Raw genomic sequence first — 72,089 nt, 5'->3', positions numbered from 1 at the left:
TACTCTATTCCAAGGTCTCAGGTCACCAAATCCATATTTAGCATAACATAGGCTATATTATCAAATAAAAACCAAGCATTCTCACCCCATACCTTCGTGTCATATGCCACAATTGCAAATTCACTTGTGTAATTAATCTCCAAAACACAGTCAATACAATCCTCAGTGCACTCACCATCTACAAGGATTATGGGGCATGCAATGGTGTATAAGAATACAAACGATTTAGAATTGTTGCTCAGAACTCTTGCAACAACAATGATCTCCTCATTTCTCATGATGATTTCTAAATACGTAACACGATGAACCTGATGCAGATTACCACAATTCAACCTTCAAGTTCGGTATCCAATAACAGGTCAAATGCTTAAATTCCTCCTTTAACAGGTCAAGGTTTCAAGACCAAAATTCTGGGAAAGGAGCATGGAAGGAGGCCACAAAAACAGTGGCTCAACTCAATCAAGAGAATGGATAAACTTGGCTCTAATACCACTGTAAGACAACAAAATTGGAAACCAAATTCAATTGTATATTAAGAATTTATCTCAAATAATGATGTACATAATGTACATATAAATACATAATGAAAATCGTTGATTTAGTTTCTGGGTCTTCTTGGACTCTAAAAACTAATCACCATAACAAACACTAATCCAACCTTAATCCTTAGAATTAGGTGTCTAACATAAGGTACCAACCAATGGCAAGACCCACAGTTCCATATTGTTGCACGAACAAGTTAACTTGGGTACCAAGGAATATTTGAAGTATGTGAACCTTGATACATGTTTTTCTCCCCAAGAATATCAAGCCTTTGTTTGTCTTTTCAAACTATATTGAGATGTATTCACATGGAAATATGATGATTTGATAACCTATGATACGTGAATTATCCAGCATGTGATACTTATTAAGGAAGGGGTAAATCCATTTCGATAAAAGTTAAGAAAAATTTATTCTATGCTTGAACACCTGATTTAGAAAGAATTAAGGACGCTGCTAGATGATCAAATCATCTTTAAAGTTCATCATTCTATCTGGGTTTCTAATTTGGTTCATGTTAGAAATAAGTCTGGGGAAATATTCTTACGTGTTTATTTTAGAAACTTAAACGAGGCTTCAGAAAAATATAATTATCCCGTGCCATCTTTGGAGCATATACTCCACATGGTATCTTGGTTAGATATGTTCTCACTATTGGACGTATTTTCTCGATACAACCAATTTCTAGTAGCAGAACTTGACAGACTAGAAAAAACATTCAAGACTAAATGAGGTACATTTATGTTTCAACGGATGCCATTTGGACTTATAAACACTAGTGCTACCTTTCAACGGGCTATGGACATCATGTTTTGTAGACTAATAGAACAATGTAGTAGTCTACTTAGATGATGTTATAGCGTTTTCAAATAAAATATGTGACCATTTTCGTCATCTAAGGAAAATCTTTGAGTGGTGTCGAAAATATGGTATATCTTTAAATCTAAATAAGAGCATATTTGAAGTGTCTAAGGGAAACCTATTAGGACACATTATAGCTAAGAGCGAAATTAAAGTGGAACTGAAATGGGTCAAGACTATTGCTCAGACTCCCTTTCTCGTGAATAATAAAGCCATGCAATCCTTCTTGGGGAAAATTAACTTTCTTCCAAAGTTTATCTCGCATTATGCACAGATTGTAAAACCTTTGTAAGAGTTGATCAAGAAGGATGTAACTTACAAATGGGACTAGAGTGAGAAAGATGTATTTTCCCAAATTCAACAAGCAATTGTTGATGCCCCAACATTATATATTCCAGACTTTAATAAATATTTGTTGTTGTATAGCTTTGCTTCTAATACATCTATTGCAACTATTCTCACTCAGAAAGACAGTCAAGGAAGTGAGCGGCCAATATCATTTATGAGTGTTGGCATGCAGGGTTTAGAATTTAATTATCCATTCATAGATAAGAAATCGTATGTAGTTTACAAGGTGGTGAAGCATTTTAGGCCTTATCTCTTGAAATGTCATGTTATCATCTTTGTGCCTTGCCCAACAATTATATTTCTCTTTGTGCAACAAGAGTTGGGTGAGAGGAGGGAAAAATGGATGACAAGCCTTTAAGAATATGATCTAGAATTCAAGTTAGTTCATATAATAAAATTCCATGGTCTCTATCAGCTTGCAACAAAATCAATCAATTCACTAGAAGAGGAATCTTCTAGATGGTAACAAGAAATGGAAATGTACAATATTGAGCAAGCTACCCATACAAACACAACCACGTCTTGGTACACTGATGTATGTCAGTATCTAGAGCAAGGAACCTTCCCCTCACACTTATCGATGCAACAATATAGGGTGATTCGTATTAAAGCTTTATCTTATCGGCTTGTACATAATGTGATTTTTCGGAAGCATCACAATGGTGTCCTACTCAAATGCCTAGAAGCACAGGATTTAGAAAGGGTATTGAAGGACCTTCATGATGGCCACCTGGTGGGCATTATGTTGGTGATACTACTACTCATAAAGTAATGTGGTTTGGTTATTATTGGCCCACATTATTTAAGGTTGCACACACCGATGCCTGTAAGTGTCCTGTATGTCAAAGATGTGTTGGTCACGATAGGAAGTCAGCTACCCCATTGCAGCCCATTTCCATTGAAGAGCATTTTAAACAATGGGGATTATATGTTATTGGTGAAATTTTTCCTCATTCATCAAAGCAACACCAATATATCCTAATTTCCATAGATTAATTTACTCGGTGGGATAAAGCAGTTTCGTTGAAGTAAGTAAATGAGCAGGTTGTCATTCATTTTCTTAAGAAAAATATTATTACTAGGTTTGGTGTTCCTACGACACTTGTTTTTGATAATGCACGTACTTTTCATCGCTAAAGCGTTATGATTTTGCATTGAAAAATGGTATTGTTTTAAAGCACTCATCTAACTATTACCCTCAGGGAAACGATTTAACTGAATCTACTAATAAGAATTTAATTTGTATCATAAATAAAATTGTTTACTCTAAGCAAAGGATCTAGCATAATGCATTGGTGAATGCTCTATTGGCTTATTATGTTACACAAAAACCCTCTCTGAAGGCCTCCCCTTACTTCCTTGTGTATGGAAAAGAAGTTATCCTTCCTTTGGACTTATACCTCCCGGCCTTACAACTTTCTCTAGAATCTAGAGGTAAACCATGTCTTGTTTTTAAAAGTAGGATATACACTCTTCTGAAGTTAGATTAATAAAGGCATAAAACAAAAGAAAAGTTTTTTGTACACTAGAGTCATATCAAGCACTGCTTTGGTGAGAAATCTGCGAGGAACAAGGAGTTCGGTGTGGGAGACCTAGTATTGAAATGGGATAAGGCCCATGAAGAGAAAGGTAAACACACAAAATTCCAATCCTTTATCATTCATGATAAGATTAACCATCATACTTATTGTATTCAATCCTTATATGGGAAGATTGAATCCCTTCCCATTAATGGACAAGATCTCAAATTTTATTTTTAGTAGCATCTTGGGGTTTCATTTTTTCCTAGGTACATATTTATTTCCTTGTTTATTTTTCATTCTTGTTTTTTTATTGTCATGTCTTGTCCTTTATTTATTCATTTATTTTGGTTAGTGTATTTAAATAGGAACTTACGTGAAAATTTTTGTTTGGTTCTAACATATGTGGCGAAATTTTTAAAGGGGTTTGTGACACTAAAAAATCCTTGGTTAACTTCAAGTCCCTCTTCTTTGCTTGTGTTTGATATCTTTAAGATCAATGATGTCTAAATGGAAAATATGATTCATTTCGGATGAAAAAATTTAATAATAACCATGATGCCTGTATCTATTTTATGATCTTCATTCCTTGAATCAGCGTTGTAATTCAATGGTGTTTTGTTTGCCAATCCAATCAAGTAGAGAAGGGAAAGGAGAAAACTAAAAGTGAGCATATTAATTTCAGAGGTATATAAGAGTCTCTACAAAATGAATAGCCTCTCTTGCTCTCAATAAGCTAGGACCCATCTTCCACCCTGGTGATATAAGCACCGATAAAATACTGATGAGCATATTGAGATATAAAATAAGTGTGAAATAAGAGAAAGGCTTCCTACACAGAGAGGTGAATTAAGAAACTTCACCGAGGTACTAAACATGCTCACTAGCAGTGGATCAATGCTTGTGTTTCATGAAAGTGAGTCTGTTGGGGTATTGAACAGGCCTGCTGGTAGCAGAGCAACACCAAAGATAGAACTAAAACTCTGATCATTCTAAACTCATGAATATATACTCTCCTTATCCTCGATCGAAACAATTGAGATATGGTAACTTTTGTAAATGTGTTTGAGCCAAGAAAGGGAATAAAAGAGACTACATATATAACTAGGATAAGCAGGGAAGCTGAGGTGATCCACAAGTGAATCAATACTTATTGAAAGATTAGATTATGTGCATAAAGATAGACCTAAAAAAAGAAGTTGGGGTTCTTCTAGTGAATCACCAAGTGTTGTCATTGCTACAACACCCTCCAAATTTTGGCCTACATTAAAATTTTGGAGCCTCCCTTTGATCATGTGAATTGTTGTTTTGAGTTGTTAGAGTGATCTAATACTTATTATTTAAGTTTTCAAGTCTCCTTCTAAAGGAATCCCAAGTGTCATCTTTTGTTAAGTGAAGTTTTCATTCTTTGTGAAAGATAGTTATGGCGCACCTTTAAGAGGCATCTCCAGTGCATTCTGTCACATCAATGGATTCTATCTATCATGGATACATGCATTGGACTATTTCCTAAAGTATTGCACACTTTCTCTTTGCAATCGACGCATGTCATAAAGGTATATATTAAGTGTCACACTTGGAGGTAAGTGTCGTCTTATTATCATTTCAATGAATTCATGTTGATTTTGAGTATTGAGTATCTCATTGTCATGTGGTTTATTGTCTAGGAGTGTGTGATCATGTTCAAGTATCGTTTTATGCTTTCAATCTCACATTCTTGTCTCATTGATCCCACACTTACTCATTTTCAGAGTTCTCACTATCTTCTCCACTTTCTCAAACCTTTCAGTCACCTCTAACTACACATTGCATAGTCCTAAGCCACAATGATGATTCCTTTTCCTCCTAGAATTGTTCACTAGACAATCCTAGAGGAAAGTCTCCCTCAATTGTGCATTGAGAAATTGCATTGCTAATTCACTCAGTGTTGCTAGTTAGAGTTTCCCAATGCATAATTTTGATTAGCCTTTCTTTTTCGTGCACATTGCACAGTCATAGTGGATAGTGGAGCCTCTTCTAGACCCTTGTAGTGCTAAATTACACAATCCCTTGATCCTCTCCCTCAACCATTGTGCACTGCATAGTCATAGTGCCTAGTCAAGCCTTCTTTCCTCATGGACTTTCCCATTGCAAAATCCCTAGCTTGCTTATCTCTCAGCTACAGCGCATTGTGTAGTCACAATTCCTAGTCACTCACTCCCTACCTCCTACTCCTACACACTACACTCAACAAGACCTCTCTCCTAAACCTTGTGCATTGTCCCATAATAGTCAACATGTTACATGAAAAACAAGGTAGACTAGGTGATTTTCAGACTGAAATCTTCTTGTAATGAGTGAACTTTATTTGCAAGTGTTATCATCTTAACATGGCAGGATGATGTTCAAGAATGATATCAAGGAGATGTTGTGAGAAGACACTAGTGGAGGTGAGACACAAAGAGAACAGAGAGACAAAGGGACATTGTACTACGATAGACGAATGAAGAATAAGATGACATGAAAGACTCCAATACTATAACTAGCCCCTTGGAGGAAGGAGATGAAATATAAACAAGACCTATTATGAAGATGTAAAAATAGTAGCAAAGAGAAGAGCTTGCAATTGATACACTACAAATAAGTCTTATGTCATTGTCTCTGAGTCGTGGATTCTCAAAGTGTCACAACAAGAGTCATATGTTGTCAATGTATTTCTCCACAATTTGTGGAATGTAATGCTCTATTTTCATAAAAGATGAGAAAATGGAAAATGTGCGGAAGTACAAGGGTCCCACACGGAATATGAAAAAACAATAGAAATATCTAGAGTCGTGTAGAAGCCCAAAAGTCACATACGATTTCGAAAAGTCACATGGAAGCTCAAGAGTCATGAGGGAGGTCAAGAGTCACAAGGGAGGTGGAGAGTCACCTCATTTTTTACAAAGACAACCTCATAGCTCAAGAAAAGGACTTTTCACCTTGGCTTCTCAAGTTAGGCATAGGAGAGAAGATTATCATTTTGAGGAGCATGTGGTGGCTTAACATGCCACCATTGGAGCTAGTGTTGTATCATTATAATGGTGTATCTTGGGATGAATTTCACTTAATTATTTGAAGCTCTTGGAGGTCACACAATTTCTTGCATATGTAGTGAATGATTGTAAGACTATTATCTCATTGTTTGCGGTGTATGTTTATGTTTCTACATACTAATAAAAATGAGCTATTTCATTGGATTTAGTATGCATCTTTGAATTTTGTGTCTCTTTCTTTCATGATTTTTATTTATTTGTGAATTATTTTGCAAGATAATTTACAATTCTTTTAGATATATGTGTATGCATTTATTAGGTTATTACTATTACTTTTCTCTTAAATACTCGCTTTCTCTCCCCTTTCATGAAAGAACATTTATACGCTTTGTAATTGAATACTTCATAAGGCTAACTTACTTGTTCACCTCAAAATTTTATGTGTTCTCTCTTGTGTTGTTTATTGAAACCAAGACAAAACATTAAGAACATGGCCTTCGAGCCTATTTCGTAGATGAGGATCCTATCCCAAATGATGTGAGGTCTAATTGGAACTTCATGGGATACCCCCTTTAAGTTGGAAGTTTCTAGCATCGCCAACGAGATGGAAACGAGGAATGATATGTTAAGGAGGATAGGTACAAGGAGAAGGCATGGACCATGGTGAATTTTTTCGGGGATACCAAGACTAAAATGGATTATTATGAGTTGTATTGAAAGAAGGAGGATATTGTAAACCTTGTGTATATGGCATAGGGCTTTGTGGCTTCCTTTGGTTGACAAAGTAAAGTTTCTCCATGCCTCCTTCTTCTACTTGAAACATTAATTTCAAACCTCGAAGAGATGGACACTTGTAATTCGATTGATTTTCCTCATAAATAGAGAAGAATCTTATTACATTTAATAGGCGCTCATTTCTAGGGTGCCTCTTAGTGCATCTAGGGAAAAACATGGCTAGTTCCATTTCTTCCTCTTGGTTTTTCCTAATTTGCATTATGTCCATTTTAAGGGAAAAATTATGTAAGTTTTCACTTTTAAAATCCTCCAACACACCCCCTATTTCATTCTTAATGGTTGAAGTGGAAGGTAAGGACTTACCAAAACCTAGATGGATCTACCTCTTTTCCTTGCTTCTCTAGAGTGGTTTTTGAACACTATTTTGATGTCCTCGTAATTGAGTTGTTAAATATCTCCATTGGACAACATGTTAAGGCTCTTCATTAACTCTACTCTGACCCCTTGGAGTAAAACTAGCTTCAATGAGTTTGGATCAAGGGTGTAGTTAACTCTCTTGTAGCTCGACTAAAATATTTCTTCAAAGTCATCTAGGGATTCATCTAGCCCTTGATTCATTCTTTAGATTTCTTCTTTTGTGTCCCTTTACCTGCAATAATCTTTGTACTTTGTGTTGAATACTTGTTGCATCTGATCCAATGTAGTAATGTTGCCTCCCTCTGAACTCATGAACCAACATAATTCTACATCCTTGAGGATAGAAGGAAACAATTTAAGTTTTTCCTCATCAGAGGTATAATGTTATGTCATGGAGACTACAACAAATTCAAACATGAAGGTGTCAATTTCCTTAAAGGACATTCCATGGAAGTGTGGCAGAGAAGTGGGGCTAATGTTTTTCATTTTAGCTTCCCCGTTTGTCTCTCTAATAGGAAAGACTTCATGCTTCCTATTTCCAGCCATATTTTCAGTGGGTTATTGAGGTTCTTCTTCTCCTATAGGCTGCTCAAAAACCTTTGGTTTCTTACTCAAAAATGCCTTCAAACCCTCTTTAGACATAGTAGGAGATCCACAGTCACCAAAAAGCGAATGTTGATTGCTTGTAGAAGTGGGGGTTTTAGGCAAACAATTCCTTGAGTTATGTCTAACTCTACGAGGAATGAAATAACTAACCTTTTTTTTGTTTTTTTTTGTATATTTTATAAACATAAATACTAAGGTGCTTTTTTTTTTTCAATAAATGGGGTGAGAAAGAACCAAATTAAAGCAAAAAAATAGTACCTACTTCAACATCTCCTTAACAACAACACCAAAAAGTGATGAGCCCCAGTATTACAAAAAGAATGTTGCAACTCCCAAGGCCACCAACTTTAATTATCAATATGGAGTGTGTAAAACTTAAGAGGTATTTGTACTAGATGTATGACAGACAATGTTCCACTTAGGGTGATCTGATGCAATGAAGTGAATGAAGATGTACAAAGACCACTATGCTATAGGGAAAATACTTGAAATATTTAGTAGATGGAAAATAGACCTATCTTAACTTTGCAAGAAAATAAATCACTGAAACAAAACATATTCTATTACAAAGAATTAAATTCTATAAAGGAAACCCTAATCTAATTTCATGAAAGTAAATGGCATAAAAGTAACTATAATCTATTTTTCATATAGTAAATGACAGAATGAAACCATATTCTATTTTGCAGGAATTAAACCATCCTATTGCGGGAAAATAAAAGACTCAAGTAAATTATATTCTACTTACAAGAAGGCAAAGCAAATGGTCAAGAATGTTGAAGGTAAATAAATCTCATTCTATGTAACAAATAACAAAAGCAGTATAACCTAGGTACAAAAACGAAACTACAATTATGAAAGTTAAGTTCCTAGGGGGTCTCTCAACTTCTTAAATACATATTCAAGGGTTGAATGACGTTGTAGAGTGATGAGAAATTAAGGAAAAACTTTGGATGCAATTGTAGAAGTGATTTAGGGAAATATCTATGCTTCAATAGGATTGCTGCAGGATGCCCTGTTTTGCTACAAGAAACATCCGGGAGAAATATTATGGGTTCTAGGAGCACTTTGGAGAGGGAGAAATGTGGTGGAAGGCTATGGAAGGGTTAAAGAGACCTTACTAAGCTCAATCCCACTTAGTTAACTAACTTGTGCAGGGAAGAAACAAGACTAGGAATTTCATGTAGCTTGGTGAGGCAATTTTTAGCATATAGACAATTTCTAGAAATGAGGAGAAATGAATAGAAAGGTGATGAGGGAGGTGATTATAATGCATGAAAAAGGATGTTAATACAATCTATGAACAAATTTATAAAGTATGCAAAAAAATTACATGTTCATCTGATAAAAACAAAATGATTGAGCAACTACCAAACCACTAATTGCATAAATCAAAATGATAGTGGAAAGGATGGGTTGAAATTATAATGGAAACTACTTAATGCATAAAGAAAGAATATTTTTGTTCCTTATTATCACAGGATACACAACCAAGCTTCAGTAAGGAGCTCACTTATCAACTTGCAAGGACAATGCTTTTCTCATAAACAAGATTCGCAGAAAATCACAACTAGACTAATTGCATTCAAAAGAAATGTACAAAGGAAGGGGCTTGAGCACTTGGGTTGGGCCCTAAACCAAGGATACTTAGGTCCCTTAAATAAAACTCAATATGAGAACAAAACAACGCTTTTCATTAACCTCAAAAGTGTTCAAACATGCAACATAACAATTTAAATAATAAGAAGTCTCCTTCTTTGATGATCATTATCTTCCTCTAGCATTTGAATCCCTACTAAACTGTTAGGATCTCTTATTTATAAAAAAGGTGGGTGAGGGGTAGTCTCCTTGAAGGAAGGACTACTTCCCTCTTTCCTTCTCCAAGTGGTCCCTTTTATTGGATTCATCAAAGCTTAGGAGTGCCATTTATTCTCTCATTTGATTCATTTCCTCTTCCATCTTGGCGATATTAGCAACTCCTTTGGCTTGGGAAATTATTTTCCATCGATTAGTTTCAACCTTCTCCTACTGTATTACAAGGAATAACTATCACGCTACGTGTATAGGAAGTTTTATTCTTGCCTTAATATAAGAATAGAAGGAGGCGATTCTCCTTTGAACCATTACTTTGCTACCTTTTCAATCTATAATTTTGTAGGTTATTCCTATAGTAGGGAAACTTGTTCCTGTACTTGATCATCTTGCTCCTCTGATTTTATTTTCTACCTCATTTCCTCAAGAGGTATTTTTATTTCTATTGTTTATACCTTCCACACCTTTAGTTTCTACCCCTTCACATCCTAAAGTTATTCTTGTTTTGGGCTAGTGGTTTCTTTAATAAAGATAGGAGTGAGAGAAGGTGGCCTTGGCTTGCCACTATACTATACTCTAGTGATTTTCTCTTCTTGGTGTAAGTAGCATATCGAGCATATCTACTTATATTTGTATTTGTGGGGGTACTAAGTGCTACTAATGTAGTTGCAATTTATTTTTCTTCTTCTGCGAGGAGTTATTCTCCTTCTTTCTATGTTACAAGGATTTACACTACCTTTTCTTTCCTATTTTTGGTTAGCATCTTTTGTAGTTTCTCAACTTCTACTTGGGTTTATGTTGGTTATTCTTGTGGCGCTATCCTTTTTTTATAAAATTCTATTTGAGATCCTTCCAATTCAGCCTGGGGTTCTACCAACTTTGTCTATGGTTCTACTAATTCAACCTAGGCCTCTAAGAAGGCATGTCTATCCATGTCAACAAATTCTACCCATGGAATGGGCTATTGAAGATGTTCTAATGCATATATGACTATTAATATAATTAGACCATGATGGAAAATTTTATTTTCCCTCCTTCACTTTGGTTCTCATCTCTTTTAGGGATTGGAGGAGGAAGTGTGTGATACTTAGCCTCTCACAAATAAGAAGGTTAGCTTGGAATTTTAATTGATAAAGGAGAATAAATTGATAATAATATACTATGCCTAACCTTCCCTCACAATAAATATACTTGAGGGTATGGTATGCTATCTTATTTGAGGGGTATGGTAAGCTTTCCCTCCTAGTCCCATTTTTTATGGTTTCATATTTAGGAGGAAAGATCCTCTCTTGGCACTAATGGTGCCATGTCTTTCCTATTTACTCCATTACATCCCCTTTGGAAGGTTGGTGACCCTGCTAATTAAATATTCATCATTATATATTATCAACCCTTTGACTACAGTGACTACTTCTTGGCCCTTAGGGTGTTGTAGGTTGAAGGAAAACTCTATGGCAATTCATCATCATATCTTGTAAGTTTCTCAAAGAACCATATCTAATGATAGTTTTCTGAGATGGCCCTGACCACAATATTTTAATGAATATGAGTGGCATCATTGGGTTCTCTCATGTTGAATCCCCCTCCCATTGTATGAAACAAAAAATACTTTCAAGGAAATGTTAGAGGGAATGTTATTTCCATGTTGCTACAAGAATTAGGGTTTCCCCGTGGTAGCATGGAATTCTATAGCTAATAAAAATGCACAATCCTCTAATTGGATCCAAAATCATCAACTTTATCTTTCCAACTTAGCCTCCTAAATTATTTGTAGAGGAAAAAAATGAAGAGGTAAAAACATTGATTCTTCCTTTGTTTAATTCACTTTTTGACATAGAAAACTTGATGACTTATAACTTCAAGTAACTAGCCACTAATCCTTGTGAAAAATGTGATTGAGGAAGTGGATACATATTAGACTTGCGATTTCTTGAAGAAACCTTCCTTTCTTAGCTTATTTAGGGTCTCTGTGAACATTTTTGGTGATATTCTTTGTCATATAGTAGAACCCTCCATATCATGCAGCTCATTATAGACTGTTTCTTATAGCTCAGAGATTTTTCAACCCAATAACTTGTAACCTTATTGTACTAGTGGAAAACGTTTTTGAGGTTGTTTAATAATATTTTCATGCATAATATGAAGTGAGAATAGGTGGTAAGCTTGAAGTTGATCTCGAGGTTAAGTGGAGATATTGTCTGGTGGTGAATGAGAAAACTCAACGTGTAGTAGTTTAACTAGCCCCCACCTACCTATGTCAATATTAGTGTCCTTTTATTTCCACTTTACTTCATCATCAGTAAGAAACAATGGCCTAATTTTTAAATGATCCCCTAGTTTTATCTTATTCGGCCTCACACATGTGGAGAACTCTTAGAAAATTTGTAATTTTCTACCAATTTTGTCTGAGATCTCTCCTAGTCTTATCTAGCTAGAAAACAATTTATAATTATTTGAATGAATTCAAAGGGTAACTATAAGATATCCTCATACCTAATATTTTACCCTTTTATGATTTTGGACTTTGTTCTAATGTATTTCCAAGTGTTCTCATGCTAGTGTCGATGCATAGGTAATCTTGTAGTCATCTACAGGAAATCTTGTATTTGCTCTGGGTCATTTTTTAGAGCTAGAAGGGGTTTCTTAACTATTGATGTTGCTATGGAGATGTAAGAATTTGTTGCATGCTATGACCTTCCTCTGGAATGCTAGAGACTTGGGCCTGTAGGATTTTTGCAGGCTGCTACAGGGTTGTGTAGTCTCCTGTAGTGACCACAAAGATCCTTCATGCTCATCGAAAGATTCTTATGAAACATCAAGGGGTATTGATAATTCAAGGAGGAGTTGATGATTGGTGATGGAGAAGATTTTTATGTTGTAAGTGATGGAAACAAAAGGGATTTGAGCTACTACAGTATTAAAAATGTTGAACAATGGAGGAAAAATTCAAATATAATGCATATGAATGGAATAGCTAGGTTTTAGGATGCGTCTAGTACTTTTCCCTAGTTTAGATGCAAATAAATTCCTCAATCTGTAGGTTTTATCAAATTTGGGTTATCGTGTAGCATTACAAGACTTTATTGTAGTAATTCAGGGAAGTGGGCTTAAATACATGGAAAAGGTTTGGAGATGTAGATATGATGTTATGGATGATGGATCCTGATGGGAAATGGTGTAAGGGAACTATCTACTCCCCTTGAGAATGCATGACTTGATGTCTTGGGATGAATGTGCAGGTTGGTTTGTTTAACACATTTTTCTAGTCCTTTACTCTGTGATACCTGCATACAAATCATGGTAAGATAATAAAAAAATCTCATCATTTTTTCCTTTTTTTCTTTTTTTTTTTCTTTCTTTTTGAGGCCAACTAATTGGCTCATGGATGTTTTTAGCTAGTCAATTTTCCCTAGGTGCCTTGGTAGAGGTTTTAAACTTAGGTTATTTTATTATTTTTCTCTTTTTCTAAAACTCACAAGATTCCTCATAAAGGTTTTCAGCTAATGGTTCTACCTCAAGTTCCTCAAAGGAGGTTTTCACTTGAGGTTCTTTTTTCTCTTTTTTTTTTTCTTTTTATTTCTTTCTTTCTTGATGGTGAGAGGATGATTGGATTGGGAGATTTTATAATCTCAATCAAATTCAACTCCTTACTTATCGGATCAGTAAATTAAACCTTGGAGAGGGGCTTCTTGTAGAATTTCAACTAATAACCATTTACCGTAAGTGGATTCTACTCTTCATCTATAGTTCTTATCCTAACTAAGCCATTATCATGGAATTTTTCAACTAGATAAGGCCTTGGCGATATGGTCATAATATTCCCTTTAAAATCCTTAAACCTTGAGCCATTCAAGAGGGACCAATCACACTCTTGGAAGACTCTAGTTTTAATATGCTTTTCATGCCAAATTTTCCTTCACAACTGGGCCACTTTGTCATGCAATAAGGCCTACATCCTATATTCATCCAGCACATTTAATTGCTTCAACCTTTCATCCTATTCTTTTCTAAGATCCATGTTGAGCAACACTACCATCCTCAATGTGTTTTACTCAGACTCAATAGATAATAAGGAATTATTTCCATATACTAACTAATAGGGGGAGAACCTAGTGGTGGTCTTCCAGGTGGTGTTGTAGGCCCAATTGGCCTCAACAAGTCTCTCTACCCAATCCTTTTTTCCACTACTAATCACCTTTGTTAGAGTGCTCTCTAATGTTGTGTTAGTCTCCTCATTTTTTCCACTTTCTTGAGGGTGTTATGGAATAGACTTCCGGTGTTGAATGTGGTGTTGCTTCATTATTCCCTTGATTAGATTGGAGGTGAACTACGAGCCTTGTTCTATCAACAATTCTCTTGGAAATTCAAACTTGTAGAAGATGTTTTCTTTAAATAAATCTTGATTTTTTCTTTTACTACTTTCATCTCAACCCACATAGTTAGGTAGTTAGTGCACATAATAATGTATCCTTTATGTTTGTATGGAGGATCAATATGACCAATGAATTCCATGTGTGTCTTATTAAATGGATCAAAATACACTTGAGGTTTTGAAGGCATTTCATCCTTCTAAGTGGGTTTTCCCATCCATTGGCACTCATCACATTACACAGTGTAACTTGGGCATCTTTGTGAAGGTTTGGCCAATAGTATCCTACTTGTAGTATCTTGTAGGTTGTCCTATTAGTAGAAAAATGACCCCCACAAGGTTCATCATGACAAGTTGAGAGGATTTCATAAACTTCATCTTCCCTCACACATCTTATCAAGATATGATTAGGTCCTAACTTGAATAGGGTTCCACTAATCGATGTATAGGAAGTATTTTTTATGACAATCTTTCTTTTTTTCCTTGAAGATAAGTGAGGAGGAAATTGGCCAGTAGCTGGAAAGTTGACAATCTTAGGAAACCATGGAGATAGAAGTGACATGGAAAAAATATTCTCATCATGGAGCTTGTCATCCACCACTTCTTCATCATATGTAGACAAGGTTAGTCTTGAAAGAAACTATGCAATAGCATTATCTTTCCTAGGTTTGTCAACAATAGTTGAATCAAATTGTTGCAGTAATAGAAACCACCTAATTATGTGAGCATTCACATCTAATTTATTTGTTAAGAATTTGATTGTTGCATGGTCAGTATGTATAAATACCTGATAGCGAATAATGTGATTCCTAAACTTGTTTAAAGAATTTACAACAAGAAGGAGTTGTTTTTAAGTAACTATATAGTTAAGTTCAACCTTAGATTTTATCGAATAAAAAAATGGCATAGGTAATTTTACCATTTAGTTGTCCTAGTGATGCCCCAACTACTTTATTTGATGCATTTGTATGGATATATACGTGAAAAGTTCAATTTGGAACTTTGAGGACATGTGTTGTCATTAGTTTTTCTTTAAATTCCTAAAATTATTTTTGGCATAAATTTGTCTAGCAAAACTCTACATGTTTTTTTAGTAATTAAAATAAAGGAGAAACAATCTGGTTGAAATATTTGATAATACCCAACCAAGGCCTAGAAAACTTCTAACATATTTTTGTTTTTTAGGAATAGGAACCTTTTTTATGATGTATTTTTTTAGGATCTACTTGGATTCCTTTTGAAGATAGAACGTTCCCTAAGACAATCCCCTCAATCATCAAAAAAAGGAATTTATCATTGTGTTGATGATGTTGAATACCACCAATATGCAAGGGGGTATCCCCAATGAAAATTCCCAATTAGACTTCGCACATTTTGGTGTGGAAACCCTTCTAGAAATAAAGTCTAATTGGCATATATTCTTAGAGATTTTCCTTGGCTACAATTTTTATCACGAGAGAGTAATGCATAGGTAATTTCAGATGAACAGTTGAGTATACCTTGTGGGATGTTCAACTGCAAAATGTATCCAGGTTCTTCTACCGAAAGGGAGAGAAAAAGTGAGCCTTTAAAAGAAGAGTAATAGTATTGATCTAGTAAAGAAATACAAGCATATACACATAAATGAATTGTTGGAAAACTAGCAAAATATTTCACATAGAGGCAACGATTTTTGAAACGCATACAACACACCTTTAACAAGATAAGTACAAAAGCCACCAAAATAGCTCAATTTCCTTAATACAGATGAATACAACATATATCGCAAACATTCAAAGAATAATCTTACGATATTTATGGCATACACAGGAAAGTGTACTGGCTCAACGAGCTTCAAAATTAAGCATAAGTTCCAAGATACATCAGTATAGTGAGCACCACTAGCCCCAATAGTGGAGTGTTAGACCAACCACTTTATCCTCCAAAAGAACTATTTTCCCCTCTACTTCTTGGTAGGAGGAGACAAGGTGAAAAATCCTTTACATGAGCTATCAGGGTGTATATATAACAAATGGGGTGACCATTCATGTCCCTTATGACTCTTGGACTACCCTCATGATTGTTTGACTTCCCTATGACTCTTTGACACATTCATTACTTTTCACATTCTATGGATGACTCTTGGACTTCCACTTTACATTACATTTCCCTAATACATTGAAATTACATAATCCACAAATGATGTGGCAAATTATGACTCATGACAAGACATGACATGGACTTCATGATGATATGGCAATGTCAAGCCACTCTTTGTTGTTGCTATCCTTGTGTCTTCTTGAAAGATAAACATTATCTTCTTCTTCCTCCTTCATTAGGATCAAAAGTAGGGAGTCTTCAATGTGGTATTTATTTCCAGCCGTTGTTGCAATCTGGTGTCCCTTTTTCTTTCTTTATTGATCCACTTGTCTTCGCAACTTCAAAGGTGTCTTATAGTTGGGTCTCCTTCTTCATCTCCTTCATCAACATCCTGTCATAACATGGTGTGATACCTGCAACTGAAATCCACTCATGAAAAGAAGGCATCCATTTGATAAACCCCTAGTCTAATATGCTTTATAGCAACCACTAACTAAGTTGGAACTAGGTGATAGGTTGGGAGATAGGCTCAGGGATTGTGTAGTTGCGCATATTAGGATGTCAAATGCTGGGATTGAGCCTTGAGACTACGCAATGTGTAGTTCAGGAAATCCAGAGCAAGAAAACTACACAGTTGGGAGGCTCAAGGGTTCAGGCTAAAGGCTTGAGGCTTGAGGTTTCCCACTACCCAGTTCTGGAGGGACAAAGGCCTAGGGCTTACATAGTTGCACAGTTCAAGAGGTCAAGAATGAGGCTTGAGACTTGATACTATGTAGTGTTCAGAAGAGGATGACTAGAGGCAAGGGATGGGCAGTTATGGAGCTCAAGGGTTGAGGTTGAGCACTGAGATTACGTAATGCATAATTATGGAAGTTAGGGGCGCATTGTGTAGTGCCAAGAGACAAGTCCTAGGCTTGAGGGATGATATTGCGCATTGTGTGGTTCAAGAAAGTTGAGTGAGGCCACGTTTCACGGTCGGGTAGTTTTTCAAATTTGTCTGAGTGTGGGATCAGTAAGCCCAAATTGGACAAGGAAAACATCTAAAAATGATCACACACTTAGAACAGTTGATGACATAACATTGATCACTCAGAATACATGAACAACATATTTCCCTCAATGCAATGACATTGTGACAACTTCTCTCAAGTGTGACACTAAAGGTACACTTTGTGATGACAGTCATGATACTTATGTGTTAGTGATTGAAACTTTGGGAATGAGTGAAATACATGTCTACATGACAAGAATTAATCATTATCACCAAGATTGCTTCTTGAAACAAACCAAAACTACATATGTGTGATGTGTGACGCTTGTGATGATAAAATATGACACTTTGATTTTCTTCTAAACAAGACAAGAATACTTAGAGAAACACATATGATAAATCGTAATACTTGTGATGAAAACATGCAAAGTCAAAGTAGGCTCCAAAATTTGGATGTAGGCCAAAACTGTGGAGGGTGTTGTAGCAATGAAAACACTTGGCAACACACTGGTTGAATTCTAGCTTCTCTTCCTTGGTCAAATATTTTTTGCAGCGTTTATTTCCTCAAGGAGTATTTATTCATTGTTCATATTATTTTGGTTTACCCACTTACCTTGTGTATAAACATAATCCCTTCTGTTATCACAAAATCGTGTACTAAGGGCTGCTACTTAGCAAGATCTCATGTAACTATTTCAAACCAGGCTTTAGACTAAGGCTTAGCCTCCTTAGTCAGAGAGGGCTCTCTCACAGATTTTTGATATGCATTAATAACAATAAAAGATGGCTAACTCTTCAAACAGTACATGAAAATAAGCTGGTTGGAACAACAAAATAGCACTTCTACCATTGGGCTCATGGAGTCAAACACCTCTGCAGTAAACTATTAACTACTCAATCATGGAAGCCAAGGCATATTATGTTTAAACACTCAGAAACATTTCTCAAAAAGAACCTCAACTCATAAACATACACAGGAAGTCTGAGCACTAGGTGAATTCAGAGTGATTGCATGTCTATTGAGATGTAAAACAGAAAGGATAAAGACAAAACCATATATATTCTGAGCCTTTGAACACAAGATGAATCTTGGGAAGAAAAAGTAATCTTTCTATTACTGCCAAAAGTCTTTTTACATTAGCCAATATAAAAACTCTGTTTTTTCATAAATCTCCAACCCTACTTACATTAGAGTTTTCACTATATATAGGAAAACCAAAACTAAAACTACCTTGAGTCTCCTCCTCAAGCATGAGGGGAGAGCTCGATGGTCTATCATTAACTAACCTTATCTATTTTTAAACAAACTTATTAAATACATAAGGTATTGTGCTGTAAATGCATAGAGTCCTAATTACATTGAAAGTCCAACTCTATCTCCTCGTATGCATGATTCCTCTTGGATCCTTGACAGCTGTACATTTTCTGTTGTGGCTGAGATATGTTGGAGGAACATTCACTGAACGAGCTGGTCTCGGGTGCTAGCTGTGCAGATGGCTCATTAATTAGTAAAGATGAGTACCCTATCTTCACGGTCCCTGTCTTCCATTCTTCTTCACTTATTTAAAGACCACGCTCCAAGCTCTTTAATCCTTCAATAACAACGCATAACACCATATGCCTCATGATCTGGATGCCTTGTGGACTGAACAGGTGTACAAACCAAAAATCCCGGTAACCCTACCAGAACCCTAGTAATTCGGTCATAGAGTGCGTTTAAGAAAACTTCAGCAAAAAGCAAAATATTTCACTTTTTCTTCAAAACTTACACCTGTCACTGTTTGAATTGCTATGATAGCCTTGTATGATCTCCCTCCTGTCCTCGAGGCATTCCTTTCAAAATTCGCTGACCTCATCATCAAATTCATTGTTTTCTTATAAAACAACATCTACAGTAGTTTCGTAGCGCGCTACGAAACTACTGTTTTTGTCAAAACAAAACATATTTATCTTGAAGCGCTTTCTGCTTAAACTCATGATTTCTTCATACATTTTATACAGGTGTTGGGGACCTAAATAATTTCAAAATGATGGAAGTTGAACCAAAATTTATCAAAACTTGAAAAGCACCTTTCCTCTTAAGTCAGTGAGCTAGTTTACCTAGCTTCTTCTTCAAACTGCTAACCTCTTTCTTCAAAGCCTTATTTTCTGATCTCAGGCTCATGTTCAGCTTTCTTATGAGTTTTGCTTGCTTAAGTGCTGGTACCATCCATGAAAATACATCAGACCTTGAGTCAGCTTGCCCCAGTAGACTTGTGTTGCCTTTTAATACAGCCCTTCTATAACTAGCATATCTCACTGCACGTTCTCTAGAAAAACTCTTTATCTGAGCCACTTTTTCCTGGATTGTTCCTGCCTGGTTCTTGATAGCTATGACATTTCCCCCTTGGCTAATAATAACCTTTTTACTCTTATCTTTACTCTTGGCTGCATGCACTGTTTTAGTCAAAACTTCAAGAAATTCTGTACTAGGCATTTTTACAGCTGCCTCCTCTTTATGCACTTTCTCGGCTTCTTTCATTTGTCTTCTTGTAATTGGCCTCCGTGGCTTGAACACATATTCTTCACTAGGCTCCTCAAACCGTAACCTTTTCGAAGCCTTTGATTTCTTCATGCTCTCTGGTGAGGATCGGGTTAAGTCAATGTGCATTGGTTGCACTGGCTGGTCCTCCTCAAACTCCATTGGCTCAATCTGCACTGATTGATCTTGTTCAAGTTCAATTGCTTCAAGTAAATTAGTTAAACTAGCTTTTGACATAGGACTTTCTTCAACAGCAATTGACTTACCCTTCTCCTTGCTTAACTGACCTCTGGTTTTTACTCTTGATACCTTTTCAACTTCACTTGATGCAGGTGCATCCTTCTTCTGTTTGACCTTCTCTTTTGATGATGATTGAGGTGTCTCCTTGATCACCAAAGGCTTCACTGGTTTCTTCAACTTGGTTTTGGACTTCTTCTGAACTTTCACCTCCTTTCTGAGCTCAGCAAGAGTAGGTTCTTCAATTGCTTTTTCTCTTTCCCTAACAGGCAATGGAGTAAGGCCTGTCTTGCTCTGAAAGCCAGCCATAAAAATAAAGGAATCCCAATCTTTACCAATCTTCTGCAAACCATCTAACACTAACAACTTCACCAAACCATGATGAAACAGTGATGTTTCACAGTCATCTTTTTTCAGCTGAATTTTATCACACATTTTACTTAGGCTTCTGAACAAGTAGAAAGGGATATCTATTGATGCTTTGCCTGTGAAATGTAACAAAAGTTTAAAATGATATGAATAAACTTTGTTATACCTCCCTTCGCATGTCAAATATTTTTGGATGCATGTGAGGAGCAGGGCAAAATGTTCCTTCACGTAACTCCTTGGCACAGCTTTTGTGAGATCCTCATTTACATAAGGCTCCTTCAAAAATTCCTTACAGGGGCTCATGTCGAATTTAAAATTTTTGAACCATTCATGTCCACCTCTAGGAATCTCCGTCACATTAGAAATGGCTTCTGGGGATACAGGGAATTCTAGCATTGACACCTTAGAGTTTAAACCAGTAAAATTCAATGCGAAAACTTTTGTTACCTCTACGTGCCCTCCTTGCAACTTCTCACAAAACCTCCAGCAACCAGCACTTTTAAAAGCTCTTGCTACACCTTCATCCTTTAACGTAATATCAAGCCCCTCCGGTTCTGTTCTTTGGCACTTACCGGATCGATGTTCCCTTTTCTCCATTTTACTTTGAAAACTTTCAGACAGAGAACTAACAGTAGCTTCAACTCAGAATGCAACTTCAAACTTTGGAATGCAGGCTCGCTTGCAATCAGGTCCTTTTAAATGAAAACTCGGGCTCCCTTTGCGCTTCAACAGTCTTGTCATACAAGCAAGTCAGTTTACGCACTAATAACAAATATCATGACACTACCATACATCATAAAATCACTTTGAATGATGTTTATGTGCGTGGTTCTGAACCTCATGGCGGAATGATGACCCATAATGACCTGGAGAGGACATCAACTGACAATATATGGACGGACCTAATGAATCATCCCCCCAGACTTGACATTTCAAGAAAACACGCTGCAAAATCCCCGAAACCCCGATTTAGTAGCGTAGACAGTTATAAATTAACAATATGCGCTACGAAATGGCTGGTAGATGACACGCTACGAAAATGCGGAAACATCATTGCGCTGCCAAATTGGCCAATCAGACTGCGCTGCGAAACTGCGCAAAGGACCAATGACGCAAACAAGACAAGACATGCCTTAAACAATTATGATGAAGGATGATTAACGGTTTTTTGCAATGATTCACATCAATACCTTTTTAAAACATAATCCCTAAGTGACACACATAGGAACATAACCACTAGACACACATTTTTTGACAATGAAAAATTTTGTTGTTTGGGAAAACATTATGTACATGGACTGTAGTTCTAGGTGATAACACCTTCATTCTTTCTCTATTGAACACAATCATAAAACCATCCATATCGCAATGTTTCGAATCAGGTGAAGGGTAATGTTGTTCGTCAACTTTGGATTTTTAGAGTACAGTTTTTCATCTTTGGTGTCGCTTTGCTACCATTATGCATGGACAGTACCCCAATGGAGTCACTTCAGGAACACAAGCATTGCTCTGCTACTAGCGAGCCTGGACAATACCCTGGTAGAGTTACTTGCTTCACCTCCCTACACAGGAATCCTTTCTCTTCTTTCACCTTTTATTTATTTATTTTTTATAATATTGTGCATCAACATTTATCTATTCCATGGGGTGGAAGAGGGATCCTGAATTATTGAGAGTAGAAGAGGTTGTTCCTTTAGAAAAGCATATATAGAAACTTTGATATTAATTTTCTCCTTTTCCTTCTCTACTTGATTAGATTAGCGTGGAAAACACTAAAACATAAAGAAACAAGTGTAGGCATGAGGTTTTCAGAATAGAGAAAGATATCCTCATTCGATACAAAGATTTCCTTACGCAAGGATCATATTTTCTATCAAAACATCACTGGCCAAAAGGTGTAACCAACAAGAAGAAGAAGGAATGAAGGTTAACCAAATGTTTTAGTGTCACAAGACTCTTTTTCAATTCTGCCACATACATTGGAACTAAAAAAACACTTACACACAATGCTTATTGTTTCAAATCTTGGCCATGTTTTAGCAATGAAAAATATGTTACATTGTAAAAAACAAGTGAAGTCAAAACACCGAACCTGGTAATAATATTTTTCTTGAGAAAGCTGATGACTTCTTGATCATTCACTTACTTGAGGGGAACTGCTTCTATCCACTATGTAAAGTATTTTGTAGTAATGAGAATATAATAGTGTTGCTTTGATGAGTGCAAAAATATCTCACCAATAACATCTAAGCCCCATTGTCAGAATGGTTCTTCTACAACGACGGGCTGCAATGGGGTAACTGACTTCTTTTCTCAGCCAATGCATTTCTAAAAAACTGGATACTTGCAAGCATAAGCGTGAGCATCTTTGAAAAGTTTGGGCTAATAAAAACCAACCTACATAACTTTGTGCACCATAGTGTCACCCGTGAAATGTCCTTTGGCTGGTCCATCATGGAGGTCACATAGTACCCTTTCTAAATCTGGTGCTCTAAAGCATATGAGCAGGACTCCATTTTGGTTCTTTTTGAAAAGCACTCCATGTACCAATTGATAAGATAGATCTTTCAATTTGATTACCCCCTTCTACTTTGCTGATAAATGAGAGGGCAGGGTACCATGCTCAATATATAAGATATTGTTTCACGTCTACATACCAAGAGGTTGGTGTGCCATTGGAGGTAGCTTGTTCGATATTGTACATTTCAATCTCCTGCTCCCATCTAGAAGAGTCATATTTTGGTGCATTTTCTACTTTTGTTGCTAGCTAGCATAGAACATGGCCCTTGATAGTGTGAACTAGTTTGAACTCAAGATCATACTCCTATAATCCAGTCATCTAGTTCACTCTTCCTTCACCCAACTCTTGTTGAAAAAATAATGATCTAAAGCTAGGTTTGGCACAAAGATAATACAATGATTCTTCAAAAGATAAGGTTGAAAGTGTTTTACCACCTTGTAGACTGCAAAATCTTGTTTATCGATGGCGGGATAGTTAAGTTTAGGTCCTTGCAAGCTGAAACTCGTGAATGATATGGGCCGCTCATTATTATGATCATCCTTTTGTGTAAGAATGAAAGTAAGAGAATTATTAGAAGCGAAGTTGTATATAAAGAAAAATTTTTTGAAGTTTGTATTGTACAACGTTAGTGCTTCTACGATTACTTGGTTTATACAAGTGAAACAATCCTTTTTTATTTTATCCCACTTGTATATCGCATCCTTCTTTATCATATCTTGTAGTGGTTTCACTATCTATGCATAGTCAGAGATGAATTTGCAGAGGAAATTGATTTTCCCCAAGAAGGATTGCATGGATTTCTTATTCACTGGGAAGGGAATTTGAGTAATGGTTCTGACCCTTTCAGGGTCCACCTTAATCCCACTTTTTTTTTATGATATCTCCCAAGAGATTTTCCTTGGACACTACAAAAATTCTCTTCTTTTGATTAAGAGATATCTTGTATTTGTGACATTGCTTGAAAATTTGCTTCAAATGGCATAAGTGGTCAGATATTCTTTTCGAAAACACTATTACATAATCAATATAGGCCACTACATTTTGACCAATCAACCCGCAAAATGCGATGTCCATCACACATTAAAAAGTTGCACCTGCATTGATAAGTCCAAACAACATTCTGTTCAAAGCAAATGTACCCCACTTGGTTTGAAATGTCATTTTATGCCTGTCAAGTTTTGACACCAAAACCTGGTTGTAAACCGAAAATCCATCTAGCAAGGAAAACATTTCAGACCCTGATACTGTTTGTAGAATATTTTCCATCGATGGCACTAGATAATTTTTCTTCTCTGAGGCCTTATTTAGATTGCAGAAATCCATGCACAAACGTGTTTCCCCATACTTCTTCCTCACTGGGACCAAATTTGAGACCTATGTTGAATGTCACACTTTGAAAATGATCTGAGCATCCAACAACTTCCTCAACTCTTTATGAATCAGGGTCTGAAGTGTCGGATGAACTTTACGTATCTTTTGCTAAAAAGGCTTGGCCCCTTCCTTGATTAGAATTACATGTTGGATTTTTGTGTGTCATAAGTTTGAGATCATTGTAAGTGTTGGGCATGGAATCCTCCCACAGAATGTTTTGGGGCTCAATGCCCAATTTTTGGTCAAATGTATTGTAAGACTCCGCGAATTGCGGGCACGGAGCGTGAAGAATAGGTTGAGTCATAGGGTTGTCCGCCCTAAGTTTTGAAATGTAATGTAATGTCATGTCGAGCTACCCATGGTCTACGGACCATGGGATTGTATAAATAGAGCAAGGTTCTAAGTTGTAAAGATAACTAATTAGAGAGATAGATGGGTATGAATGGTTGGATCATAGAGTAAGAATCTAAGTGTATTGGGTCGTAGTAGTAGGAAGAGGCTCTGCAATTGCGTGCGCAGAGGCCTAGTAGAGTCCGCAGCTAAGTGCGCGAACCCCTGCAGCTGAGTGTGCAGGGCAGTGTCGAGTCTGTAACCTTGAACGAAGAATAATAAAGAGAATTTGATTCCAAATTATGTGCATATGCTTGTGTATTACATTCTATACATTTATACTGTTTTTTTTATTTGCACGCACGTATATGAATGTTGGATATCCTGTTAATTATCACTAGAATTACACAGATAAGTTAAGTAATCAGGTAATAACAAGTTAAATAGTAAGGAACTTGGGTATAATATGGATCGTGCCCCGAGTAGGGCTGCACGAAGGTGGCAGCACAGGGTGCGAGGAACTAATAGATGCGCGTAGAGACACGCGAGCAGGGTCAAACTGCGGACCGCCAGAAGCTCATCAGACATCCCCAGGGTGTGGAAACCTGGTTCTAGCACCCTCCCATACTACTTCAGGTGAGACCTCAATCCATGCTCCGTGAACTATTACCGAAAGGGCCAGTAGTACCGGGATTTTTTTGGCTAAATCACCTCTAAACCTGGGTTAGGCCCATACAAGCCAACAAATGGTTCCATTGCCGGGACTGAGATTTGCATAAGGGATGTCTGATGTCGTGCCACTGGAATCAAACAAAGAAAGAAATTGAAGGGTGATTGGATGAGAAGATTCACGAGTTCGCGGTGCAGGAAAAAAGAAATCCATGAGTATCTAAGGAACAGTGGTAGGAGGCTACCTATATACGAAAATTAGTGTGTAGATTAGAAGCGCCAGGAGATAAGATCCCATGAGCTGTGGACCATTGGCTCAACCAAATTATAGGAGGATTTATCATTGAGTTCACAGTAGACACGTCTGTCAACTACAATGAGGCGGGGCAACGTTTCCTCAAGGGACCGCGAGGTGAGTATATTAAATATTTGAACACTTGGATTAAGATGCTATTGTGTAAAAATCAGGTTATGCGAATAAATTAATGTTTGGGACTATGAAAAGTGGGAAGATCTACAGAAGTGAAAGTAGCGAAGAATTGGAAACTAGTCCCTTAATTTCCCCCTCGCGGGAAAGTGAGGAAGAGATCGCGAAAGTTTCTTCGAGAAGCACAGTCAGTCTGATAAGGCAGTGAATTCTGCATTTACCACCTCCACCTACACTGCCACCCATCTCACCCTCCTCACCTCCATCTCCACCCACCCCACCTCTGCCACCACCACAGTTTAGTATGGAGAGTAAGATTAAAATACCGATATTCAGAGGAGTATGGAATGAGGACCGAGCCAATTCTAGTTCATGGTAAGAGCAGTATGGGAAGCACAAGGAGTCGTGGATGACAATATCAAGAAGGCTACGCTGGTGAGCACGTTGCAGGATCGTGCATTAACATGGTACATCAAGCATTTTAATGACCATCCAAACGTAGGAATCACAGAAATCCAAACCGCGCTGAACAGGGAATTTAGCAAGCCAAAGTTAGAAACACAGTCAATCATCGAGTTTAAGGAGATCATGATGCTCCCGAGTGAGACCCCCTGGGATTTGCACCAAAGACTGAAGGGTATGATCCATGAAGCCAACATGATGTTAACGGATGGACAGCACTACGCATGGTTTGTAGCGTCACTAACAGCACACTTAAGGATGGAACTATCACAGCAAAAACTTTCCACCCAGGCTGAAGCTTTGGAGATGGAAATGAGATTGCATGAGACCCCTATACAAGACCCTAGTCTGGGAGTCCAAAAAATCCATGCGTAAATGCAAAATCTGTGTCTGGAGAGGCAGAGTTTGAAATAGGATAGGACACCTCGGCTACAGGCACGCGATGAGGTATGGTGCATAAAATGCAAAGTCCAGGGGCATGACAAGGACCATTGTCCAATGTTCACGAATTACTTGGCAGGAGGAGGGCCAATGCCGCTAAGACCTGAGGCACATGCAGGACTAAGCACAGTGCCTGAATTATGGTGTGCGATCTGTCAAATAGGAGGAAAGCACACTACAGATAATTTTCATCTATTGCAGAAGTATATGCAGACGTCCTAGCAATTGTTTTGTAATTTCTGCAGGGCGGCAGGCCATGATGAGCACACCTGCAGAAGCTACGAACTAATGATGGATCGGACCCTTGCCTACAAGGTGCAGGCAGAAACGCGAGCCCTCGACCCAAATGCTGGAATGACATGTGTTGGATTTAAGGGGCACGATCAAGGTCAAGGTGGAATGGGACTAGGAAGGGGTCACGAACAATTAATTTGTTACAATTGTGGAGAACCAGGACACTATGACCGCAATTGTACAAACCCGAAAAGGACATCATGTTTGTACTGTACTCGGTTTTATCATGAGGAAGAATACTGCCCTACATTGATAGCGAGACTGCGCAAAAAAGGGGTACTTCAGCCTCCTCCGACTCAGAATCTACAAATGATGAGGTCTGAGCCACGTGAAGAAGACTCGAATGTAAACATGATGCTCAGGAGTGGAATGACCACTGGCGATGATAAAGGGAAGTATTCATAAGAAAGTGCATGGATTCGCAAGCCTCCTACAAAGGAACTCGAATTTGATTTAGAATGCGCGAAGGAGACATTCATGGAAGCTAAGAAGAGCTTTACGGAGGCCTCCACTTCAGGTAGTAAGGATCAACTAGAACCAGGGATGGATCCTTCAATGCTCACTTCCTTTCTAGAGACATGCATGAAACTACTACACGACATCAAGGCAGTAAAAGGACTACAGGAACTTATCACTAGGTGCACAGGGTCAAGAGAATCGTGCGTTGTCCAGAAACTAGGGAAGCATGCATTGCGCACAGGAAGGGAAATGAGGTTGACTGCGTAAATCGGTGAGTATGAAATGGATCAGGTAATCCTGGATCTTGGATCGGACGTGAATGTACTGCCAAAACAAACATGGGAAAGCATGGGCAAGCCCATGCTACAGTGGTCTCCTATTTAGTTACGAATGGCGAACCAACAGAAGGTCTTGCCCATGGGAAGATTGCAAGGGGTAACACTAGATATTGAAGGTGCGAGCGCACAAGAGGATTTTGAAGTGATAGAGATTGTCGATGATAGTAATCCCTATCCCACACTACTAGGAATGGACTAGGCCACCGATATAAATGGAGTCATAAATTTGAAGAAGCGCAAAATGATCTTTGAAAAAAAGTCACTACGTGTAGTAGTACCGCTAGATCCAGCCAAAGGAGCGTGATACACTGAACTGGTGTGTGATGATGATAGTGATGACAATCTCGATTATATTTACAAGATAACCGCATGAGAAGAGGATTGGGTGAATCCGACTGCAGATGGAAGGATTTCGTGGGAGCGCGAAAGCTCCTGCACTTCAGATTCAGACGAAGAGATAGAGCGATGGCAGAATCATCTGCATGAAGTAACAACGCTTAATTGCAACATGATGGTTAGATCAATGCACGACATGAAAACAAAAGAAAGGGATTTACCTACATATGATGGGTTGATAGCGGTGGATGAATTCCTGAACAAATTTGAAAGTGCAGTACCAGAACAACAGCAGATCAATGCTCTGAAGTGGGCATTGTGAGAAATGCCCGCATGATGGTGGGGTACGCATCAAGGAAGTTTTGAGGACTGCATGGATGTAGAGGGATGATGCGCCCATGCTTTGGAAAACCCCAGCTCAAAACGAGAGCCAATCAGTAGGGGTGGGACAACTTATGCACCCACCTTTCCCGATGGGTATGAACATATGATGTACAGCCCGCACAAGCACACACCACTCCCAGAATAGAGAATCAAAACAAACCGCAACAGTAGGAAGGGCAATGTGCACTACCAATTACCCATGGAGAAGCATTCAGTAGGGTGTGTGAAGTATTGAATAGGGTTCACCAGGTGAGATGCACTGATTGGGACCTGTGCATACCAGCGTTCGATGGGCCTATAGGACTATATGCAAAACCCTGACCGCAGAAGCGATTCCAAAGGTGTGTAACAGAATTTATAAAGAGAATGCAAAAATGAATCCACACATAATAGCTCCCACAGATGTGACAATGCGCAAATACTAGGACGAAGAAATAACACAGCTATGCAAGGTCGAATACATAAGGATTCAGGAAGCCATTTGACGAGGGAACCTTAGACTTCGCGAACTCAAAAAAGGCTGGGTATGATTGAGGATGAAAAGCATTTTGATGGATGCCGAGATCAAGAGGCTGGAAAACGAGATCAAGCAAGCATGTCTCATCGATAAACCAAGGATGACAAGGCAAAGTGAGGATGATCATACCACTGAATTAGAAGAGTGTCGCCAAGAATTTATGACTCTACTACGATGGCTATGACCGCATCTCACCAAACACAGTAACCAGGGCAGCGCACTAGATACGGTAGAACGCGTGGTGCTAGCTGTTGCGATGGAAATTAGGGATTTTCTGCGGACTATATTGGAAGGCGAGTTGAAGCCTCACACAAGTGGTGCGACCACCTGACTAGTCTTAGGAAGCACAGTCTCAGCGCTCCAGGCAGTTGAAAGAGAGTGCGGGGCTATAAAAGAGTCTATTTGGGAGTTGTGCGATAAGGGAGGTGCACGCAAATCAACATGTCACAAGGTTCACACCCGCACACGAGGGGCTGCGCTGTCACACAGGTAGGTTGGGAAGTGACCATTGGTGTCACTATTCATGACAGGATGTCCGATTTGAGGCCAAATGGAGTGGTCGGCGGGCATTTGAGACGTGAATTAAGGGCAAGATTTAGGACAATCTGCCACCAAGAAAGCATTGATGGCCCAGAATTGGGGGGAACAGTCGAATTTTAATTCAAAAGGCGCTATAAAACTCCAGGGGCTAGCCATGAGACAAAACTTGTTCACTTGAGATTTGAGCAATTGATTAGATCACAGAGTGGTGAGTGCCGAGCAATATTCGATCCTCGAAGTTCGCAAACAACCACAGACAGTTCCTACAAGATGATGACTACCAGGAGAGGTTTGGGCTTTGCAGAAGGAACCGTTGATGAGGCCACGCAGAACACCATGGTACATGGTGTTCCCGAAGGTACTGAGGTTGCGCCGAAAATCTCGAAATCACCTTGGACGCCGAGACCAAAAAAAGATAAGCAGGCAATGGGACTTGTCCACATGTCCCCAAGGAATCCGCGGCCCGGTAAGCTCTCAATGGAAGAAAAAGACAAGGCTATCACCATTGAGTCAGATGACAAAGAGGAGGACCTACAAGCTTTCATTACTAAGGTAGAGGAAACAAAAGACATGGAAGAGGATATCTAGCCAGTGCGCTCTACAGCGAAATTTCCCGAGTACGTTCCTCCGTGAAAAGGGAAAACTAAGACACCAAAGGATCTAGATGCCACCAAGAGCGCACTCCAGACCCCGCTCCTCCTCGATGGAATTGTGTTTGAGGGCCGCGTGCCCATAATGAAGTTCAAATATTGGGACCTGGCAGACAGCGAAAAGTTCCCACATTGAGAGACGGAGAGCCTCATGAAGCAGAGCACGGAGGGGCCAGTCATAACACTAGAGCTGCGAAAATGGTTGCGCGGTGTGGAGAAGGCCGGATTTCTTCATCTACTATGGATACCACACTTTCACTACGTGCCCATCACTATTTTCATCATTAGGCAACTACTCTTCCTGGAGCATGATGGTTACTTATGGCTAGAAGAGCCTATTCCCATCACAGCGGATCTCATCCACAGAATTTATCGGCTTCCCTGTAAGGGAAAGGACCCTGCGATGATAGCAGGAAAGAGCGGCGATTTGGCTCTCGTGGAAGCCACGAAGAAAAAATGTAAGCTCGAGAAGAAAAAGAGGGGTTATGCCATCAGCAGTATCAAGGATAAAGGGGTGCGCTTAGCCACCCAACTCTCGAATGGGAAGGTAATGAGAAAATGTTGCGGCGACGAAGTACCATTGCTGGTAGTTGCATTGGCCGAACAATACCCAGAGGGGGTCCAATTCAACTGGGTCAAGTTCCTCTGCGAGGAATTCTTGATCAACTACAAGGAAGCCGAGGAGTAGGGTAAGACTTTCCACTATGCGTGGTTTCTCTTGTCCATTTTGCTGGTAACGAGAGAACTACTAGAGGACAGTCAGTTCCCAAGCATGAAGCGTGACTTACTAGAGGCCATAAAGTACACGTCACTCTAGGCTACCAAGGACGCGAAGCGGATTCGCAATACGAAGATCTTTTGGGTGCTCATGGAGGCAAGCATCCAGATGTGGATTAATAGAAGGCCGCGTCTATCCCCCACAGTGCACAACAGTTTGCAGAGCTTTGTAGACTTCAAAGAGGAGATGCATAATATTTACATAAAGGCATGAAAGGATCCAGCACAATAGTGGACTAAGCTCCCCTTCCTCGCCACTAATGATGCAATTTTTACAGTGTTAGAATCATGGCCTCCTGAGTGGTGTGCCCCAGATTTGGCAGAGCTGGATAGGACAAAAACACAGAAAAGAAAGGATGAGGCTAAGCTACGCATCATGCAGCTGGCCGAGAAGAGGCGCAATGAAAAAGTGGTAGCAGAGGTAAGGGAAGTCCGCAAGGCAGCAAAGGCAGTCACGGAGCAGGCAAAGGCCGTCAAAGTGGTAGCAGAGTTAAGGGAAGTCCGCAAGGCAAACGAGGGCCACAAAAACGCAGGCAGAGGAGGGCCAGGAGTTTCTAGAGGATAGGAGGCAGAGGACATTGATCTTTCCAAAGAAGGCACAGACCCAGGCACAACTTCCACCCAACTCAAAAGGCCACGTGCCACAGAGAGATTGGGTCCACGAAAAAAGGTCAAGCCCTCCAAATTCGCCATCAACTTGATCACATTAATCGAAGGTAACCTCTATGACATCGATGACATGGTTTGTGAGGTCTCCAAGGAAGCACTCCCAGAAACCATGTTAGAGAAGAAGACTGTTGGGGGCTCTAAGGGCGCAGCTGCAGGAACTGCAGGTGCGGCCCCCACAGGAAGGAACCATATCCACCTATAGCGCAGCAGGCACATCAGCAAGAGAGCAGATGCTACGCGCAAGGATGGCCAATACCATAGTGCTACCAGAAGGGGCGCTAACAGTAGAGAATGAGATCGACAGAGCCGTGGTTGGCAGGATCAAGGGACTTGGCCTTAATTTGGCTGCCCTTCCACAAGACACACTATACCAACTACAGGATGGAATAACAACAGAGCTCCGCGCTAGGGAGGGCCATGCGATTCAGGTGATGAGTGAGCAAAATATCAACATCGAATAGCTCAGCCTATAATGTGATGAACTGGTGTCACAAAACCATCAGTTAATGCAAACATTTGATGAAGCGTACCGGCAAGTCCTAGAGTTTTCGATCGCCACAGACCTACCAACAGAAATATGGATCCACTGTTTGGCAAGTGGAGTCTGAAACGCACGCGAGGAAACAACATGAGTGCAGCTGGAGCTGAATCTCCATATTGTCGAGCTGCGGCTGAAGGTGCAACCTTCCACTCCCCTGGAAGTTAGAGAGCAGTGCGTTAGCGTTATCCAAACAGGGTTGGAAGAAATAGGACGAGCGGTGTAGGACTGTACTGGTATGTTGGACCAAGCCGTTGGCATCCTCACATCCTTGCAGGAGGACCCCAACATACAGTGCCTGGAAATAGAGGCGCGCGAGCTTCAAGAGCAGTATGACAATGTAAGGGGAACTGCGCAAACAGTCGTCCTCGCTCAACAGCTCGCAAAGATGTAGCAAGCAAGGGCACTGAAAGAGTAGGTGGATGTCGTAAGATAGAAAGAGGCACTACTCAAAGCGTGCATCCAGGGATTGACGAGGACTTCACCATTACGGCAGATATCGAGGGCAAGCTCGCACAGATGCAGGGGCTTTACGCGCTAAATGCGCTAAGGTAGGGATTTGATCCTCAGAAGGAAGCATCGGAAGAGCGCATGCAGTAGGTCCATCAAACCATAGAACAGTGTGCTACAGACCTTTGAGCCGTTCGGGACCAGTTGGAGGGACTCTGCACCAAGATCGTCGCACTGACATAGTGACTCAAGGGTGAGTCATGATGTTTTTTTTTGGGGGCTATTGGGCATGGAATCCCCCACTACATGTTTTGGGGATCAAAGCCCAAGTTTTGGTCAAATGTATTGTAAGACTCCGTGAATTGTGGGCACGGAGCATGAAGTATAGGTTGATTCATAGGGTTGTCTGCCCTAAGTTTTGAAATGTAATGTAATGTCATGTCGGCCTGCCCATGGTCCACGACCATGGGATTGTATAAATAAAGCGAGGCTTTAAGTTGTAAAGATAGCTAATTAGAGAGATAGATGAGTACGAATGGTTGGAGCATAGAGTAAGAATCTAAGTGTATTGGGTCGTAGTAGTAGGAAGAGGCTCTGTGGTTGAGTGCGCAGAGGCCTAGTAGAGTCCGCAGCTAAGTGCGCAGACCCCTACAACTGAGTTTGCAGGGTGATGTCGAGTCTGTAACCTTGAATGAAGAATAATAAAGAGAAGTTGATTCGAAATTTTGTGCATCTATTTGTGTATTACATTCTATACATTTATATTGTTTTGTTTATTTGCGCACACGTATATGAATGTTGCATATATTGTTAATTATCACTAGAATTACACAGATAAGTTAAGTAATCGAGTAATAACAGGTTAAATAGTAAGGAACTTGGGTATAATACGGATCGCGCCCCGAGTAGGGTTGTGCGAAGGCGGCAGCACAGGTTGCGAGGAACTAATAGATGCACGTAGCAACATGCGAGCAGGGTCAAATTTTGGACCGCCAGAAGCTCATCAGACATCCCTAGGGTGCGGAAACCTGGTTCTAGCACCCTCCCATACTACTTCGGGTGAGACCTCAGTCCGCGCTCAACGGACTGTTGCCGAAAGGGCTAGTAGTACCAGGATTTGTTTGGCTAAATCACCTCTGAACCTGGGTCAGGCCCATACAAGCGAACAATAATTCCATGCAAAAACATCTTGGTATTGCCAGAAAAGGTGGATAAAATCATGCCACTCTTTAGGTGTGCAAATAGTACCGAGATTTACAAATTTCAGATCTTCCTCTATACCAGGATTTATATGTTCATGTGTTGGATTCGAGTTGTGATTCTTCACGTTCACCAACTCCTTAAATCAATTTTGCAAGTCATACAACTTTTTCAGTGAGACCACACCCTTGGGCATGGGTTTTCTTTGCTTTCTTGAGCTTCATTATGTAGTGCTTTATCATGCTCGTCTTCGGTGATGGCTGCATCTTTGAACACATTAGCATTTTCCATAAAATATAGTATTTGTTGATCATCATTGAAAATGCAAAAAATAGTAATATTATCAAGAATGGATGGCATATAAATAATTTCAATAGAAAATCCATCCCTCAGTGATAACAACCTAGAGACAACATTCCCTTAGCAACAATATTACATATGCTAGGAAAATAAATAATATTGAGAGCTTGGGATTATGAAATCATATGCCATACCTCTTTTTGATAACTTTGAGATTAGGTGACACACAATGTATAGTATTATGTACTTGTCATATGACAATTTCATAGTCACTTATTTCTTTGAGAACCCCAACTTTGAGGGCAATGGCTTTCTTCAAACCCAAGATGAGTGCTTCATATTCTTTGAGGTTGTTGGTGCACTCAAATTCCAAGAGAAAAGAGATCAAATATTTTCTCTATTGTGGGTCTAATAAAATGCAACCAGCCCCAGAGCCCTCTTGCTTTTTTGAACCATCAAAATATAAAATCCAAGAATTATAAATGCTAGAGTTATGTCCTACAGTATGACTATCTACATCTACTATATAAATGTCATTATCACCAATTGGATTTCTAGGAAGGAGTTCCAACTGTGTATCTGGTGGGACTGGTGAAGGCTGAGCTAGATAACATTCATGATCTACTTCAAGAAAACAATTTCCAAAGCTCACTTATGCTAATCCCATTGGTTCATTCTTTTCTTCACATTGTGTCATGATATGCTTCATGTAGCACTCGTTTTCAACTCAAATCTGGTTATTTATTCCCTTCTATGGAAGCCATAAATGAGACCAGTCCATCGCAAAGTATCCTTGGAGTTTGTTGGACCAATCTCTACTTAGTATTAATCCATAGGCTTCTGGAATGTCCACAACTATGATATTTATACACTGGTGAAATCTATGATCATATGAAAAACAAATAAGCACATTTTTTAGTTCACCAATGGCCTGGACAAGTGATATATCTAGATGTTTGATTTGTGCATCAATTTTATCCCATTTTGTTGGTGAACTCTATGATCATATGACAAACAAATAAGAAATTTTTTGAGTTCACCAATGGCCTGGACAAGTGATCTATCTAGATGTATGATCTGTGCATCAATTTTATCCCATTTTGCATTGATTTTGTTAGCAACCAAACAGTTGGGAACATTATAATTAAAAATTTCAAAAGTTAATAGAAATGGTGGGAAAAGAGTGCTAGAACTTAATTTTATAGCATTTACAATAGATTTAATGATATCACGAGAGTTACCGGACATTACCTGCGATGTAAAAACTTCTTTACCTATCAGAGTGTGCAATGAGAATTCCTAGAGAATCAGTTCACACTTGCTCATTATTTTTGTGAGCTCGAAAAGTGAAATTTTAGCATGATCTTTCTTCATATCTTCAACAATGTTATAATCAATGTTTTCCATCGCAACTAAATGTGCTAACGAGTTATGTGGTGTAATTTTATCCACATCAGTAGAGTGATGGACTTCTTCTTATTACTATTGGAAGTGTTCTTGGAAGAAGAAGCACCTCCAAACTTGTTCTATGAATTCTGAGATAGGTTAGAAGGTGGCATAATTCTACACGGAAATTGATTCTTAATTTATTTCTCATAAATGGGTCCCTTTCTCCTTAGATTATATCGATCAACTTACTTCTTGGAGGAGCTTCAATAGCTGTCGGTTGATCAAAACTCTATTTTTCAGTGTTTTATATAATATTGAACATGTTTACTAAAGGTCCAGCACCTGAACTGTCTTCAGTTGTGGGAGGTTTGCTTGTTTCTTGATTATGCTTAGAATATTCTTCCATCAATAATGTATTTATGAGATTTGCCATTGTAGTGTTCTTATTATGGTTCCACTGTGGGCATGTCTTTTATGAATGTTTTTCTTGATGAAAAGTGCAAAATTATCCATGCTCAGGCTTTTGATATTGAACATTGTGTTAGAACTTTGAGCGAACTTGACCTATTGTGAATTGTTATTATGTTTGAAGAGTGGTGGTCTAGAAGACTTACTACTAGTAGTGGATGCCTCGCTTGACCATCTCTTCAATTCTAAAACTTCGTTCATGGGCAGCTTTAGAGACTTGGTTAAGCCTTCCATATCGAATGAGTCTTTGTATCTAGTTCTATTGGAAGAGGCTTGGTTTTTCTTACCAACTTATTTGGATTCCTTGGGATCATCATCATCTACAATGAATCTAATAGATCACATAACTTTTTCTACAACAAGAGCTTCTACAAAGTTTAAGGCCAATGTTTCCTTCACAACTCTCTTTACAAAAATGGAAATGTTAGTTGGAAAGGCAGATGTGTAATAATCCTTAGTGATGTCATCGTGAGGTTTCACATCAGTGGGGAAATTGTTCAACAATCACATAAATATTTGATTAAAATCTTTGATTCTTTCTTTATCCTCCACTTTCAAATTCCCAAGTTCTTTCAACAACATGGTGGGAGTCTTATCATCAACAATTTTTTCAAGAAAAAGCTTCTTAAACTCCCTCTAGTTTCAGATTGAATTGGATGGAAGACTGTGATACCATATAGACGCTCTACCTTCTAAAGTATATAGAAAGAGTCTACAAGCAACATCGTCGAAATTTACCTCAAACATTCGTAAATGCATGTAGAACTTGTCTATATGGTCTTAAACTTTGGTCTTGTTGTATGGATCGAACTTTGAAAATAGACTTTCCATATGTTTAGGAATATTGTGTAGATTTTTCAAAAGAGTGAGTGGCCCTTGGGCCATTCAATCCAAATCTATGTCAACCATGTCTTTGTCTTTTTCCTCCTCCTCTTCTTCTAAATCTAAAGAAGCTTCTACCTCACTGTTCAGATTTTCATTGTAATCAGGGTGCTCCTCATTAGAAAAATAAAAATATGCCTCTTCATTGATTGGATTCACCTCAACAGGTGGAAGCTCCCCTTGATTTTTTGTAGGCTCAGCCAACTCTTCAAGGGTTACGATAACCAAATCTTCCATTGACAAAACTAGTATGGCACTAGGAGTTACTTCTTTCTTTACAGGCTTATGAGGCAGAATCATAATGAGATGGAGTAGACCAAGTGATCTCGAAAATTGATGAGTGATGGGTCGTATAGTCCAGAGTTGGTTGTAAGTAACCTCAAAGGATTGTATTGAGGAATACTGAACATTTTCTTGACTTTTAGAAGTATGGGTGGGAGTGGAAATGGGAATGTTGCAGCCTTGTGCAGAAGTTTTATTGTTAAGATGTGGTGATTTTTCAACCATAAAAAGGTGGTTGTCATCCTTCTAGCACCAGAATGTTGACGATGTTTGACATCTCCAACATGCAAGGGGGTCTGTTATGAAACCAGCTCAAGAAAAGATAGAAAAGATAGATCAACGCCTTAGAATTCAGCCTCTTCGAGGGGGCAACCTCCTTTACATTACATAAATGAACAATTCTTGGATGATTCAAATGACAAAACCTCCTTTCTATATATAGGAGCCTAAGGAGTCACAATATAATCCAGCCGACCTAACAATAATAATATAAAGCCACAAAAATAACAATAGAGGGATTCTATGGGGCACAGAAATAACAATATGGGGGTAATAGGGGCACAACAATATAAATAAGGGGTATAACTACAATAGTAATGGGGTAATCACTAGTATTATAGGGACCCAACATGCCCCTCTCCTTCAAAAAAGTGTTGTCCTCAACGCTTGAGTAGTTTTGGATACTTCTGCATAAAATTCTCATCCTCCCATGTGGAATCTTCAGCGGATAAGTTCTTCCACTTGATAAGATACTCTGAAATTGATCAATTTCGTAGCTGTCGAGTTCTTGTTTTTGTGCCTGCTTCCGGTTCCAATATAATTTTTCATTCCTCGTCATTTTCTGGAAATATTGTTTGAATTGGGAGCTTGTCGCCTATAACCTTCTTTAAACATGAAACATGGAAAACTGGGTGCAATCGAGAAGCTGCAGGAAGCTCCAATTTGTATGCCATAGTACCAATCTTTTGCAACACCTTGTACGGACCATAATACTTTGGTGATAATTTATTATCCTTCTTAGCTTGCTTTAGGGACATTTGCTTATATGGTTGTAGTCGTAGGAATACCCAATCACCTACATCAAAACTTCTTTCACTGCGATGTTGATCTGCCTGTTGTTTCATTCTATTTTGTGCCAACACGAGGTTATCCTTTAAGAGTTGGAGGACTTGTTGATGTTCGATGTGATGTTCCACTACCTGAACCTTAGAATTTTCTCTTAAATATGATGTGATGGATGGTGGTTGATACCCATAAAGTGCCATAAATGGGGTCATTTTTGTTGCTGTATGGAAGGAAGTGTTATACCACCATTCAGCCAGAGGCAACCATTTGACCCATTGTGTCCGTTTATCAGATACAAAGCAACGAAGATATCCTTCCAAACATTTGTTTACTATCTCAGTTTGCCCATCAGATTGAGGATGATAAGATGAGCTATGAGCTAATTGAGTACCAAGACAAGAAAATAATTCTGTCCAAAAATTTCCAGTGAAAATGGGATCTCTGTCACTTACAATAATCTTTGGGTTTCCATGTAGTTTTTGAACTATTTCCATAAATGCAGTAGAAACTGTACTGTCTTTAAATGGATGTGATAATGCACAAAAGTGTGCATACTTGGTAATTCTGTCAACTACCACCATGATGACACTCTTTCCCTCAGACTTGGGTAAACCTGTGATAAAATCCATTGAAACCTCCTCCCAACGTTGGCTTGGAATGGATAAAGGTTGTAATAGACCCGGTGTCTTAATTGTTTCAACTTTATTTTGTTGGAAAACCAAACATTCCGCCACAAAATTTTGAATATCTGATTTAAGGCCATCCCAAAAAAATTCCTTCTTAACCCTGTGGTAAGTTTTTAAAAATCCCGAGTGCCCTCCTAAGGGAGAAGTGTGCAATTCCATAAGAATCTTTTGTTTTAGCTGGGAATTCTTACAGAGGTATAAGCGATCTTTGTACCATAACGAATCATTTTTCCAGCTAAATGTATCAGAAGTACTGGAATCTTGTTGTAGCTTTTGAATAAGTGCCCACACTTCTTCGCCATTCTTCCATTCCTCCCTTGCTTCGTTTATCCAATCTGGTTGGATAATAGAAATGGAACACAACAATGCTTCCACATCCTCATCCTTTCTTGAGAGTGCATCTGCCACCACATTTTGCTTCCCTTTTTTGTAGATGATTTCAAAGTCATAACCCAACATCTTTGTGACCCACTTTTGTTGCTCTTCAGAGGATAATCTTTGTTCTAAAAAGTATTTAAGGCTATCATGATCCGTTTTTACCTTGAAGTGTCTTCCCATTAGGTAGGGTCGCCATTTCTTAAGTGCATGGAGTATTGCCAACATTTCCTTCTCATAAATAGCTTTGTTTAAAAACTTTCCCTTGATTGGACGACTTTCAAAAGCAATGGGTCTTTCATCTTGCATTAGAACAGCACCAATTCCATTTCCTGAAGCATCACATTCCACAATAAAGGTTTTTGTGAAGTCCGGTGTAGCTAAGACCGGTGCTTGGCACATTGCCTCTTTAAGATGTTCAAAGGCCTTTGTTGCTTCCGGAGTCCATGAAAATGAATCTTTCTTCAATAATGTTGTTAGAGGTGCTGCTATTCTCCCATAATTCTAACAAACTTGCGATAATACCCTGTCAACCCAAGAAATCCTCGCAGATGCTTTATGGATGTGGGGATTTTCCATTCCTTAATGGCTTTAATTTTGCTAGGGTCTACCTTAACTCCTTCATGAGATACAATATGACCCAAATATTCCACCTCCTGGACTCCAAAGAAACATTTGGATCTTTTTGCATATAATTGTTTCTCCTCCAATAGTTGTAGCACCCTATCAACATGTTCAACATGATCCTTCCAAGACTTGCTGTAGATTAGTATATCATCAAAAAATACTAACACAAATTTTCTAAGGAATGGTTTGAAAATTGAATTCATCAAACCTTGAAATGTTGAAGGTGCATTGGTAAGGCCAAAAGGCATGACCAAAAATTCATAATGACCCTCATGAGTTCTAAATGCCGTTTTCGGAATGTCTTCAATCTTCATTCTGATTTGATGATATCCCGAACGAAGATCCAACTTGGTGAAGTAAATTGATCCATGCAATTCATCCAGTAATTCATCAATGACAGGAATGGGGAACTTATCTTTAATAGTGAGCTTGTTGAGCTCCCTATAATCCGGACACATGCGCCATGATCCATCCTTCTTGTGCACCAATACTACTGGAGCTGAGAAAGAACTTTGACTCGGTTGAATTATACCAACCTCTAGCATTTCTGCAACCATACGTTCAATTTCACTTTTTTGGACATAGGGATATCTGTACGGCCTGATGTTTTGAGGAACACTTCCTGGAATCAGATGAATAGCATGATCATGATCACGCATAGGTGGGAGACCTTTGGGAGTCTCAAATACCTTGGAATGATTGTCCAGGACTTTTTGGAGATCTGGAGAAATAGATGATTCCAATGTGGAAACATCTAGCAAACATAATTGTGCAATTACACCTCTTTGCTCCTTTTTTAGAAGCTTAGTCATGCCATTAGAGCTGATTATATTTCCTGGTTTCCCTGCAATACCCCTTAATTCAACTTCCTTTCCTTCCGTAGAAAATTTGATGAAAAGTTCTTGAAAATTAAAAGCTATTGTACCCAAGGATTGTAGCCATTGGACTCCTAGTACAACATCAGCACCTCCCATTGGAATGGAAAGCATTGGGCTAGTCAATACATATTCTCCCATGGATAGCTTGATATTATGGCACTTTCCAGAGCAATTTATTGTTCCTCCATTTGCAATCATCACTTGACACTATGGTGCTGGATATAGGAAGCAATTCAATTCTTTTGCTACCCTACAATGAATAAAATTGTGGGTGCTTCCTGAATCAATCAACACTATTACCTTTTTCTTCTTGATTTGTCCTTCTATCTTGATGGTTTGAGGAGTGGTAATTCCCGCCAATGCATTACAAGATATGGTCGGATTTATTTTTTCTTCATCTAGGCTTTGTTCCTGGAGTATATCCTCTTCTTTTGACCTTTCTTGCTCCTTTTCTTCTTCCTCTTCACAATCTATGTAGAATAATTTCTTCTCAGCACACTTATGACCTTTTGTGTATTTGCTATCACAACTGTAACAAAGCCCTTTTGCTCTTTTTTCTTCCAATTGTTTTGGTGTCAACCTTGTAGGTTGTGGAAGACTAGGGGCAACAACACTTCCATCTTTATAGTTGTGTGTGGTATGCTTCCTAGTTGCCATAATTTTGCTTTCCATTTTTCTTGCTAACCTGAATGCCTTCTCTAATGAATCAGGTTCCCAAAGGCGAACATCATGTTGGATATTATCCTTTAAAGACCCTATGAACACATCAATCCTATGCTCCTCTGGAATATCTTTTACCCTTATGTTCAATTTTTGGAACTCAATGTTCTCCATTGTTGAACCCTTTTGTTTGAGACCTATCAATTGGCTAAAAAAAGTGTTGCTTTTTGTATCCTCATAATGTGCTATCAATTCTTCCGTAAAAATTGCCTAAGTGATAAATTGTTTACGAGAACAAAGCCATTGATACCATACAAACTGATTTGGTTCCAAATATACAGTTGCCATACGTACCTTTTGTGCGTTTTGCACATTATTGAGATCGAAGAATTGCTCCATCTGTAATATCCATGTGGCGGGATCCTTGCCATCAAACTTCCGCATATCAATTTTTGGAACATGGTGAGTCTTTGATCCAACATTAGAGTCTATGGAATCATGATTAACATTTATTTTGTTCTCATCATGAGTTTCCTTTAGTACCCTTTCACCCTTAGTGACCATTTCTTGTAGCAACTTATTCATATTTATCTTCAATTCTTCCATCTTATCATCCATGCCATCAATTTTAGCGTCCATGCCATTCACCTTAGCTCCCATGCCATCCATCTTAGCTTCTACACCTTTCTTTAAACCATCCATCTTAGCTTCTACATCTTTCCTTAAACCATCCATTTTAGATTCTGTTGCTTTTTGTGCAAGTGACACTCGTTGCACTTGTTCTTGTAATTTTGATATATCATATAGCATTTCTTCTTCTTCTTCATGAGTCATGCTAGAGCTTTCAGGTTCCTTACTAGGTGTTTGCATTTTCTTTCCTCGGGGCATTAGTTACTGATAATAATGCTCTATTATGCCCTTTGAATTCCTTCAAAATAAATTTTCAAACCAAGCTTAAGCAAAAATTTAAGAAAATCTACACACCTTTTTTCACTTTGTAGGAGCTCAATATTTCCTCTGATGTATCTTTGTACTTTTCAATCATCTAGTTTTGAATTCGTGACTTGCAGTAGCCCTCTGTGTCCTCTTTCCAATGCCACAAGTCTGACCCAAATTGGATTCTCCAAGGAAGAGTTATACGAAATCTCCCACAGTGACTTGATTATAGACTAGTTCAGTAGAGTGAACTTGTACGACGTGCCACGAGTCACTGTTTCGATCTTTGGATCTGAAAAATGCATACAAGAAACTAAAGTCTGTCCTCTTTCTGTACCTTCTTACGAAATTTCAATCCGATCCCCAGAGAGAAAGTTATGACGATTTTTCCCAGGTCACCTGTTTTGAATGTAATTTAGGAGTCTGCAAAAAGACCAACTTCCTCAGATCATATCTCCGCAAATATCGCGCGAAAAGCTCTGAAATTTGGACCCAAGGTTCAACGCGATTTCTTCTCAAATGGGTTTTTTTTTGTGACTTCTGAAATGTCACAGAAAAAAATTTATAGCGAAAATGCCACGATGACCTGTTTGGAGCAGCGAAACCCTAGAATCCAAAGCTCTGATACCAATGTTATGAAACCAGCTCAAGAAAAGATAGAAAAGATAGATCAACGCCTTATAATTCAGCCTCTTCGAGGGGGAAACCTCCTTTACATTACATAAATGAACAATTCTTGGATGATTCAAATGACAAAACCTCCTTTCTATATATAGGAGTCTAAGGAGTCACATTATAATCCAGCCGACCTAACAATAATAATATAAAGCCACAAAAATAACAATAGAGGGATTCTATGGGGCACAGAAATAACAATATGGGGGTAATAGGGGCACAAAAATATAAATAAGGGGTATAACTACAATAGTAATGGGGTAATCACTAGTATTATAGGGACCCAACAAGGTCTCCCAAATGAAAATTACCAATTAGACTTTACACAGTTTGGTGTGGGATCCCTTCTAGAAATAAGGCTCAGTTTCCATATATTCTAAGAGATTTGCCTTGGCTACAATGTTTAGCACAAGAGAGTAATGAACATGTAATTTTGGATGAAAAAGTGAGTATTCCTTATGGAATTTTTAGCTACAAAATGTATCAAGGTTCTTCTACCGAAAGGGAGAGAAAAGATGAACCTTTAAAAGAAGATTAATAATATTGATATAGTAAAGACACGCGAGCATTACACATGAATGAATTGTTGGACAATTAGTGAAACAGTTCACATAGAGGCAACGATTGTTGAAACACATACAACACTCCTTCAACAAGTGATCCGAATTTAAACAGGAACGCAATAAAATACAGAGATAACCATAAAGACAAATATGCAGCGGAAATAATACTTCATTTCATTATTGTAAAATACTGAAATATGCTTACAAAGAGAAATGGAAATAACCCAGCTAGGGCGATGGTAGCTTATCTCTGAGAAGAGATGTGTTGGCTACATGCCTCTGAACTATTCTCCAAAAACTGTGTTACAATGAGGCTCGAGGGCCTATTTATTGTTGACAAACAATGGAAAACCCTTCACATTCCAAAACCTAACCCTAGAAGATGAAACGCCAAATTGTGGGCCTCGTTTTCGGGTAAGTCGGTACATCAACTTCCCGGGGTCGCGAATTGGTCGTACTATCTCCGTTTGATGCGCATGATAGCCCGTTGGAAAGATATCTCCAAGGACTACGACGGAAAAGACGATTTTTAGGCAAGAAAATCACTGGCGGTGGATTTCCCAAAAACCATCGTTTACGGCCTCAAAACGGCTCTGGAAGTTTAGGACCTGAAAAACTGCTAAAAATCGTAAACTGTGCTATAATTAAGGAAACAGAAAAACTAAAAGAGATAGTTGTGGGGGTCCAAATGGGATAGGTGGGTGGCCACCAACATCCACCTAGACCATTCCTCCCCCCTTAGGAAGCAATGGTCCCCATTGCGTTGAGTTCCTTCCTGAGATGAGGAAGCTTCTGCTGAGCTGGGTCTCTGGTGAGCTGTTCTGCAATCTCTGATGTGTCCAGAAATGGTGGGGAGCATGGTCGGCGACGGTCCACATTGAACACTTGGTGCAAGCGAAGGAATGGAGGAATGTTGTGCTTCAAATCATTGTTTCCCGTAGCCTTGTTACTGGTGTAAGGACCATGTCAAAGTGATCTGAGTTTCTGATGGGTTCTTGTAAGGCTCTCCCTCTGCAAATGTAACCAAACTTTGTCGCCCACCTGAAACTTGTGTGGTACCCCTCCGGGTAAGGAGAAGTTGCTCCTGTGTTCTGTCACGACTGTATCCCTCTGTTGTTGCTGCTGTGTGGAGGAACCCTTCGCCGGGGTCATGGATGTAGCAACAATCTTCCCCTTACTTTGGGAGAGAACCAGACAGAAAATAAATTTCCTAATCTGTGAGATGAGCTTGCTACCTTTCTTAGCAGTGATCAAACAGGTGGCGGTAGGTGGGGCTACCTCCGGTATCCTGTATAATGAATTATCCAAATAAATGATGACAGCGCGAGGCCTTGACTCATATACAGCATGTCGCCTCCACAAGTATGGTTGGCCTAATAGTACATCACAAACATCCAGAGGTGTAACATCACACAATACCTCGTCTGTGAAGGGCTTGATGCTGTAGGGAAGGCGGCACTGCTTTTTGATGGGAAAAGTGTCTACTCAGAATGCCCCTATCCCACTAAGGTGTGACAGTGCCTTAGCAACAAACAAGGAAAACTATTTTCGTATTCTTCTTTATGAACTGTAAACGAAGAGGAATAGGATGAACCAACCTGTGTCTTGCGGTAGTCCTTTGATCCAATCTCTCTTCTCTTTGACAGCTTCCAGCTACCTGCTCCCTTACTTGCCCAGCTTCACCAAGTTCCTGCAAGATCACAGAAGAGGAAAACTACACAAAGACATGGATTTACATTCATAAACAGCTTAGGATCAGATTTAAGCTAAACATGCAAATATAACAAAAAACATCATTGATACACAAGCATGTAGGAGAAACTCAAATAGTTTTATTGATATCACAAGAAGGTCCAGGAGGAGTTACAACTGATGATTCCTGATCCAGCATCAACCCCTCAGCAAAGGAATCCCCTCTTCACCTCCAACAAAGCATAAATCACCCAATGCACTGATCTCTATCTCAAAACCAACAACAATTCTCTGCAAAGTACAAAATTCCAGCCTCCGGATCTCTGGGATGAGGGATCCATATATAGATGTATGCAAAGAGGATGAGTCAGCTTATGATTTGACTTGTGGCTTCTCTCTGTCAGTTCTTGCTTCCACTTGGAGACTAAGAGCCTCTTACTCATCCTTGGTCGAACTCAGTGAGGCAAGTGTCATTGGGGAAGATTCTGGAAGCTTCCATTGTCTGTCCACCTCGCGGAATGACACTGCCATTTGTCATTTCCCGCTCAGCGCACCCTGGTAGTGCATTTAGGTGTGTTGCAACGCACCTAGCTAGTGTACTAGGGTGCTATGCAACGCAGCTAGCTAGTGGAGTAGCTGAAATGATCCTGATTTGACTGATTCTGAGCAGTTTCTGGTGGAGAACTTCTGGGAGAAGCTGTAATTGGTTGACCTTGTTCCTCTAGGGGTAGGAACAACACTTTTAGGGACTTAGGATCCCTTGGTTTATGGACATTTCATGCTTAGAGCTATAAGGCACAAAAATGTCTATAACAGTTGCCCCCTAAAGTATGAGGCCGTTTATCGGGTGAAATGCTTTATTAGGAGGATCCGAAGTTCTTTCAATGCTGGGAGGAGACCTGTAATAAGATACAATACAATACATTATCTTCATACTGTTTTCATGATCTAGCTGAGGTGGGCATTCCCATGCTCAACTTTATAAATTCATTTTTATGTACACAGGACAGACAATCGTCTGATGGTAGACTGATGATTTTGATGAAGTCATCATCCTTTTGGTAGGATGATTATCTGTGCTGCAATGCTGTACATGTCAATGTCTTTATTTTTCCTGAATATATATCGCAGCCCGGATGGATGAAACTAGATCTGGGGTCTTCAATCTCATCCGATCTTCACTCGAAGTACAAGTCGATCCATGTGAGAAACGTTTTGAAGTCGAACATGGAAAGACATCGCTTGATTACCAGTCGATGATGTAAACTGTTAACAAGCGCGAGAGGAATCACCGATAATGATGATGACCCTCAAGGTACTGCAGTACAATTCACGTGGTGTGAATAAAGGACTTGGTGTCAAACACCATGCAAAATCTTTCGGTCGAAGGTCATTGATGTATACCTGTCGCCGGAAGTGAGAAACTTGCCATTGATGCATGCAAGCTTCAAAGTACTGAATGGGGTGTTCCTAGATCAACTTCTTGGATAATGAGCTGGTGTCGACAAGAATTGATCCGTCAAAGGAGGGCCTTGATGAATCCCACATCAATGACACGGAACGGAGCAAATGATTTTGATGGAGGTGAAAACGATCTGATGATACATGGTTCAGGATGGCGGTCATGAAGGAATGAAGTATAATGTATGGTAGTGGATGGGACACGGGTGACTTCTCTGGATGACTTCTCTTGAACATGTCGGTGACACTTATGTGATGGATTGGTAGCATTTACCCCAAATGTGGATGGTATGACGTGACCATGGTGATGTGACCGGTGAATGAAACAACCCAACCCGACTTAGGCACGGAGTGGAAGTGTCATGTTCAAGAGCGACTTGCTACCAATAAAGATTCTTTGAGTTTTTTCCCAATTTTTCCCCAGTCATTGCTGACCAGTACCTCTTTATTTTTGTCAAGCTTGAGGAGGATAACATATGCTTGTTCTATAATTTGCCCTTCGGGCAAACCCATCGCTATGTTTTAACGAGCCTAGCGATAGTGAAACTCGTTCTCGTCTCAAGACAAGTTTGTCGCTATTAATCTTTTTAACGAGTTTAACGACAAAGATAACTCAATCCTTTTCATTTTTAGAGAGTCTAAAAAGGTACGTAAAGGTAACTCCAAAATTCCTTTTTCGTCATCTAATCCCTTAAGTCCGAAAAAGTATAAAACAATACAGAAGGGATGAATTTTCGATAGTTTTAACGAGCCGAACAAAACAAGCGCTCGATCTTTTTGTGTAATAATCCATCAGGTCCAAAAAGATTAAAATCTAGAGGAGGGGTAGCACTTCCGGTCGCTTTAACGAGCTGGAAGGCCAAAACTTGGCAATCTTTTCATATTTTACGAGTCAGTTGAAAAGAGCTTAAAGAAGACTCGTCTTTTGAGGAACGAGTGATAAAATGTGTAGCAGCTAATTCCAGGTAAGGGTTGGAATTTTCCAATCACGGCAGTGTCACAAGGATGGCTAGTGAAATCACTCTTCGCAGCTGTTCCTCAAAAAGGGTAAACAATCAAATGGAGGTGAATGATCGGCCAATGGAAAAGTGGAGGTGACGGTGCAAACACGACCAAGGCTTTAATGGCTGAAATCTTCATTCACGGTGGTTATTTACCGGGGAATAGTTCATTTTTTAATGAGCTTAAACGCGGGTGGAAACACTCGCTCATGTCTTATGTTTATTTTTTAACGAGCTTGAACTATGTGCTAAAACTGCTCGATTATATGGTCTTGTTTTGATTTTTTTTACCATAAATAGCTTCGTCTTTCCAAAGATAGTACTGTATTTTCAACTGCTTCATCAAACTAGTTAGAAATGAACAACATTTTCTTGAAAATGAGATTAAAACGCTAATATTTTACTTTGAACTACGTAAAAAGGAATTAAAAAGTGTTTTTACCTCTCATTTTACCATTTCATTTGAACTTGGTTTGTTGGAGCTTTGGAGGTGCCTTTTCCCCCTTGATTTTCATCAGCTGATTTCGGGAGATTTTGTGGACGATTCTCGGCGCCGTCTGGACCAGGTAGGAGCTAAACCCGAGCTCTTTCATTTCATGGTTTCCTTTTTGCATTCTGTGCTTCATTCTCTGCTTTTCTGAGCCCCTGGGGTTTGATGGGTTCGTTCTGCCATCAACGCACCCTGGGTACATCGAAACCTGCGCTGAATGTTGGCCAGTATGAAGGCAGTTTGACATTCAACGCAGGTGGAACACTGCTACAGGTGCGTTGGGCGCAGAAAAGGAATTTGTTGCACAGTTTTTGATGAAATTTTTTTCCTGTTTCTCATCAAAATCAGGATCTAACTCCTCTCTTGTTTGTTTTTCAGAGATCTCGGAGCAAGATGACCCTTACATGGCGAGAACAAGAACATGAAGAAGAGGACATGATTGCCCTACATGATCCGGTTACAGTGAACGTGCTGCAGAACTGTGGCTTGCTGAAGTTCTTCTGCATCTCTAGCATGAGACAGCAGATCAACCTATTGCAGTATTTGCTCGATGCTTGGGATCCCATCAATCAAGTTTTCCAGATTAGGGGCAAATCTATCCCCTTGACTGCAGTAGACATTTACTTCTTGACTGGCTTGTCGAGGCGGGGTGCCCCCATTTCTTTGTCAGGTTCGGCCCGAGGAAGTGACTCTGTGAGAGATTATGTCCGCCAGTATTGCAGGGAAGGATCTCAGTCGAGTAAAGACGGCAAGATCATCATCCGTGATGTCACTGACAGGTCCCTTAGGTCTATCCTGTTTACTTTTGGTAGGATGGCCGGTAGTGCGTCTCTTCATGTAGCCAACAGATCCTATATGCAACATGCCTTGGAATGCCTCCAACCGAAAATATTCAACTAGTGTGATGCAGTACTTCTTGTGATGAAAAATCAGTTGACCAAGATAAAGGACGGGAGGTTGAAGAACTTTGGGTTCGGTTCTATTTTGACCACCTTTGCCTTGGAGAAGATACCACTGATGCAGCCGCAGTACATTGCAACTTACCTTCTCCTACTGAACCACGTATGCAGAGATGGGTTGACCATATGTCTAGGCATGCTGGCTAGTCTCAGATTTCATTTTCTGATACCTTCTTCAGGTGGTTTGATCGTCAAGAGATGGTTTATGCCGAGTATCCATATGCTGGCATGGACTTCCGGGGTGATCCAGATTTAGTACTGCCAGATGGCGAGCAGTGGGGCGCTATTGGTAAAATCTTTGACCATATCATTGTTTACTGTTTTTTATTTATAATGTTCTTGTGCTTTATTCTATCAAGACTTTAATCAAACTCATGTGTACATGCAGATGTTGGTCCTGTTCGTCTAGTAGTTCGACTGAGAGTGCCAGCCGTTGCCCCAGCAGGAGAGGCCGCCGGGAGGGTTATTCTTCGTGACCTTGATGTGGCCGAGACTCTCACAGCTGTGCAGGAGCAGGTTGAGAGCCTTACTCTCGGTATTCCAGATGTGAGGATCGACGAGCTACCTTTGCAGTTACAGCGGCATACTACTGGTGTGCCTAGACGATGGACTCGTCTCTTACGCATGATCGCACAGACCGTGACTTGCTATCACGAGCATCATTAGACTAGGGTGCCCCCTAGCATTTTGAGTTTTTGGGTCATGTGACCGATTTTGTCTTGGTTACAGAACATTATATGTAAACCATAAACAGCTATATATATATTTTGATTTTCGGGGTTTTATTCTGGTTGAGCTATATGATCCACATGTAAAACATTGATGATGTGTTTCTTTTTATAAATGTTGCAAATGTCTATCTAACACATAGTTTGCTAATGAGTCGGTTAATGTGTTTAAGTTTCTGGAAATATGTTGGTATTGGATAAGATTAAATTGTCTTTCCAAAATCTTAACCCTTAGGAACATGCGATAAATAGCTGGGTTTCGGACAGAATATATACCATTGAGTTGTAGTATTACGAGTTGTGAGTCTAGCCTGACAATTAGTCAGCGTATACCATGGGTGATGGCATCAGAGAGAAGTTCTATCAACGCGCTATACTAAGCGATGTTATTCGTTGATTGACCAATACATACACCTCTGAAACTTACTAACTCGCCGCTTGGATCAAAAATGGCCCAGGCTGCGGAGGACAGGTTCCGCAAACTAGGACTCGCTCCGTCGGCATATCCAACACATGTCTCCAAAAGGTTTGACATCTGCAATAAATGTAAAAAGGTGGATTACTCGACCAAAATGAACACTTTAGCGAAAAAAAAATACAACAAAAGCATATTGGTTACTATTTAAGCATAGTAACGCTTGAGGTACAACCCATTACGAGGTTGTGCCAGTGGAATTTCGTCATAATCCATTAACTCGTAGGCTCCTTTTGCTAACACCCATTTAACAATATAGGGGCCCATCCATAAAGACTTAAATTTACCTGCTCCCAATTTATCAGATTCTTGGTCGTAAAGCAAGACCAAGTCACCTTCTGAGAAGACACGGGGTTTGACATTTTTGTCGAATTGCGCCTTGACTCATTTCTTATGGGCTTCGTTAGCCAAAGCGGCATCACGACGAGTTTCATCCAATTGGATTAATTCCAAGAAACGAGCCTCTTCTTCTGAAGTTCCGGGGAGGAGATCGATTGCGAGTTTAAGAGACGAGATTTCGCACTGGACTGGTAAGACTGCTTCCAGGCCATATACCAGTTGGAAGGGTGTGAAGCCGGTTGCATTCCTTACCAATGTTCGGTAAGCCCACAAGGCTGAGTACAGGATTAGGTGCCACCTTCTTTTGTGAAATCCGATCATCCTTTACAACATGCGCTTCAGGACCTTGTTGATCGCTTCAACTTGTCTGTTGGCTTGCGGATAATATGGAGTAGAGCTATCGTGAGACAATCCTAGTTTGGCAGCTAATTCGAGCATCATGTGATTGCGAAAATGCGATCCATGATCTGTGACTATAGCCTGTGGTACGCCGAATCTGGCGACTACATGATTGAAAAAGAAAAGGGCAGCTGTTTCACCAGTATTATCTAATGTAGGCATCGCCTCGGCCCATTTGGTAAAATAGTCAACTGCGACTATGATATACCCATGCCCCCCGGTCGAGGTGGGGTTACATGTCATGAAATCGATGCCCCATTTGGCGAATGGCCCAACAACAACTATTGGCTGTAGAGGTGCGGGTGGTCTTCTGGTTTTGCTATCAAAAATTTGACAAGCATGGCAACTTCTGACTGCGGTTATGCAATCTTTGAACATTGTTGGCCAGAAGTATCCTGCTCGTAAGATTTTTTGTGCTGTAGCATATCCAGATTGATGCCCCCCACAGGCCCCTGAATGACACTCATTCAGGGCTTTTTCGGCCTCCTCATGGGTGAGGCACCTTCTTAGAACTGTATCGATACCACGACGGTAAAGTGTATCACCGACGATCATGTAGTCTTTTGCTTGGTATCGAATACGTTTTTGTTCAGAGTGTGAGGTGTTAGGCCTAAACTTTTGGGTTTGGAGATAAATTATTATATCTCCATACCACTCATTGCTTGTAGATATCAGAAACAAATTTTCATCCACGATTGATTCTTCGGATGTTTCATCGTTGGACGACGATGGGAGATCACATAATAATTCTACAAAAACTAGAGCTTTCTTTGATTTGGATTTTACGAATTCCAGATCAAACTCTTGAAGGATCGCTATCCATTTCGAATATTTGCCCCCCAGCAACTGTCGCGACAATATGTAAGTCATGGGGTTGCAATCAGATAGAATGGTAGTTTTCCGAAAGAGGACATAGTGTCGAAATCTTTGTATCGCTTGAACAGCTACAAGCGCCAGTTTTTCAACATAAGAATATTTTCTTTCTGTATCATTTAAGTTCTTACTTAAATAATATATAGGATGTTCAATTCCATCGACTTCTTGAACTAAAACCATTGCGATGGTTGTATCTGCTGAAGCCAGATACAGGTTAAAATCTCTTTGATAATCGGGGGCATACATTAAAGATGCTTTCATTAGGGAATCTTTTAAAGCATCGAAGGAAGCTTGCGCGACCTGATCCCAGACAAAGGGTACCTCCTTTTGTAAAAGACGTGTATAACCTTTAGCAAGTTCGGCGTAATTTGGAATGAACCTCCTAAGAAAGTTTGCTTTCCCTTGGAGTTTCTGAATCTGAAGCAGATTTGAAGGTGGAGGCAAATTTATGATTGCCTGGACCTTGCATGGATCGAGACGAATCCCATCCTTGGAGACTACAAAGCCAAGTAAACGACCAGAACTGACGCAAAATACACATTTGTGTGGATTGAGTCGTATTTTGTAATGTCGGCAACGTAGAAATATCGCTCTTAAATGCTGCGGATGATCAGTCCGCTTTCGTGAATGAGCCGGAAGGTCGTCGAGGTATGGTTGAACGATGTTTTTGATGTCATGGAAAGCATAATTCATTGCCCTCTGAAACGTCGCTCCCACGTTCTTTAAACCAAAGGGTAATTTTCGATATGCGAATGTGCCCCATGGACAAATGAATGCAGTCTTTGACTGGTCTTGTGGGCGGATATTTATTTGATTATACCCGGAAAATCCATCCATGAATGAAAAGATTTCGCATCCGGCGCATTCATCAATTATCTAGTCGATGAAGGGTGTAGGGTAGTTGTCTTTTAGACAAGCTTGATTTACATCCCTATAATCGACACACACTCTAATTGTCCCTTGTTTCTTCATAACAGGGACAATATTGGATACCCAATCGGTCAAAGGAACCGGGTAGATAAAACCAGCATGGAGAAGTTTTTCAACTTCTGCCTTAATGGCCGCGGCTTTCTTGGGGTGCACCTGCCTGAGCCGTTGTCGTACCGGTTTGACATCTGGATACATCTTAATTTCGTGTTCAATGATACTCGAGTCGATGCCTAGCATTTCACTGTATGACCAAGCAAAGACATCTCTGAATTCGCGAAAAAGAGTTATATATTTCCAGTTCTGAAGGAGAACAACATTTGCCAACATAAATATTCTCTACAACATCTGTTTTAGTCGAGATATTTATGGCTATAGTCTCTTCAATGTTGGATAAGTTTCACTCGGAATCCACCGTATTTACAGTATTTGAAAGGAAATCAAATACTGATGGATGGTAAAGGTCATGTTGAGTCTCTTCTTCACAATCCGTAAGAAGGGAACGATGGTGGGAATCATTCCATGGTGCTCCTTCAACTACCATAGCTTGGAGAATTCCTTCGTCGGTGACATGCACTTGCGACCAAGGATCTGAAAGAGTACCATATTCTCTAGACCTATCTATCCAAACGCTTGATGAGCGTTGATTTGGGTTTGCCTCCCATGCTAGAAAAATTGATTGCTATAATATTTCTATTGGGCTTGGGGGCAAAACCATTGCATGATCCATGTTGATATCGTTTTCTGAGATCTTTGTGGAAGATATCATATTGCAGGTTCCTATCGATGCTACTTCCGCCAGATTGATTGGAGGTGGAAGAGCGAAAGTTCCCATTAGTATAGGATCTTTTAGTAGGCCTACTCCGATATTCTGAAGCGAATGGGGGCTTGCATGGATCATGGGAATGCTCCCTGTAACTTGAGGACCATTGGGGAGGAAGTTTTGTTGATCGACGATTGTAATCCCTCCTTGAAAGGGAAATGCAATCTTTCTAAAATAGGTCGACACAACAGCCGCCATGGCATATATCCATGGTCTTCCTAGTAGGATGTTGTAATCAAGATTCCCATCGATGACTTCAACATCTATTTCTACCGTTTTTCCCCCTAGTTCAACTTTCAAGTTATTTAGGATACCATATGGGGTATATGTCCTTCCGTCGAATGCTTTTAATGTTGTCGAGGATCGTGACAAGGTTGGAGATCCTAAAGTTTTCCAGCAACTCATCGACATAATACATGTAGATGCCCCCTCATCAATAATTGTTCGATGAACAGTTTTGTTGAGGGCTTTCACTTGAACAAGGAAAGCTAGTTGAGCCGGTAACTGAGGATCGTATCCTTTGTGATCGAAGGATACAAGATTGGAATCCTTTGGGTCAATCCCACCAATCGCCGATAACAAAGCCTGCCTTTGGGATGGGCAATTTTGTAGTACTTCAAGAGTCGACATAGCAGATGGCGATTGGGCCAAATCTTCCACTATGTTATAATGCTGTGCCGCTCTAGCGCGGGGATTAAATGTTGACTTGTGTACTACTCCCTTTGGCGGTTTTATTGTTAATTCAGGAATGATGGGTGGTACAACTTCTGTCGAAGTTGTCGTCGAACTACTTGGTTGATCTTTATCCTTGTCGTTCGACAGCTGCGGATTCCCGTAATCTTTGTTCCTTGTCGAAATCAAAGCATCATTCTGTTGTTTCGAAATCGACAACATTAGCACTTGAGACGGGGAAGCATTTCCACTTTCAACCAGATTTGCTCCTGGATTTGGGAACGGATCAGTTAACACAGCTGAGGTTTTCGAACTTTTAAAGAATTTCTTAAGCTCAGCTCTGTGTGGACAATCTGCGGTCCAATGATCCCCATCACATATATAGCATGGATTTTTTGGTTTCCTATTTCCAGGAGGATTTGAAGAAGATTTTTCAGGTGATGATTCATCCTGTTTCTTCTTCTTCCCTTTGCCTTTCTTCTTGCTTCCTGGTTGTTTGGTTTCTTTGCCCTTATCTGTTGACACGGCATTTACTTCCGAAGCAAGAAGTTCGTCTTTTGCATTTTGATCTGAAATCTTACGGGCCTTCTTAGATGTAGCCTTTGTCGATTTCGTGTTTGTTGTGCCAATCACGCCATCGCTGGCGTGAGAGTCATTGTTCGATTTAGGAGGAGGAGGAATTGAGAATTCCGGTCTAGGGGCATCAGGTATTTTGTCGTAGAGCGTGCCGGACTGAGTATAGATCAAGTCCAGATATTGCGCACGAGCGATAACTTGCTCTTCCGTTACGACTCCCCCCTTTGCCACATCTTCCGTAATGGAAGGTAGTAATGACTTGATAAACCATTCAGCTAATAGCTGATCGGGAACGTACGTTTTTACCATCCTACGACGACGTCGCCACTCATGTATATGATCAGATATGTGAGTGGCCATTGTCTGTTTGAAGTTGGTAAGGAGTTCTGTTCCCGTTTCATACCTTATCGGTAATTGAAAATGGGTTAAAAAGGTTGTGGCTAAGGTACTGAAGTTGTCGAACGAAGCTCTAGGCAATTCAATGTACCATTTTGCCACTGGACCCGTTAACGTCCTCTGAAAGAGGCGAAGCCTTATCGAATCATCGTTTAGGGTGTTTGATGAACACCATAGATGAAATGTCATCATGTGATTCGATGGATCTTCGCCCGGATTTCCATTAAATTTAGGAATATCTGATGGAAGTTTATGAGGAATCACTGGCCACCAAGGGGCGTAAGCAATTGGATCATTTGTTAACCGGTTTAAATCAGGTAACTCTAAAGTTGCCACGAATGGTAGCTGCTGATTCAGATTAGGTGAAGCATACCCAGGGTAAGATGGGATTGCCTGAGCAGTTGGTCTTTGCATGCCAGCATAATGCATTTGATGCTGGTATGACTGATAAGGTTGGTGGACATGACCATTTTAAAATGGTTGATTTTGACCGTTTTGAATGTACGGCTGTCCACTGTTCGCAAATATTTGCTGCTCAGAACCTTGGTATACTTGCTGGAATTGTGGTTGTTGGTATTGCACCAGCCATGGTTGAGAAGCCATGTGCTGTTGCGCTATACTAACCGTTGGACCAAGGTGTGGGGTAATTGTACCCGTCTGGACCTGTGTCGCCCCACTAGTTGGCGATTGTGGTTGAGTCACAGGGTCAAGGGGCTGTTGCATTACAACCTGAGAAATCTGAGGTTGACATACAACAAGCAGCGTTTGAACTTGTGACACTGTCACAATAGCTGGTGTAGTCGGGATATTTGACATAGGTACACATTGTTGCATCGAATACACAACCCTTGGTTGTTGTGGTAGTATAGGTACCCAACCACTTGAGGTAATTCCAGTATAACCTGAATATTGCTGTGAACTCCCGTATGGATATCCTCCTGGAGGGGATAAGGAAAGGGCATACTGCCCCCCATACGGTGGTAATCCAGAACTCAAGGGAATTGTTTGCCCTTGGGGACCAGACTGCCCAAATTGACCTCCAAGTGGATCAATTTGTTGAGACTCAACACAAGAGTTTCCGGATATTATTCCAGTTGAACAAAAAGGAACGGACCAGACTGTTGAAATAGCCCCTGGGTGGGCTCCTTCTAGCGATTGAGAGCTAGTTGGGACAGATGGTATACCAGCGAACATTGTCGGACTGACGGCAGGGAGTTCTGCTGTCGCTGTGTCAGATGGCACAGTCCTAGATGTTGACGGTTGTTCAGACATTTGGAGTCTATCCAAAAGATTACCTAGCGATTCTACAGGAACTTCTACTGGTGGTAGACTAACTTCTGATGAAGAAGGATATAGAATGGTCCCAACTCCAAAGTGTGTTGGAGTACTTGTTTGAGGATCTTCTACAATTTCTTCAATTGCAATCAGACCAGGTGGAAGGGGAAGACCGTCAGGTCCGTAAAATATTTCCGGTGCCGAAGAAGGGGTGGAATCGACAACGTCAGATGTTTGAAGAGCAAGACTCTCTGAGCCGGTTATAGATGGAACCGGTTCGGTAACACAAGTGTTTGCTCTCAGACAAGGATCAGTATCACTGTCCCTCTATGGCTGTTGGACTTCTTCTGTAGAGGCAGGGTTTCCAGAAATGTTTGGAGTAACCGGAATCTCGGATGTTGTTGGAACACTTGTTCTAACTTTAATAGGAGATTTCGAACTGGTTAAACGAGTTCGCTTTGTCTGTACTGGTTTCGATTCCGGAGACAAAGACGGTTGACTCGTAAGCCTCCGCGAACGACGGGGTTTCAATTGACTTTCTTCCACGATTGCGGATTACTTGATCAACTAAAATAAAAAGGAGAATTATGTTTCCGAATTAGATGAATTTTAGACGCTTTTGACACAACTTGTTTTTTCAATTTTAAAGAGTCGAGAAAAAACAAAAGATGACTCTAGTCTCCTTCGATTTTTAATGAGCCTGAAGTGACAAGTGCTCAGATGGACCTTTTCCGTTAAGGAGTCTGAAAAGGAACGAAAGGGACTACTCTGGAGATCTAGGTAGAAGGAGTACCAAACCAATCACAAAACTGCAGAATAGTTTTTATGGTACGGCAGTCAATCTTCCCGAATGCTGTGTTCGGTGCATTGCGATCAGTAGGGCGGCCGACACAGCTTCCTATGGATAAAAGGTTTTAAGCCTATAGGGGTCTCCCAATATATACTCGACGGTACATGGGAGCACAAGTCCGTATTGGAACTTATCGTCTCAAAGTGGAGGAATCACCCAACCATCAGTGAGGACAACAGTTACCAGGCTTTACGACGCCGGAATACGTCTCTAGCCTAGACCTCTAAATGTTGTGCGTTAAGTTCCAAAGCATTGTTAGATTCATTCAGTTTATTTTAAGTTGATATTTCTTAGAATTCCTTTCGGGATCACCACGAGATGTAGATGTAATTCCTAAAATGAAATCTAAAGATGATAAGCAAGCTTTTATCTCTTTTCAGCAATGAAAATCCTAGCTATAAGGGGAAAAGAAAGACACAATCTTTTCTCAAAGAGCAAAGAGCACACTGTAGATGCACTTTTCCTAAATCAAGCCAAACAGACTATCAATATGCAAATGCACATATGCATGTATTTTTTTTCACTTTCTTAATATTGATGCCTAAAAAGAAAGTTGATGTACAAATCTGAATTTTCTTTCAAGTGAAAAACACAAACAAGCTTCTTTTCGAAATCAAAAGGTAGAGAAGATTACGACACTTTATGATTTTGAAATAAACACTTGTTTCGACACTAGAAAGTGACAAATTCAAAACAAATGTAAAAGTAAAAGTATAATCAACTGTCAACAGCAAACAAACTTTCTCCTAAGATCAAAATCAACACTTACGACAGATCTAAATCTAAGGACGACAGTATGACTATTCTACTTTTTCAATGGAAAACTGTAAATGATGTAACAAACACAAAAAGAACATCTACAGTCTTTTTGTACAAAGGAGGCAGAATTAAGGCAAATAAAAGGGGTTTTTAAACAGACACACACTGATCACAGGCTACAAAATCAGAGACAAAACTGAAAAAATGAAGCAAAGAACCTCAGCTGCACAGGGCTAGGCTGATCAGCGCACCTGTTACACAGAGAAACTAAATTTCAGCGCAGGTAGCCCTCTCGGGAACTGCGTTGAAATGCAGAGTCTCTTCACAGTGCCTGCGCTGGGGCAGAAACGAGACTTCTATCTGGGTTCTGGGTCACGGTTTGCAGTTTAATCTATGGATTTTGGCCGAGTAAAAGCAATCAGTAATGCACAATCAGAGGGTGGATTTAAAGGAGGTCTAAGAGCTATCACAAAGGGTAATCAGATCATTTGTGAATCAGTTGTTCAAATCATAAACAAATCTAGTGAAAGGATTGAAGTAGCAGGTGTCTACTTTGCATTTGATAATGGAAAATGCAGTTCGATTGCTACTTCTGCGTTTATGAAACAAACAACAAGAGAAACACAAACAAACTAACTAGACACGATCCCCAGTGGAGTCGCCATTTTGTTGATGGGAAAAGTGTCTATTCAGAACGCCCCTATCCCACTAAGGTGTGACAGTGCCTTAGCAACAAACAAGGAAAACTATTTTCGTATTCTTCTTTATGAACTGTAAACGAAGAGGAATAGGATGAACCAACCTGTGTCTTGCGCTAGTCCTTTGATCCAATCTCTCTTCTCTTTGACAGCTTCCAACTACCTGCTCCCTTACTTGCCCAGCTTCACCAAGTTCCTGCAAGATCACAGAAGAGGAAAACTACACAAAGACATGGATTTACATTCATAAACAGCTTAGGATCAGATTTAAGCTAAACATGCAAATATAACAAAAAACATCATTGATACACAAGCATGTAGGAGAAACTCAAATAGTTTTATTGATATCACAAGAAGGTCCAGGAGGAGTTACAACCGATGATTCCTGATCCAGCATCAACCCCCCAGCAAAGGAATCCCCTCTTCACCTCCAACAAAGCATAAATCACCCAATGCACTGATCTCTATCTCAAAACCAACAGCAATTCTCTGCAAAGTACAAAATTCCAGTCTTCGGATCTCTGGGATGAGGGATCCATATATAGATGTATAAAAAGAGGATGAGTCAGCTTATGATTTGACTTGTGGCTTCTCTCTGTCAGTTTCTTCTTTCACTTGGAGACTGAGAGCCTCTTACTCATCCTTGGTCGAACTCAGTGAGGCAAGTGTCATTGGGGAAGATTCTGGAAGCTTCCATTGTCTGTCCACCTCATGGAATGACACTGCCATTTGTCATTTCCCGCTCAGCGCACCCTGGTAGTGCATTTAGGTGCGTTGCAACGCACCTAGCTAGTGTACTGGGGTGCTATGCAACACAGCTAGCTAGTGGAGCAACTGAAATGATCCTGATTTGACTGATTCTGAGCAGTTTCTAGTGGAGAACTTCTGGGAGAAGCTGTAATTGGTTGACCTTGTTCCTCTAGGGGTAGGAACAACACTTTTAGGGACTTAGGATCCCTTGGTTTACGGAAATTTCATGCTTAGAGCTGTAAGGCACAAAAATGTCTATAACACTGCTGGCGAACTTTGAGATCTCGTCCTTCGTGAAGCCAACCGATACTGTACGGCTGTGGATGTGGTGTAGTTGGTAGGCCCAACCGCTTCATGACCTCTACTGAAATGAGGTTCTTTTGGCTGCCACTGTCGACAATGAATTGCAGCGGTGAACCCTTCACCCACATCTGTGAGTGGAAAAGACATTCCCCCTCCTTTGGATCTTCGGGCTCATTTTTCTGGATCTTGGCAGTAGAAACAGTGGCGCTGGGATCTGCATCAATGATCTGCTTCCCTTTGTCATTCCCCTTGTCGGGTTCTGACTCAGAGTCGGAACATGCATCTGATTCGGAAGCCTTCAACTCAGCCACCAGCGACTGCTTGGTCCTACACTCACTTGTGTTATGAGTGGGACTCTTGTGGAACTCACACCACTTTCCTGTGTCCTTCTTCGGCTTCGTGGTGTTATTATTTTCTTGCGGCTTCGACAGGTTGTCTTGGGTCACCCCGCCTTGGCTTTGTCCTTTGGGCTTTGGATTTGCAGATCCAAAGTCTCGCTTCTTCTGTTTGAACTTTTGCTCGATTTTGACAGCTTATCGGTATGCTGTGCCGAGTGAGGAGATGTTCAAGAACTCCATCTCTTCCTAGATGTATCTGTGTAGGCAGCCGCAGTATTTGAGTACCAGATGCAGCTCAGAATCTTTGATACCCAATTGTGTGCGAAGGGTATGAAAAATGTTTGTTAACTCCGACACATCTTGGTCTCGTCCCTGCCGCAGTGTGGCCCATTTGATGTATTTGTCCTCATAGCTTTTGATAGGGTAGTATTGCTCCTTGATGGCATCCCGGAAGTCATTCCAAGTGGGTGCGGCTGAAAACAATTAGCCTGTACTTTCATCCTTCTGTTCGCAATAGGTTTCCCACCAGTCCTTGATGTGGGGGGCTGCTTTGAGAAGAGCGAAAACAATCTTTTCCCGACTTGAAAATTCATGAACAGAAAAATACCCATCGAGCAGATTTAACCATTTATCTACAGCATCTGCGTCTATTTGACCCTGGAAGATGGGGATGTCAAAATTAACTTGTACCTTAAATGGTGTGGCATTTCCAGAGTAGCTATTGGAAGTCGATGCGTCGCCTCTAGGTAGCCGCTGAAGGATTTGGGCAAAGTTGTCCATCGTCGCATTCCTTTGTCGCTCGAGGGCTTCTTCGAGCAAGATTTTGATAGGATCTCTGCCCCCTCGTTTTTCTTCTCATCCACCATGGGAGGTCGTCGAGATTTGCGAGGCTGGTTTTGCAAAGGTTCGACTAGTTCCAGACCTAACTCCTTATATCCCGACCTCGTTGGGGACATGCAAAGAAAAACAGAGAAAAAGCAGACCGCTTTGATACCACTGATCCGGATTTAAATAGGAACGCAATAAAATACAGAGATAACCATAAAGACAAATATGTAGTGGAAATAATACTTCATTTCGTTATTGTAAAATACTGAAATATGCTTACAAATAGAAATGGAAATAACCCAGCTAGGGTGATGGTAGCTTATCTCTGAGAAGAGATGTGTCGGCTACATGCCTCTGAACTGTTCTCCAAAAACTGTGTTACAATGAGGCTCGAGGGCCTATTTATTGTTGAGAAACAATGGAAAACCCTTCACATTCCAAAACCTAACCCTAGAAGATGAAACGCCAAATTGTGGGCCCCGTTTTTGGGTAAGTTGGTACATCAACTTCCCGGGGTCGTGAATTGGTCGTACTATCTCCGTTTGACGCGCATGATAGCCCGTTGGAAATATCTCTCCGAGGACTATGACGGGAAAGATGATTTTTAGGCAAGTAAATCGCTGGCGGTGGATTTCCCAAAAACCGTCGTTTAGGGCCTCAAAATGGCTCTGGAAGTTTAGGACCCGAAAAACTGCTAAAAATCGTAAACTGTGCTATAATTAAGGAAATAGAAAAACTGAAAGAGACAGTTGTGGGGGTCCAAATGGGATAGGTGGGTGGCCACCAACATCCACCTATCCCATTCCTCCCCCCTTAGGAAGCAAAGGTCCCCATTGCGTTGAGTTCCTTCCTGAGATGAGGAAGCTTCTGCTGAGTTGGGTCTCTGGTGAGCTGTTCTGCAATCTCTGATGTGTCCAAAAATGGTGGGGAGCATGGTCGGCGACGGTCCACATTGAACACTCGGTGCAAGCGAAGGAATGGAAGAATGTTGTGCTTCAAAGCATTGTTTCCCGTAGCCTTGTTACTGGTGTAAGGACCATGTCGAAGTGGTCTGAGTTTCTGATGGGTTCTGGTAAGGCGCTCCCTCTGCAAATGTAACCAAACTTTGTCACCCACCTGAAACTTGTGTGGTACCCCTCCGGGTAAGGAGAAGTTTCTCTTGTGTTCTGTCACGACTGTATCCCTCTGTTGCTGCTGCTGTGTGGAGGAACCCTTCGTGGGGGTCATGGATGTAGCAATGATCTTCCCCTTACTTTGGGAGTGAACCAGACAGAAAATAAATTTCCTAATCTGTGAGAAGAGCTTGCTTCCTTTCTTAGCAGTGATCAAAGAGGTGGCGGTAGGTGGGGCTACCTCCGGTATCCTGTATAATGAATTATCCAAAGAAATGATGACAGCGCGAGGCCTTGACTCATACACAGCATGTCGCCTCCACAAGTATGGTTGGCCTAATAGTACATCACAAACATCCAGAGGTGTAACATCACACAATACCTCATCTGTGAAGGGCTTGATGCTGTAGGGAAGGTGGCACTGCTGGCGAAATTTGAGATCTCATCCTTCGTGAAGCCAACCGATACTGTACGGATGTGGGTGTGGTGTAGTTGGTAGGCCCAATCACTTCACGACCTCTGCTGAAATGAGGTTCTTTTGGCTGCCACTGTCGACAATGAATTGCAGCGGCGAACCCTTCACCCACATCTGTGAGTGTAAAAGACATTCCCCCTCCTCTGGATCTTCGGGCTCATTTTTCTGGATCTTGGCAGTAGCAACAGTGGCACTGGGATCCACATGAATGATCTACTTCCCTTTGTCATTCCCCTTGTCGAGTTCTGACTCAGAGTCGGAACATGCATCTGATTCGGAAGCCTTCAACTTAGCCACCAGCGACTGCTTGGTCTGACACTCACTTGTGTTATGAGTGGGACTCTTGTGGAACTCATACCACTTTCCTGTGTCCTTCTTCGGCTTCGTGGTGTTGTTCTTTTCTTGTGGCTTCGACGGGTTGTCTTGGGTCACCCTGCCTTGGATTTTTCCTTTGGGCTTTGGATTTGCAGATCCAAAGTCTCGCTTCTTCTGTTTGAACTTTTGCTCGATTTTGACAGCGTATCGGTATGATGTGCCGAGTGAGGAGATGTTCAAGAACTCCATCTCTTCCTGGATGTATCTGTGTAGACAGCCACAGTATTTGAGTACCAGATGCAGCTCAGAATCTTTGATACCTAATTGTGTGCGAAGGGTATGAAAAATGTTTGTTAACTCCGGCACATCTTGGTCTCGTCCCTGCCGCAGTGTGGCCCATTTTATGTATTTGTCCTCATAGCTTTTGACAGGGTAGTACTGCTCCTTGATGGCATCCCGGAAGTCATTCCAAGTGGGTGCGGCTGAAAACAGTGAGCCTGTACTTTCATCCTTCTGTTCGCAGTAGGTTTCCCACCAGTCCTTGACGTGGGGGGCTGCTTTGAGAAGAGCGAAAACAATCTTTTCCCGACTTGAAAATTCATGAACAGAAAAATACCCATCGAGCATATTTAACCATTTATCTACGGCATCTGCGTCTATTTGACCCTCGAAGATGGGGATTTCAAAATTAACTTGTACCTTAAACGGCGTGGCATTTCCAGAGTAGCTGTTGGAAGCCGATGCGTCCCCTCTAGGTAGCCGCTGAAGGATTTGGGCAAAGCTGTCCATCATCGCATTCCTTTGTCGCTCGAGGGCTTCTTCGAGCAAGATTTTGATAGGATCTCCTGCCCCCTCGTTTTTCTTCTCATCCGCCATGGGAGGTTGTCGAGATTTGCGAGGCTGGTCTTGCAAAGGTTCGACCAATTCCAGACCTAACTCCTTATATCCCGACCTCGTTGGGGACATGCAAAGAAAGAAGAGAAAAAGCAGACCGCTCTGATACCACTGATCCAAATTTAAACAGGAACACAATAAAATACAGAGATAACCATAAATACAAATATGCAGCGGAAATAATACTTCATTTCATTACTGTAAAATACTGAAATATGCTTACAAATAGAAATGGAAATAACCCAGCTAGGGCGATGGTAGCTTATCTCTGAGAAGAGATGTGTCGGCTACATCCCTCTGAACTGTTCTCCAAAAACTGTGTTACAATGAGGCTCGAGGGCCTATTTCTTGTTGAGAAAGAATGGAAAACCCTTCACATTCCAAAACCTAACCCTAGAAGATGAAACGCCAAATTGTGGGCCCCGTTTTTGGGTAAGTCGGTACATCAACTTCCCGGGGTCGCGAATTGGTCGTACTATCTCCGTTTGACGCGCATGATAGCCTGTTGGAAAGATCTCTCCGAGGAATACGACAAAAAAGACATTTTTTAGGCAGGAAAATCGTTGGCGGTGGATTTCCCAAAAACTGTCGTTTAGGGCCTAAAAACGGCTCCGGAAGTTTAGGACCCGAAAAACTGCTAAAAATCGTAAACTGTGCTATAATTAAGGAAACAGAAAAACTGAAAGAGACAGTTGTGGGGGTCCAAATGGGATAGGTGGGTGGCCACCAACATCCACCTGGACTATTCCTCCCCCCTTAGGAAGAAATGGTCCCCATTGTGTTGAGTTCCTTCCTGAGATGAGGAAGCTTCTGCTGAGCTGGGTCTCTGGTGAGCTATTCTGCAATCTCTGATGTGTCCAGAAATGGTGGGGAGCATGGTCGGTGACGGTCCACATTGAACACTCGGTGCAAGCGAAGGAATGGAGGAATGCTGTGCTTCAAAGCATTGTTTCCCGTAGCCTTGTTACTGGTGTAAGGACCATGTCGAAGTGGTCTGAGTTTCTGATGGGTTCTGGTAAGGCGCTCCCTCTGCAAATGTAACCAAACTTTGTCGCTCACCTGAAACTTGTGTGGTACCCCTCCGGGTAAGGAGAAGTTGCTCTTGTGTTCTATCACGACTGTATCCCTCTGTTGCTGTTGCTGTGTGGAGGAACCCTTCGCCGAGGTCATGGATGTAGCAATGATCTTCCCTTTACTTTGGGAGCGAACCAGATAGAAAATAAATTTCCTAATCTGTGAGATGAGCTTGCTGCCTTTCTTAGTAGTGATCAAAGAGGTGGTGGTAGGTGGGGCTACCTTCGGTATCCTGTATAGTGAATTATCCAAAGAAATGATGATAGCGCGAGGCCTTGACTCATACACAACATGTTGCCTCCACAAGTATGGCTGGCCTAATAGTACATCACAAACATCCAGAGGTGTAACATCACACAATACCTCGTCTGTGAAGGGCTTGATGCTGTAGGGAAGGCGGCACTGCTGGCGAACTTTGAGATCTCGTCCTTCGTGAAGCCAACAGATACTGTATGGCTTTGGGTGTGGTGTAGTTGGTAGGCCCAACCGCTTCACGACCTCTACTGAAATGAGGTTCTTTTGGCTGCCACTGTCGACAATGAATTGCAGCGGCGAACCCTTCACCCACATCTATGAGTGGAAAAGACGTTCCCCCTCCTCTGGATCTTCGGGCTCATTTTTCTGGATCTTAGCAGTAGCAACAGTGGCGTTGGGATCCGCATCAATGATCTACTTCCCTTTGTCATTCCCCTTGTCGGGTTCTGACTCAGAGTCGGAACATGCATCTGATTCGGAAGCCTTCAACTCGGCCACGAGCGACTGCTTGGTCCGACACTCACTTGTGTTATGAGTGGGACTCTTGTGGAACTCACACCACTTTCCTGTGTCCTTCTTTGGCTTCGTGGTGTTGTTCTTTTCTTGCGGCTTCGACGGGTTGTCTTGGGTCACCCCTCCTTGGATTTGTCCTTTGGGCTTTGGATTTGCAGATCCAAAATCTCGCTTCTTCTGTTTGAACTTTTGCTCGATTTTGATAGCTTATCGGTATGCTGTGCCGAGTGAGGAGATGTTCAAGAACTCCATCTCTTCCTGGATGTATCTGTGTAGGCAGCCGCGGTATTTTAGTACCAGATGCAGCTCAGAATCTTTGATACCCAATTATGTGCAAAGGGTATGAAAAATGTTTGTTAACTCCGACACATCTTGGTCTCGTCCCTGCCGTAGTGTGGCCCATTTGATGTATTTGTCCTCATAGCTTTTGACAGGGTAGTACTTCTCCTTAATGGCATCCTGGAAGTCATTCCAAGTGGGTGTGGCTGAAAACAGTGAGCCTGTACTTTCATCCTTCTGTTCGCAGTAGGTTTCCCACCAGTCCTTGACGTGGGGGGCTGCTTTGAGAAGAGCGAAAACAATCTTTTCCCGACTTGAAAATTCATGAACAGAAAAATACCCATCGAGCAGATTTAACCATTTATCTACGGCATCTGCGTCTATTTGACCCTCGAAGATAGGGATTTCAAAATTAACTTGTACCTTAAACGACGTGGAATTTCCAGAGTAGCTGTTGGAAGCCGATGCGTCGCCTCTAGGTAGCCGCTGAAGGATTTGGGCAAGGCTGTCCATCGTTGCGTTCCTTTGTCGCTCGAGGGCTTCTTCGAGCAAGATTTTGATAGGATCTCCTGCCCCCTCGTTTTTCTTCTCATCCGCCATGGGAGGTCGTCGAGATTTGCGAGGCTGGTCTTGCAAAGGTTCGACCAGTTCCAAACCTAATTCCTTATATCCCGACCTCGTTGGGGACATGCAAAGAAAAACAGAGAAAAAGCAGACCGCTCTGATACCACTGATCCGGATTTAAATAGGAACGCAATAAAATATAGAGATAACCATAAAGACAAATATGCTGCGGAAATAATACTTCATTTCATTACTATAAAATACTAAAATATGCTTACAAATAGAAATGGAAATAACCCAGCTAGGGCGATGGTAGCTTATCTCTGAGAAGAGATGTGTCGGCTACATGCCTCTGAACTGTTCTCCAAAAACTATGTTACAATGAGGCTCGAGGGCCTATTTATTGTTGAGAAACAATGGAAAACCCTTCACATTCCAAAACCTAACCCTAGAAGATGAAACACCAAATTGTGGGCCCCGTTTTCGGGTAAGTTGGTACATCAACTTCCCGGGGTCGCGAATTGGTCGTACTATCTCCGTTTGACGCGCATGATAGCCCGTTGGAAAGATCTCTTCAAGGAATACGACGGAAAAGATGATTTTTAGGCATAAAAATCGTTGGCAGTGGATTTCCCAAAAACCGTCGTTTAGGGCCTCAAAACAGCTCCAGAAGTTTAGGACCCGAAAAACTGCTAAAAAATCGTAAACTGTGCTATAATTAAGGAAACAGAAAAATTGAAAGAGACAGTTGTGGGGGTCCAAATGGGATAGGTGGGTGGCCACCAACATCCACCTGGACCATTCCTCCCCCCTTAGGAAGCAATGGTCCCCATTGCGTTGAGTTCCTTCCTGAGATGAGGAAGCTTCTGTTGAGCTGGGTCTCTGGTGAGCTGTTCTGCAATCTCTGATGTGTCCAGAAATGGTGGGGAGCATGGTCGGCGATGGTCCACATTGAACAATCGGTGCAAGCGAAGGAATGGAGGAATGTTGTGCTTCAAAGCATTGTTTCCCGTAGCCTTGTTACTAGTGTAAGAACCATGTCGAAGTGGTCTGAGATTCTAATGGGTTCTGGTAAGGCGCTCCCTCTGCAAATGTAACCAAACTTTCTCGCCCTCCTGAAACTTGTGTGGTACCCCTCCGGGTAAGGAGAAGTTGCTCATGTGTTCTGTCATGACTGTATCCCTCTGTTGTTGCTGTTGTGCGGAGGAACCCTTCGCGAGGGTCATGGATGTAGCAACGATCTTCCCCTTACTTTGGGAGTGAACCATACAGAAAATAAATTTCCTAATCTGTGAGATGAGCTTGCTGCCTTTCTTAGCAGTGATCAAAGAGGTGGCGATAGGTGGGGCTACCTCCGGTATCCTGTATAATGAATTATCCAAAGAAATGATGACAGCGCGAGGCCTTGACTCATACACAGCATGTCGCCTCCACAAGTATGGCTGGCCTAATAGTACATCACAAAAATCCAGAGGTGTAACATCACACGATACCTCGTCTGTGAAGGGCTTGATGCTGTAGGGAAGGCGGCACTGCTGGCGAACTTTGAGATCTCGTCCTTCGTGAAGCCAACCGATACTATACGGCTGTGGGTGTGGTGTAGTTGGTAGGCCCAACCGCTTCACGACCTTTGCTGAAATGAGGTTCTTTTGGCTGCCAATGTCGACAATGAATTGCAGCGGCGAACCCTTCACCCACATCTGTGAGTGGAAAAGACGTTCCCCCTCCTCTGGATCTTCGGGATCATTTTTCTGGATCTTGGAAGTAGCAGCAGTGGCGTTGGGATCCACATCAATGATCTGCTTCCCTTTGTCATTCCCCTTGTCGGGTTCTGACTCAGAGTCGGAACATGCATCTGATTCAGAAGCCTTCAACTCGGCCACCAGCAACTGCTTGGTCCGACACTCACTTGTGTTATGAGTGGGACTCTTGTGGAACTCACACCACTTTCCTGTGTCCTTCTTCGGCTTCGTGGTGTTTTTCTTTTCTTGCGGCTTCGACGGGTTGTCTTGGGTCACCCCGCCTTGGCTTTGTCCTTTGGGCTTTGGATTTGCAGATCCAAAGTCTCGCTTCTTCTATTTGAACTTTTGCTCGATTTTGACAGCGTATCGGTATGCTGTGCCGAGTGAGGAGATGTTCAAGAACTCCATCTCTTCCTGGATGTATCTGTGTAGGCAGTCGCGGTATTTTAGTACCAGATGCAGCTCAGAATCTTTGATACCCAATTGTGTGCGAAGGGTATGAAAAATGTTTGTTAACTCCGGCACATCTTGGTCTTGTCCCTGTCGCAGTGTAGCCCATTTGATGTATTTGTCCTCATAGCTTTTGACAGGGTAGTACTGCTCCTTGATGGCATCCCAGAAGTCATTCCAAGTGGGTGCGGCTGAAAACAGTGAGCCTGTACTTTCATCATTCTGTTCGCAGTAGGTTTCCCACCAGTCCTTGACGTCGGGGGCTGCTTTGAGAAGAGCGAAAACAATCTTTTCTTGACTTGAAAATTCATGAACAGAAAAATACCCATCGAGCAGATTTAACCATTTATCTATGGCATTTGCGTCTATTTGACCCTCGAAGATGGGGATTCCAAAATTAACTTGTACCTTAAACGGTGTGGCATTTCCAGAGTAGCTGTTGGAAGCCGATGTGTCGCCTCTAGGTAGCCGCTGAAGGATTTGGGCAAAGTTGTCCATCGTCGCGTTCCTTTGTCGCTCGAGGGATTCTTCGAGCAAGATTTTGATAGGATCTCCTGCCCCCTCGTTTTTCTTCTCATCTGCCATGGGAGGTCGTCGAGATTTGCGAGGCTGGTCTTGCAAAGGTTCAACCAATTCCAGACCTAACTCCTTATATCCCGACCTTGTTGGGGACATGCAAAGAAAAACAGAGAAAAATCAGACCGCTCTGATACCACTGATCCGGATTTAAATAGGAACGCAATAAAATACAGAGATAACCATAAAGACAAATATGCAGTGGATGTAGGAATTTACAGGGTAAGTTCCTCAGAAAGAACACGAAAAGGACACCGCTCACAACCAGATCACAGATCAATACACCAGTATTTTTGACGTGTTTAAAACCCTCAAAGAGGGAAACAGTCCACGGCTGTGCCAACGTGGCTACTACAGGCAATTTATTAATCAAAGAATGAAAATTTACATAAGCTTCTCTCATGCACGGATTACCCGAACAATGACCCTCCATGCGCTTTAAATGGCACTCATGGACCAATCGGGTGTCAAGCCACGGATCAAGTGTCGGTAATACCGAGGAGAGAGTGAACCGTCGGATCACTACATATCGTGACCGTCGGATTGTAAGTTACAAAATGTACAACGGTAAAGAAACACACTTTACCTAACTCTATACCTAACTCTATACTAGACCAAGTTGAACTTAACTATTTCCTATGTGACGGAATATCCTAACATCCACCCTTAAGAACAACTTGGGATAGGATTGAAGGATTTACAAATATGACACAATAGGAGAAGGAAGGAGGCACTAGAGCCTATCCACCCTTAGTGACAACTTCCTGAACTCCAAGCATATATCGAAGTTTAGTGAACTTCGCCTCTGTGAGAGCCTTTTTGAAGATGTCTGCAACCTGATCATCTGTTGAACAATATTGCACTTCAAGAAAATGGTCATGAATGAGCTTTCTGATGAAGTGCATGTGTAGTTCAATGTGTTTGCTGCGCTGATGCTGGACTGGATCATTGCATAGCTGAATGGCACTTTGATTATCACACCAAAGTGTGGTTGGATGCTGCTGCTCAAAGCCAAACTCTGATAGGATCTGACGAAGCCACAAGGCTTCCTTACTAGCTTCCACGGCACCACGATACTCTGCTTCTGCTGACGAAAGAGAAATGGCAGCCTGTTTCTTACAAGCCCATGTAATAGGTCCGGAACCAAGAGTGAAGACATAACCGGCAGTATACTTCCGATCATCAGGCTCACCAGCCCAATCAGAATCAGTGAAACCAACTAATAGAGGAGCTGCTTTGGCACTATAATGAATCCCAAACTATACTGTACCTCGAACATAACGAAGTATTCTTTTAGCTGCTTTCCAATGACTTTCACGGGGGTTTTGCATAAAACGAGCAACAGGGCCAACAGCAAAGGAAAGGTCAGGACGAGTATGGGTTAAATACAAGAGTTTTCCTACAAGTTGACGGTATAAGGTAGCATCAACTTCAGGAGAAGTACAAGAGACTGAAAGTTTGACTCCAGACTGAAAGGGAGAAGGGGCTGGCTTACAGTCTTCCATGTGAAAATGACGAAGAATATCACAAGCATACTTGGACTGGGAAAGGGAAATACCCTCCTTGGATTACAAGACTTGAAGACCGAGAAAATAGTGTAAGTGTCCTAAGTCTGTCATTTCAAATTTCTTTTTAAGGCTGGACTTCACATGGTTTATAAGGTTGGGATCACTACCAGTAAGAATAAGATCATCAACATAAAGAACAAGGATGATAAGAGAGTTGCCCACTTTCTTGGTGTAGACAATATTGTCAGAATAACACCTAGAAAAGCCAGATTCTAAAAGAAAGCTATCCATTTTGGCATACCAAGCCTGAGGAGCTTGCTTGAGACCATAAAGAGATTTCTTAAGTCGACATACAAGGCTGGAGTCTGTTTGGATGAAGCCAATGGGTTGTTCCATATAGATTTCTTCATGCAAGTCCCCATGCAAGAAGGCAGATTTAACATCCATCTGATGGACTTCCCATTTTAAAGAGGCAGCAAGGGAAAGAACAAGGCAGATAGAGTTCATTTTGGCAACAGGGGAGAAGGTTTTAGTGTAGTCAATGCCTTCAACCTGTGAAAATCCCTTAGCAACAAGACGAGCTTTATGTTTATCAACTTTCCCATCTGGTCCATACTTGGTTCTGTAAACCCATTTACATCTAACAAGTTTGCGTCCCTTTGGTAGAGGAACAAGATCCCATGTATCATTTTCCAACAATGAATGATATTCTTCATTCATAGCTGCTTCCCAATGTGGATGGCCTAAAGCTTCTGCAAAAGTGTCAGGATCATGATTTACTGGAGCTTGAGCCAGTAAAGAAGAGACTCTTTCAAACTGAGAACGTGTACGTCGCTGATCTGTAGGATCACCGGCAAGATCACCTGCTGCATCCCGAGTAGCACGGACCCATCTTGGAAGTTGAGGATCCTGAGAAGGTGGGGGAGGATTATCATCCTCACTTTCATCATCTGAAGAAGAAGAAATGTTTTCAAAAGTAGAAGAGATAGGAAGAGGTGGCACATCTGCCGGACTAGGCTCGCAGGCCGATTTATTTTCATCAAATTTTACATCTCTTCTAATGATAACATTTTTGGACTTAAATGGAATAAGTCTATAACCTTTTACATCTTCAGAATATCCAACAAAAGTACATT

The sequence above is a fragment of the Pinus tabuliformis genome, chromosome 4_2 (assembly GCF_031772625.1).
Source record: "Pinus tabuliformis cultivar Carrire ecotype Pingquan chromosome 4_2, CPIR1, whole genome shotgun sequence".
In the NCBI taxonomy this organism is placed as follows: Eukaryota; Viridiplantae; Streptophyta; class Pinopsida; order Pinales; family Pinaceae; genus Pinus; species Pinus tabuliformis.
This window is presented reverse-complemented; position numbering follows the sequence as displayed.